Source organism: Camelus ferus, chromosome 8, assembly GCF_009834535.1.
Source record: "Camelus ferus isolate YT-003-E chromosome 8, BCGSAC_Cfer_1.0, whole genome shotgun sequence".
NCBI classification, from domain to species: Eukaryota; Metazoa; Chordata; class Mammalia; order Artiodactyla; family Camelidae; genus Camelus; species Camelus ferus.
The window spans coordinates 6,686,719-6,758,807 of NC_045703.1; positions in this window are offsets into that span (position 1 = coordinate 6,686,719).

Here is a 72,089-nt window from a genome sequence, read left to right on the forward strand (position 1 = left end):
TGAAATTTTCTGGACTTTCTCCACAATTTCCAGTAATTGGTACATCTAAAAAGTCAGATAATAAAAACAATTTCATATTAGTAGGGAACTTAGTTTATCATCAATGAGGTAAAATCTGAAAGTGAGACTAGAAAACACTTTGAATATGTGAACTCTCTTTTCAGTCTAATATTAAGAAAATGTTTCCTATGTTGATATATTTGTTTATTAATTGTGAAAAATCCTTATCAAGTATGGAACAGTGCTTATGAGAGATAATTAAATACAAATATATGGTCATGAAAAGTCAGCTAAAAGACGCAAATAAGGAGCAATTCAAATAATGAAATGGGTGATTAGTGAAATCATCCTTTATACGAGGACAGTTATCAAAAGATCATAAGGCATTTATGAGGAATGCAATTGCTCAATCAACAGAGAGAAATCAAGTGCTTAACTCTACAAAGCACTATGCAGAAATCTTGAGGGCTTCAAATTTTATTGGAATTTTAATAAAAATGATTCCCTTATATTCCTTTGCTATATTTCCTAGCATAATATTATGAATCCTAATTTATTTTTCATTTACCTTTGGATTTACACTATACTTTATATGTTCTGAAGTTTATAAACCAACAATATATTGATATTACTCAATGTTTACAATGCCTGTATTCTCTAAATTGGTCATGGTTTCCTTGCTTTTAATTACTTGCTATTAATCATCACCAAAAGCTGATAGACTCTTTTATATATGGTAATCTAGACAGCCAGAGCCCTTCTCTTCAAGGACGCATTTCAGAGTCCACAATTCTTCCTGAAGTCTTAAAGCAAAGAGGAGCAAATATACAATATAATATAAACCTACAGCTACAGGTTATTTTAACTTAGAATAACCTGTACACACTTTGAAAAAATTAAAATCAATATGAGTACCTCAAAACTTAAACACACTTACATGAGAAAGAACACTATTTTTAAAAAAGGATACAGTGATAAATTTTTCAGGAAATAAAAAATGTCAGTTCATTTTAAATTGGAGATATCAGCTATCTGAATACTACTTGAATAGAATAAGGATGGGTGGGAGTGGGCTACAACAATAAAGACAATGTCTATCAGCTGTAGCATGAGCATGTGTAACTACATAGATGGAAACACACAAATGTGCATTTACAGGATGTGGTATGAATAAATGGGAGCACTCAAAAGAAGGAAGAAAATTCAATATAAGAGATAGAAAAAAAACGCCAAGTGGAAAAAATAGATAATTGTTTCTGACTAGATGTCAAAATTCCTAAAGGTAAACAAATATTTTTTGATTTTGATTTTTTGATTTTTGATTTGATTTATCTTATTACAATGGTTTAAACACAGTTGAGTTACAATGACTCAAATATAAGCAACAAACAATATTATGTTTACATATTGCATTGCACATGTATATGTCTGTGCCTATGGAATGTTCTTGTTTTTATCAAATCATAAAGATGTTTCAATTTCCAGACTCCAAAGTTTAATGTATATTCTTTGTGAGATATCTCTGCATAGGTTAGTAAATGAAGAAGAGATAACTGGTGATTCAAACATAATTATTATGATATTATATATGGTTTCTCTAGCTCTATTAATTGTTGCATATAAAAATCAGTTTGTATATAGAAGATATAACTTTGTTTTATTCCTTAGAATAAAAGATATAAAAATGTATAAAAGCTTAGTCAAAGCAAAATCTGGGGAGTGGAGGAAGAAAGAAAGATAGCTGTGATCTAGGAGAAGATAATCTGAATAGGCATAAAGGAGGAGAGGGTCTTAACACACACTCTCTAAGCAAGGAGACAACAGGTTAGGTGTGTAATCTGATAATATAATGCACATGCTAGATAATAGATATTATTCGACTTATGGATTAAGAATAAAAGAGTTGGGTGTCTAAAGAGAAAGTGAAAAATGGGGGTACTTGCATAAATCTATGACCTCAAAAATTATTTTTTCTAGTCCTTTGGTAATTCATCACTCCATAAACTGATGTGAAATTCAGCAATAATAAAGAAAAAAAAAACAGGTAGATTTTAAATGCTTTAGTTATATTTATATTTTATAGGTGTCTTAGAAAGAATATAAAACATGCTTTAATATGACAAATTAAATTGCAAATTGCTAAATTCACTTAATGGCACTGAATGACAAAAGAAGTCCCATAACAAAATAGAAGTCCTACATAACACTAATAAGTTCTTAATTAACAGAGATGGGGAATGGTCTGTACATGCAATATTCAGCTATTGTTTCATACTTGTTGAGACTCAAATTAAACTGGTTAAAAAGTGAGTTATATTTAATCTTCACAGAGAGAGAACCAGCTGCAGTTCTTTCATAAAATGTATCTAATGGGTTTGTACCTCACTACAGCTGGAAGACTTTGATCTATATTTACTGATGATTACTACGGCCCTGAAGTAGTGTGTTATAAAAGATGGTTAACATAGAGGATGACATTCCTCACTGCTGGCAAATGTTCTCAAGGAAACTTCATGGGTGAAGATGAATAACAGAGTGAATATTAGTCTCTTCTTTTTATCCAGGAGGGCAGCAGAGACAAATGGCTTTGACTCTAACCCTTCATTCAGGCAGAGCACAGAATCATTCCCTGCAGACTGCAGGCCTAAGTAGTCATCATCACTGGAGTTTTCTTATCTTGGTTCAACGAACATTGGGCACAAGAGATTTTTGCAAAAGCAATAACCTTTTGGGTAACAGCACTACTGACATATTTGCATTTTTTTCATAGTTTGAGACTTTGCAAAATATGCACAAAACACACAGATAAACACATATACATGTAGATGTTAAACACAGATGACATTATTCTTAGTTCAAATTTTTCGTATCATTATTCTTAATTTCTAAGAAGTAAAAAGAGAAAAGGCCTCCCAGAAGGAAGATATCTTAGATATCTCAGATGCACAATTTATCACTGTCAATACCTATACCTGTTCTTTTTTGTTCCCCTCTGGGCTCAAAGAAACTACTTTACCTCTTTTTATCAAAAATAAATATGCTTATCTACTCTTGAATCCATCTCCATCTAACTTCAAAGAACCTTACATTTACTATCTGCCTCTTTATAAGTAGTGAACATTTGTAGATACAGGGTTTCTGGAGAAAATAATTTACATTTAAATACTCTGTATTTATTATCAATTGTCTTCTAAAAGGTTGCCCCATTTTATGATCCCCTAAATAACCATGAAAGTTTCCTTTTAGGAAATATCTTTAGTGTCAAAATGTTGATATTTTAAGTGTGATGATTAAGTTAAAATATCATCAGCCTGCCATTCTATTTATCTTACTACAGTGGTTCAAGCAATTGTTCATACTTTTCCTGTAAATTGCTTTTTTATACCTTGTTTTCTGTTTTACTTATTTATTTCAAAGAGTGCTTCAGGTAAGAATCTTGATAACCAAAAAATATATATGTATTTACATATATGTATGCACACACACACAAGTGCACAGTTCCTTAAAGGTACCACAGAAGAATCCAATCTTGAATTTATTTCTATTAATCTCCAAATTGTAAGATCTTGGAAATAAAAATTAACCCTTTGTGTCTCACTTTTCTCCTCTATAAAAAATTAAATGAATTAATGTATTCAACCCCTAAGAACAAAGATTGGCAGAGCAGAGGCGTTTAGTAAATGTTAATAATAAAATGGTAAATATTTTACCATCATTACCTAAAAGGCAGTTAAATAATTTATTTTTCTTCACTGGCTCAGCTCTTTGAAAATATTTATTTTATTTTTTAAGTTGGAGCTGGCTCCGTGTATATGTGTGACTTTTTCCTTAGAACAATTTTTATTTTTAAAAATATAACCAATTTGTTAATATTTAATTTAATAGCCTCTAGAATTTGAGCCTTCAAGGCATTACCATCACAACTACAAGTGTTCTCTCTTATTTTTCTATTACATTAAAATTTAATTTATTTTCTAATAAATATTACACTAATTTTTGTCTGGACTATGTATTTATGAAAAAAGTATGAACTATGAGACTACCTGTTTCTTTAAATTGTTATCCAGCAGTCCCAGGACCCTTGAGTTTTTGAGGCAAAGATTTTGTTATCATATTAATTGATAGAATTTATTTTTGGTAAAAATGGTATAATTGTTAAATAACTTTGTAGCAGATGCTTGAAACCCCAGTTGAATTTAATGCCAAATTAGATCATTACAACTTGGATTCTGTTGTAACCAATGGAATAGACAATATCTGAAGCATTAAGCTAATTTTTTTCTGTTTTCTAACTTAAAGTCCTCCCCAGTGAGTATAAGAAATTCCAAACTACATGCTACAAGAAAGGATCTCACTACACAGAACAGATGACAAATTCTTTGAATATGATCTTTTTACTTTGATGTTAAGCTTTTGAAAACTCATGGCAGAGACAACTGCTTGAGTCCAAAAGATTTTCTCAAAACTATAGGCATGGGAAACTCACCCAAACCTAGAGAACATAAAACTGGTGGGAGAGTAAAGTGTCAAAAAGCAAAGGAAAAGATAAAACATAAAAAAGAAAGATAATTAATTTTAATAATTTAATTTTTAGTGATTATGTTTTATTTATAGGCAATAAACTATTTAATAACTTACATATGGCTTACTGGTTATGCATATAGGCATTATACATCTTAATATCTATCTATATATAGATATTTTAGAATTCTACACAGTTCTAAGTAAATCTCTGTCCATGTCAATTATGTCTCAAAATGTAAGGAAGAGAAAGGTTATATATTTCTATATTCTGAATACATATTTATTAATCCTCAACCCTTGACATATATGTAACTATGTTTAAAATTTTAAAAATATGTTAAATTATTTTAAGAGTTTATGTCATTTTGTATTTCTTTGATTAATAGTGTTACATAAATATTTTTCTTGTTTTTACCTTCTGTAAAAGTATTTAATAAAGTATAGTTGATTTACAATATTATATTATTTTCAGCTGTATAACACTGTGATTTTATATTTTATATATTATAATCCAAGTAAATTATTACAAAATTATGGCTATATTTCTCTGTGTTGTACAATATATCCTTGTTACTTATTTGTTTTATACATAGTAGTGTGTGTCCATTAATCTAGTACCCCGATCTTGCCCCACTCCCTTCCCTCTCACTACTGCTAACCACTAGTTTTATCTCTGCATCTGTGAGTCTGTTTATGTTTTGTTATATATATTTGTGTGTTTTATTTTTAAGATTCCACATATAAGCGATAACATAGAGTATATAACCTTCTCTGTCTAACTTATTTCACTAAGCATAATACTCTTTAGGTCTTTCCATGTTGCTGCTAACAGCAAAATTTCATTATTTTCTACAGCTGAGTAATGTTCCTTTCTCTCTATATATAGTAATATTCCTTTATATATATATATAGAGAGAGAGAGAGAGAGAGAGAGAGGAGTTTTTTTAGATAAAAAATGGACAAATTTATTTAAATATTCTGTTTGATGTGATGAGAAGCTTGAGTATAGCACTTCTTTTTTTTCCTTTCTTTTTTTTTTTTTTTTTTTTTGATGGTAGAGGTAATTAGGTTTACTTATTTATTTTTGGAGGACGTTCTGGGGATTGAACCCAGGACCTTGTGTATGCTAAGCATATACTCTTCCACTTGAGCTATACCCTCCCTCCTTAAGTATAGCACTTCTGCTGCATGCCAAAATGCCACAGAGTCTGGAGGAAAAGTACTAATGAGATAGCTTTAGCTGGGAAAAGAAATTTCTCATGAAACATCAGTTTTACTTGAAAGAATTACTGACAGATGAAAAATATTTATTATTCAGAATTGGGTATTATAAAATCATTTCTTGCAAATTCAGGGTTACTTTAAGGAAAACAAATGATAATGGTACATTTTTGCCAATGGTAAAATTTGAGTTGAAAAATTTGAAAAACTGGTACAAATAACTTAAGAGCTCTGAGAAAAGCTCTTAAAGACTCTACTGACAAAAGAAAGACTCTACTTAAAGACTCTACTGATAAAGACTCTACCGACAAAACTGATGGTAATGTTAATTAATGTTATTTTAAAATTTTTTATCATAAAGTGTATCTACTTTGAAAGATCTACATAACTGCCAGAACTAATATTTTCCCTATGACCAAAATACAATGCTATAAAATCACACAAGTAAAGGACCAATAAAAGTGCAAAACAGACCTATGGATTCTACTATAACAGACTATAAAACTGTCATTGATACGGTATCAGATTTCATTTTGCAACCAACTTTTAAGAAAATATCACTTTTCAAATTATGGTATAGTATCCAAGAAGAATGTCACAATTATCTGAAAACTCTAGTAAATGTGCCTCTCTTTTCTAAGTGCATATATGAGTGAAGCCAGGTTTTCTTCATACACAAAACAACATATTTCAACAGACTGCATACAGAAGCAGATGTGAGAATCCTGCTGTGTTCTAATAAACTAGATATTAAAGAGATTTGAAATATTATAAAACACTGTCACTTTTCTTATTAAACTCTGTTTTGAAAAAATATAGCTTTTTATAAAAATATGTTATTTTCATTTCCCATTAATAATTTCTTATTGCTATTTTAAATGAATTACTAAATATTTATTTGTTTGAGTTTTATAATCTAATATTAGTCATCTTGATAGATACGAGCCACATAAACAAAAGTTCTTTGGGGTCCACAACAATTACTGTGTAAAAGTGTCCTGAGATCAAAAAGTTTGACAGTGACTACTCAAATAAACAAGTAAATGATGGTGAAGAGTTATTCTGAAAAGCCAGTTTACTGCAAAGTTGAAAACAAAAGATCTAGTGTAAAACTACCTCAATACAAACTTTGCTCTGCAATTAACCTTGGACAATTAATTTAGTGACAGTAATAACACCTATTTCCAAGCTGCTATAAGAAGAGTATGCCAGGCAAACATTAACTGCTTTAAAAAAGAACACTAGCTAGCTGTTATTATTATGCATACTGTTGTAACTATTTTTCTGTTATTGTGGATGGTCTCTACTCATCCTAATCCATGAACCGAGTTTGGTAAGGGGATTACATATAAACTTGGAGGGTTTTTTTTGTTTTTTGTTTTTTTTTTAAGAAAGAGGAAAGTCAGATTTGTCTATTAAAAGTGAGAACTACAGATTTCAGTTAGTATATAAGACTTCTGAAATTCTAAATGAAACTAAACATATTTCTTCCACTGACCCATTTTTATTCATGTAAAACTCTACAAATTTTTCCTCCAATTGTTATTATCTAAACATTACCCCAGAGCTTGGGTATGAAATAACACCTTCTTTTCTTAATAGACAAAAGCAATGGCATGTTAAAACTTGTCTCTAAAGTAACGGCATAGTAGAACACTTTATAGAAAATGATAATTCTTTGTAGCTTTAGATTAACAAAGAAAATTCTGTAGGTAATTCAATTAAACGGAAACTCCAGTGGCTATCTAACTGCCAGCTTCTGATATTGCTATTAATTTGTAATTGCATGTCAGTTAGTAAGGGAATAAAACCAAAGAACAGGAATCTGTCACATAGATTTGTAAGTTCAAGATGACAACTGTAGCAAACAAGCCTCAAAACGCATAATCAATCAGAAATGATAAAAATTTATCACTCACTCACAGAAAGTTCAAAGCTGGTGTTCCAGATTCGTGATTCTCTCTCCATCAAGCGATACTCTGAGCACCCATCTCCTTTCATTTTGTAGTTCTGCCATTTCAAGATGTGCCTTCTAAGTGTTCCCCATGCTGATCTGCCTGAAGACAGGGACAAGGTATGAAGATCAGATCATATATAGGAGAATCTTATGAAGGGCATACATGATTTCTGCTTACACCCACTGCATCACCTAGAATTCCGACTTATTCCTGCATTGTACTAAAACAAAGCTGGGAAATTAGTCTAGCTGTGGGTCGCTGATAAAGGGAAAGAGGTTTGTCAGCACAATGATCACACTTATATGAAAGAAGGAAGACACCCCATAATCACGGACCTAACAAGATTTTTTTGACATTTTTATTTAGGTTAAACTATTTGGTGTCTACATGGGGATGATATCATATCCCCGGCATTAAAAAAAAATTGTTAGTGACATAAAATTCTAATGTCTGTGCAGCAGTATTTCTATTTTGGATTATTTAATAGCCGTCTCAGGCTAAAAGCTTATGCTTCTAAACCCATGAGAGTAATAGGTGGTGGGGGGTGGGGGGGAAGATGAGATTTAGTCAAGTTGGCCTCATTCAAATACTAAAAATGAACAGTTAATTTTGATCTATCAAGAAATATTTTGGGTTTAAATCACTGATTTTATAGATGAACAATTTATAAAATATACTTCAGGCTCACAGTTTGATGATACACGTATATAGATGAAAAAGAATGAAGTGAAATGGATTTCAAAAGTAAGAAATATACTAATGTAATTTTTTGAATGTGCTAGAGCATATTATTATTAACTCATTAAATTATGGATTATAGGTATATGTTACTTGAAAATTTGCTATAAAACATACTTTCAGGATCAGATTACAAAGCAAGGGATTATCTTTAGCATACAAATATAGCATCTTGATTATTTTAACTGAAAAATTTATTTTGGTAATTTTTAAAGTCCTGTTTTACAAAGATTTTTCAGCCACCACCTAACATACAGTATTTAAACATACACTATTTTTTATTTAACCGGTAAGTTTCCAATATTTTCATATTACAAAAATTCTGCAATAAATGTTTATCTATTTTTCTGTCTGTCTGTCTGTCTGTCTGTCTGTCTATCTATCTATCTATCTATCTATCTATCTATCTATCTATCATCTATTATTGGAGGTTGGGGATTAGGTCATCCTGAAGGACAGCATAGTTCAGCACCTTGCCTCTTTCTTAAGTAGAATAAGAGACTCTTGTTTTATTTCTCATTCAATTAAAGCATTTTCAGTCTGGCTACTACTGACGGTGCTATTTTCTCAGAAAGTTCATGGATTCTGATCTAAGTTGTTTCATTTTGTCATGTTCAACAGCACCCTTAGTCAGAAATTTGTCCCAAAACACTTAAAAATTAGTTACAAGTTTTACTGGATTTTTGTCTATCTGAAGTCTTCCTTTAATTCCATTTGTCACAATCTGAGATCTAGAATTACTTGAATTTTTCATTTTGGTAAGGACCTCATATTCTAGGTTGCCTCTAATATCTTTTATTCCTGCTTGAAAACTGCCTAGTCCTTTCTTGAGTTCAACTTTCAAAGTTCCTCCAATAATAGACAACATCCATTACCTATTTATTGTTTTTAAACCTCTCCCCTCAGAGCTACAGCCACAAGGGTCTGCTTTGTAATTCAGAGCAGATGAAATCTTGCCATGTGTTTTAGCACTAAATGACATGACTTTATAACCTCTAATGACTTTCTCACTCGCTGCTGCCCAGCCTCAAAACTGACACCACTTCTTGTAGAATTGTATAGAAAGCCCTCCGTTTCAGGTACCAGTGTTTATCGTAGCTGGAGTCCATATGCTGAACAGATAAATTCCACTCTGTGGATGCTGTTTTCGTGCCCTTAGATTTGTGTGGTAAGACCTGGATACTCATTCTCTCTGCTGTCAGATGTGTCGTCAGTAGGTCCCTCCCTATGAAATGACCTTGTCCAATGGGAGCTGCCTTGCTCAAGATTATATGTCCCTCACCTAAGGAAGCCCACATTCACTGCCTAATCAACATGGGAGTGGGGGTACCAAAGGCCTTGGCCCCCTTCCTCAGGCTAAGACAACTCTGGAGGCCTATCCCGACTTCATACCTCCCCAGTTGACTAGTGAGGCCTTCATTGTGAATGAGGTTTTTGCTTCTATGTTATTTTAAAACACAAAAATAATGTATAAGCATAATATACTCAGTTGTTGTCTTTATTTGGGAATTTTGCAAAACAATTAATTCTTTTTAATATAAAAAATAACTTTAGTTAGGATCTCAAAAAGTAGATACTGTCCTTTGTAACGAAGAAACAATGTGAGGCGTTTCATTTACATGCAATATGGAATTTTACCATAACCATGTTATAAAATATGTTGCATGATAAGAATATAGTAGTAATATGAAGAAACTTATGTATGGTCATATTTTTAGCTGGAGAAAATATATACTAATAAAATATGTGATAGAAAACTACTAAATTATTGATTTAGGACTGTATCACCTTCATTTCCCTTTTTAATAAAACTGAAATTTTCTTTACTTGGATTTCTTAGGCAAATATTTTGTATAATAATAATAATAGTAATAATAATAATAACACTGGCTATAGAAACTAACTTTGAGGGATCATCTTTCTAATTTCTACAAGTCTCTACAATTCTTTTGTCTTTACTTTTTCTTAAATTTATTCACCTGAAGTTCTTAAACTTTAGGAATAATTAGAAAACCATTTCAAATTCTTAAATGAAGCAGTAATTGGAAACTATACTTATTTGAGTGTTCACTGTGGGGCTGAGGAGTCAAAGTTTTAAATCAAATATACATAGAATAGAAACATCAGTTGAGAATTTAATATTGAATTTGAGTTATAATAATAGATAGCCTTTAAGTGAGCACTTACTACATGTCAGACCTCACTGTAATCGCTTTGTGTGTGTGTGATTTCTAATTCTTTCAACAGTTCCCAGAGGCATGTGCTCTTATTGAGCCTATAGCACAGAAAGATAAACTGAGTCAGGGAATGGATGACCAACTGGACAACAGTGACACAGCTCACAAGTGGTGAAACAAGGGTTTAAACTCAGGCAGTCTAAGGGTAGAGTACATTCTTTTATCTATATAGTTCATTTCTTGACAGCTCACAATATGCCAGCCACTCTATTAAGTAGAATTATATACATTATATTGTTTAATTCTCATTACCACAACATGAGGTATATACAATTATCCTTATTTTAAAAAGGAGGTTACTGAGGCTTAGAGTTTCAGTAATTTTTGAAACGGCTCATACCTATGTAGTGTACAGTTGGGCTATAAACCATCTGTTGGAATAGTCTGCTGCCTAATGTAGTAAAGGATGCTAATGAACCCTTTGGCATATTTTTCTGCTGAAAGAGAATAATAGGATGGTCAACGAAACTTGGACCATGCTGGGAACAGTTAATATTCTAATATTAAGCAGAGAAAAAATCAACATGTGTACACTCTTACTTCCATTTGTTTCTCATTGTAATAGGATATCCAGACACTTCTTAGTCCTGGATATGAGCATAATCCAAAGCCATGCAGCATCTTTCCTCTGTAGTGTGACACACTGGAACTGACAGAGTAGACAGAAGAAATATGTACTTTGTTATGTTGTATTTTTGTCAGAAAGCTGTCGACCAGTCCCGCTGCCTAATACTGTCAGTAGCCTCAAATCTGCTTGTAGAAAGTGACACATGGATATATTTACATACCCCTAGGCCACAATCTCTGCTATTATTGGACTGTCAAATACATAGTTGATGGGGACTTTAAAAAAATGTTGGGCTACTTACCCATTTCAAATATTTTTTAGAAGTATTTTTTAAAGTGCATTTATATCTAAATTATTTGTTTTACAGTTTTCAATAATTAAGACAATTCCTTAATAAACTGGGATAAATTGGGAGTTTGAGATTTGTAGATGCTAACTACATTATATAAAATAGATAAATGACGAGTTTATATTTTATAGCCCAGGGAACAATACTCAATATCTTGTAGTAACCTATAATGAAAAGAATAGGAAAATGAATGTGCTATGTATATACATATGACTGAAACATTATGCTGTGCACCAGAAATTGACACAACATTGTAAACTTACTATACTTCGATAAAAAGAATGCAAATTTTAAAAAAAGATAATTCCTTTATTAAATAGAGGATAGTTCCTATCTTTTCACTGATGCTTTGCTTTTTTAATTGTTTTGCTGACTTTTAAAGAGATAACAAGGAGACACTTTACAACATACAAAGGTAAGAAAGGCACATAGTGAATGTAAGTCATGTCCCCCCGGTCACTTTGTTAAAGTAATTAAACAAAGACACCGTTAGTCTGAAGTGGCTCTTGTGCCGTGGAAGCCTTCAAAAGCAAACCAAAACCTAAGTTAGATTTAATGCACTTGAATCTGAGAAATTTAAGAAATAAAATTTAAGAACAACGAAGCAGGTTTTCCCAAATTGGTACCGGCTTAAGCTATAGTCAATCAGATAATTTCCTTGCTTTGCTTCTATAAACATCTCTTCTCTAGCTCATGTTGGAAGACCACTCCTAACCACATTCGACTTGGTGCTGCCAGATTCAAATCAATATATGTTTAAATAAAATCTTAAAAGTTTTCATCTGCTTCTGTTTATCTTTTAACACTCCAACAACTAGGTTCCCTTCTTCCTCCCTGTGTATCTACTTTCAGACTATTCATATATACATGTCTGTCTATGCACATATACATATATTGACATGAATATATATGTGAATTTGAATGATTCAGTATATACATGGATGTGTGGGGGTTCACATTATTGTTTTACACACCTGTAGGACACATACAGTATGTCCCTAATGACAGATACTATGATTATGATAGATAATGCTTATTTAGATTTATTACTGTTATTTTATAACTGAGATAGTCTTTTGTGTCCTCTATATTGTCTTTGGGCATGACTCTAACGCTAATATCTTAAAAATTAATATATGATTTTCTTTTGTGATTGGAAACATCTTATATCAAGATATTAAGGAGCAAATTATCTTGATTGGGAAAATTACAACTATATTTGTACTAATCTAAAATTTATTATTTCCTTCAATCATGAATGTTGGCAGCAAATAGTAACAGTGTTAGGCATAACAGTTACTTGTCGCTTATAGATATTATAGACATTTTCAAATAAATTATAGATATTTTAAATTATGTTCAACTCTCATTATTACATTAAAAAATAGAATTTATTAAACCAGATGCTAGATATTTCTGTAACATGTTATAAAGAAGCACATAATTTCTACATAACATTCTTTATTTTTAAAATTTTTTTCATAATATTCTTTAAAAAGTAATATATTTGTATATCAGCATAAGTGCTTATAATTTTATGAACTTTATTTTATAACTAAAAAATAAAAACTTAGTAGCTATCCAAATAACAACGAGGCAGTATAAACATTCCCCTATAAAGTCTGAGAAACATGCCTCCTCAAACTTAGTTAAAGTGGTATTATAGTTTTCTGTTTTTTAAGTTACAGTAGAATTTCATGATAAAATGTATGGGCCTGATGAACTTTGGTAACTTTATCTATTTCTTCTATGTAGCTGTTTGTTAATTTATATATTTAAATTACCCTGTATTATCCAGATCCCTTAACCGCATACAGTTTAATAAACAGTTCTTTCATGATTTCTTTAAGTTCCTCTTGGACAGTGATTATGACCACTCTGTCATTTCTTTTCCTGTGGTTTCATAACTTTTCCTTTTGATTTTGTATATGTTATGTTTTTGCCTTCACCCACCTCCACCAAAATAACAGCTCACTATACCAACTATTTTGATTTCTGTATTACTCTTGTATATTTTGACTTGAATTAATTTTTGTCTTATACTTTCTACAGACTTATTTTATGTTCATTTTTAAATGTCCTTAGGAGAAAAATTAACACATATATCCTAATTCTGTCTTGTTTAACAATATATTTATTCAAGCCTATGGATTTTCCTTTAGTTGTAGCTATTAGGTTCTGGTTGTAATTCTTCTCTTTTTTTCCCTTATACATAGGCAATGTGAGTTTTGAGTTCATCCTGAATAATTCTAAAGAATAATAATTTTTTGTGTTAATATATTTAATTTCTAGGTATTAGGTTTTTCAATTTCCAGGTTTTTTTTTAATAAATTAATTTCATATCTTATATCATTATGACCAAAGAGTATTACTGTAATTTTTTGACATTTTTATAATTTATTAAGATTGTCTTTGTAGTATAAATAATGATCAGTATTGTCATCATTATGCATGTTTCATGGGTTCATGAAAATATTTCTCTTCCACTGTAAAATTCCAGAAAATTTCATATTTAAATTGGATCTAATGAATATTCATAACACTTTATTTCCTTGAAAAAAATATATTAGTATGGAGAATTTATATGCATGACATATTTTTAAAATATTATATAGTTTCTCTGACTTTCCTGCTTGGGTGTACCTTAAAATTAGATACATATATTTTGAAGGTTTGATGCCAATTTTCTTGAGACACTATGGCCATTTAAAAATGCAATATTTAATATTTATTAATTTTTGATGCATTTTTCTTATTTGTTTTTCAAGGATTTGATTCTCTTTTTTCAGGGCACTTACATTTTTGGTGCATTTTCAATACTTAATTTAAAGTGTTGTTTGCTTTCCATGTCAAATATTTATTAAAATTTTTAACTACTTTCTAAGTAAATATCCTTTTTACTGGATTATCCACTTAAAAGGGAAATAAACTTTACATTGGTAATTAGAAACAAGACTTAGTGTGCAACTGTACAAATTTAGGTCAAAATAAATATATTTGTATCTTGTGGCTTCATAAACTTTATTTACTGTGTCTTTAAAGAAAGCTGCAGTAATAATACATGGGTAAGTCATTACTAATTACAGCAAGGCAAAGCAGTAGAATTATACTTCTTTTGCAGAGTGTGAACAGTGAAATATTTAGTTGTGATCTTCTCACACAAACATGAAAGAATATTTATATGGAAAAATACCCTCACCAGTTACTGATGGGTGATGAACATACACAAAGTTTTATCTCATTTAATTTTTATCAGCTGAAATTCTTTGTTTACTCTCTCCTTTTACTTTTTCCTTGAACACTGTCCTGCAAGCGCATTACTGTGTTTTCAACAGTCTCTCTTCCTTGTGCTGCTTTTCAACTTTGCTTTCATTCTTTGTAGGCATCTATTTTTTCAACTCTGCCATCTCACAATCCTCTCCCCTCCCCCCACCTTTCTCTCTCACACACACATACACATATTCCTCAGTATATTCTGCTATTTCACCTTTACAGCCTTATTTTATAAATGAGATTGTTTCAATAAATATTTTAATTGACAGCAATCTATTAAGTCACAATTTTCTCTTTCCCTGTGCCATATTTGCATATTATTCAGCTGTCATTATTGTTTTTTTTCCTCTTCCTTTCTTATAATACATGTTTACTGATCTTCAGCTAATTCCTATTTTATTGCAATGGTATTAATGCTTTCTGAACAAGTTATTTTCTGGATATTCATATCAAAACAGGAACAAAGATATCTTCAGAATAAAAGGATTTATTTTTCTAGCCTCCTATTTAGTGTGAGCTCTTTTGAATTTTGTATCTTTATGGTCAGCAAATATTACTCACAAAGACTACTTACAGTGTAAAATGTCTCTTCATCTTCACTTCTCTCCAATCAGAAGCTCCCTGCAAATATTTTTGTTTGTTTATTTGTTTAAAAGATTCCCTTTATAACCCTGCTTTTCCTGCTTCTCAAGAATTAATACCAAATCTAGTTCAGGAAATATAGCTAGCTAGCCTGCATATATGTTCTCATGCTTCCAGAGAGATATTATTAGATTTTGATTTCAGATTCTGCCACTTAAAGAATAATGCTTTGTCTGTCTTATTTTATGTATTTATCCATGAGTATCCCTTCTGAGTGTCTTCCTGCACTCTTGAACTACCCACATACTTGCATAAATACATACATGACATACCTCCTAGTCTCATGGTTGATGGCTCTGTGTTATTTTTTCTCTATGCACTGTATTGCTGCATTTGGGTAGTTTTTAGAGAATAAGGAAACCATCATCTTTATTAATCAGTTGACTAAAACTAGAATGAAAGTTTTATTTCTAAACTTGAATTTTAGTTTCTCAAAAAAGAGGGCTATATTGTTATAATCTATTTTTGTCAAAAATGATTTTACCAAGGAAATTCCATAAAGAACCAGAAAAAAAGTGATATAGGTAGTTTGAAAGAAAGCCTGCAGTTTGATGCTGCTGGTAATTAGGTTTTGTTGTCTGGGCCACATTTTTATTTGACTTCACACATTTTCATTTGAACACCAACTGTTACAAAGCATATGGACTTCCATAGCAATCCCATATGCTACATAATGGCTGGTTGCTATCTATTTAGGATTCAAACAATGATGAGATTTCATAATGACTGTAAAGTAAGAAAACTTTAAACTCTTTATCTAGTTTACTGTATTTCAGAGACTCTAAAGTACAGAATTATGCTGTTTTATTATGCTAGGTTTTGTTCCTCCTTATGTGCATTTGAAGTTTGAGGAGGAATGTTTATAAAATATTATAAAATGTAGTACTCTAAATGAGTACTATTTTGTACTAAATGCAAATAATTAGAATGACCAATCACATTTTCATTTACAAATAAGAGCATCATTATTTGAGGATGTCATCAAAATGGCAGAGAAGACTCCAGCCTCCACCCCCACACAAAGATCAACAATTAGACAGCTCCATATGAACAAAAATAGCTCTGGGAGAGCTCAGGAATCCACTTAAGGAACTTCAGCAACACAGTGAAACAAAAACCTAAGAAGGAAGTTAAAGGGAAGGAAGTACGGCTTCATCCTGTCTTGTCATTCCATCCCCCAGGCCAGCACTGCTCATGGCCCAGAGGGAACTCCATGGCTCAAAAGAGTTTCCCCACCTAGGAAAGGAAAAGCAGAGGAGGCAATCAGCATTCCCAGCCTCATGAGACACTGCACAATGAAACTGCTTCAGCTTTACTTCAGCCAGAAATGGCAAAACTGAGACATAATAAAGTTGGCTTGAAACAAGACAAAATAGAAGGGCAGGGTCAACTAGTATCCATGCAGCAGGAGCAACTGCAGTTCCCAGTATCCGCTCTCACTGCCTAAAAAACAAACAGGCAACATAGCCACAAAGGGACTACTGCAGATTTTAACACTGAGGTTTTCCTCCCACAATATTTGGTGTTTGCAGGCACCAGTCACTTCACTTCCTCCCTCCCCTCCCCTCATGCTGGAGCCCAGGATCCACACTGACAACCAGCCCTGGCCTCTGTGGCTGCACAACTGCAAGACATCAGTCTAGACTCCTGCGGCTGACCCACACTGCTGTGCATGCACTGGGGGATAGCTCTACAGCTGAGCACATCAGGCCACTAACCTGACTCCTGTCACTGACCTGCACTGCTGGGCTTACCTGCAACTAATTCCTGCAGCTGCACTCTGCTGGCCCAACTCCCATCACTGGGCTCCCCTGCAGTGTATGCTGTGACCCACTGTGGTGGCTCCAGGTATTGAGGAGCGGTGCATGAGTTCTCACTATCTAAGGCCACTGGGCCCATTACATCAACAGCTATCCGATCTTTGGCAAGCACTGCGGTGAGTCTGCAGTAGCTGCAGGAGCTACTGGGGGCTCAGCAGTGCCTCCAGGTCCAGTAGCTAGGCTAGGGATCAGAGCCAGCAGCAATGGTGGCTAAAGCCAGTGACGTGCACACATTTGGCTGTGAGAACTGACTTCAGGTGCCATATAGTAGCAAGGGCCAGGGCCAAATTTGGGCACACAGTTATCAATGTCATGATCCTCAGCACCCTGAGTCAATGAGATATCACTTCTCTCCCAAACCAGAGTCACCAAAAGCCCCTACACTTAGCACTCTGCACTACTAGACATGGGAGTCCCAGAAGGCTCCACTGTGCTTTCATTCACATTACCAAAGTCAATTCATAAAGGCTGGGAGAGGTGACAGCTTCTTCAAATGTGCAGATGCCCATTCAAGGCTATGAGGATCGTGAAGAATGAGGGAAACATGACAAAGGAACACTGTAAACCTCCAATAACTGTTTCCAAGAAAAAAGAATACATAAATTTCCTAACAAAGGATTCAAAATAGCTGTTTTAAATATGCTCAGAGAGCTACAAGAGAACAGAGATACATAATTTAATAAAATCAGGAAGCAATGCCAGAAGGAAAAAAATAAGTTCAGCAAAGAGAAAGGAAACAAAATAGAACCAGACAGAAAATTTGGAGCTGAATAATACAACGACTAAAGAATTCAATAGACAGGTTTCATAGCAGACTAGACCAATCAGAAGAACGAGTGTATACAAAGACATATCATTTGAAATTATCCAGTGAGAGAAGCAAAATTTTAAAAAAGAATGAAAGGGATGAAGAAAGTCTACAGGACTTTTGGGACATAATTAAGAAAAAAATTACCTATACATTTTACAGAAAGATTTTTTTAGGAAATAATTGCTGATAATTTTATAAAACGTGTGAGAGATTTGAACATACAAGTTCATGAAGTTCAAAGGTCCCCATACAAAATCAACTCAAAGATCTCTTTTCCAGGACACATTATAATAAATTTGTCAAAACACAAAGGCAAAGAGAAAATCTTGAAAGCAACAAAAGAAAAGATGCTTGTCACTAGCAAGGGAACCACCATAACGCTATCAGCAGATTTCTCAGCAGAAACCTTAAAGACCAGAAGAGAATGGAATGACACATTCAAAGTGCTGGAAGAAAAAGATGAAAAACAAAAAAACAAAAAAACAGGCAACCAAGGGTACTTTAGTCAGCAAAGTTGTCCTTCGGAAATGAAGGCGAGATAGACTTTCCCAGACAAACTAAAACCTAGGAGGTTCATTGCCACTAGAACTACCTTACAAGAAGTTCTGAAAGGAATTGCCCACGATGAAATAAAAGGATCCTAACTAGAAACACGAAAATGTATGAAAATATAAAGCATACCAGTAAATGTAACTAGTCAAAAATCAAAATACTCCAACAGTGCAATATCGTGGGGTATTAATCACTTAACTCTAGTTTAAAGGTTAAAGGACAGAAGAATTAAAAATATATCCAGCTACTATAATTTGTTAATAAATACATGATATAAAGCATGTAAACTGTAACATCAAAAACAATATGGGAGAATCAGAATACTTCAATAAAAAATAAAGAAAGAAAGAAATAATTTTTAAAGTATCAGAGAGAATTTTTAAAAAATGCAATTGAAGTTGTTATCAGCTTCAAACAGACTGTTATACGATGTTTCATTTAAGCCTCAGGATAACCATAGTGCCAAAACCTACAGTAAATACACAAGATAAGGAAAAGAGAATCAAATATACCACTACAGAAAAATATCTATTCTTAAAAGAAGACAAGAGAGAAAGAACTATAAAACAGCCAGAAAATAAATAAAATGCATCAATATGTTCTTACTTAACAATAATTACTTTCAACATAAAAGAACCAAATTATAAAATCAAAAGGCATTGAATGGCTGAATAGATAAGAAAACAAGAACCAACTATATGTTGCCTAAGACTCACTTCAGACACAGGCTAAAGGACACAATAGGCACAAAGTGAAGTGACAGAAAAAGGTATAGCATGCAAAGAGAAACCAAAAAGGATCAAGGATACCTGTATCAGATAAAATTGACTTTATGTCCAAAACTGTGAGACTAGACAAAGGTCATTATATAATGTTAAAGGGGTCAATCCATCAAGAAGTTATAACAATCGTAAATACTCGTTCCAACATAGGAATACGTAAATATCTAAAGCAGATAATAACGTGTCTAAGTGGAGAAATAAATATCAACACAATAATATTTGAGGCTTGATACCCAACTTTCAACAATGGATAAATCATCCAGACAGACAACCAATAAGAAAACAGATCTGAACAACACTGGGACCAAATGGACCTAACACATACAGAGAACATTCTATCCAAAACAGCAGAAAACACTTTCTTCTCACATGCACACAAATCATTTTCTAGGATAGTCCATGTGTTAGGTCACAAAATAGGTTTTAGTAAATTTTAGAAGACTGAAATCATACAAACTATTTTTTTGTGACCCCACTGGTATGATACCAGAAACCAATAACAGGAGAAAAATCTAGAAAATTCATGAATGCATGAAAATTAAATAACAATTTGAAGAACCAATGGATCAAAGAATTAGAATGGAAATAATAAAGTATCTTAAGAAAAATAAAAATGGAAAAACAGTTCTCAGAGGGAAGTTTATAAATATCAAGAAAATTATCTCAAAAATAAACTAACTTCTCACTTAAAAGAACTAGCAAAAGAAGAAAAAATTAAGCCCACATTTAGAAGAAAGGAAATAACAACCATTAGAGCAGAAATAAAGTAGACAACAAGAAAACAGAAAAAATTAACAAACCAAGAGTTGTTTTTTTTGAAAAGATAAACACAATTGACAAATCCTTAGCTATATGTACCAAGGGAAAAAAAGAGCATCAAATATGTAAAATCAGAAATGAAAGAGGAACATTACAACCGATAGCACAGAAATAAAAGATTTGTGAGAGATTGCTATAAACAATTACATGCCACTAAACTGAACAATCTAGAAGAAACAGATACAGTCCTGAAAACATATAACCTAATATAACCTAATAAGACTTAATGAGTTAATAATGAAGACACTGAAAATAGACCAATAATGGATAAGGAGATTGAAGCAGCAGTCAAACCCTCCTAATAAAGAAAAGCCCATCCCAGATCGTATCACTGGTAAATTCTACCCAACATTTAAAGAAGAATTAATGTAAATTCTTCTCAAACTCTTTCAAAACATTGAAGAGGGAGGCAACTCCCAAATTCATTTTATGAGACCAGCATTACCCTGATACCGAAACCACACAAAGATACTACAAGAAAACTATAGACCAATATCCATGATGGCTTCTTTGCTTTAGAGATCTTGGTTTATTTAGATAACTGACCAGTTGGGTCACTTATTTTTTTTTCTTCCCATGCTTTAAATTCTTGCTCTTATGTTTTAAATTCACCAATAAAGAGTGAACTATGAAACCCTAGGCCCCTATCCTCAGCCCAAATAAAAACAGAACCCCTGGTTTTTTATCAAAAAAAGAGATATATGGCTGTGAGGATGTGAGAAAAGGGAACCCTTGTGTACTACTGGTGAAAATATAAATTCATACTGCCACTATGGAAAACAGTATGGAGGCTCTTCCCTCTTCCAACAATTAAAAATTGACCTTCCCTAAGATCCAGCCAACCCTCTTCTGGGGATAAATTCAAAGGAAATAAAAATAGAATCTCAAAAAAGATAACTGCACTCATACTTTCATTGTGGCATTATTCACAATAGTCCAAAAACGGAAGTAACCTAAGTATCCACTAATTGATGAAAGGATAAAAAAGATGTGGTAAATATATACAATGGAATATTATTCAGCCATGAGAAACAGAAAGTCCTGCCATTTGTAACACCATAGATGCACCTTGAAGGCATTATGTTAAGCAAGATAAGTTAGGAAGAGGAAGACAAATACTGTATGATACCACTTAAAAATAAAAATCTTAAAAAGCCAAACTTGTAGAAGGAGAGAGCAGAATAGTAGTTACCAGGTCTGGGGGGTTTGGGAGAATTGAGGAGATGCAGATCAAAGGATGCAAACCTGCAGTTAGGAGATGGATAAGTTCTGGAGTTGTAAGGCACAGCATTGTAATTATAGTCAACAATACTGTATTAATATACTTCAAAACTGCTAAGAGACTAGATCTTAAATGACTCACCACAAAAAAGAAATGATGATTATTGATACAATTGGAGGTGTTTGCTAATGCTAAAGTGGTAATCATATTGCAATATATAAATGTACCACATCAATATATTGTATGCTTTAATCTTACTCAGTTATATGTCAGTTATTTCTCAATTAAAATATTTTAATTTTTTGAAATGAAAAAAAACACTACAATAAAAATACAAAGACTCATATATGTAATAATGAAAGAAGTCATCAAGATGCAGGATTATGCATTACACTGTTCATTAAAATGTATGGACACAGTGAATTGTATCTTGATTTTATTAAATTTCCTGCTTTTTATGTGTAGAACTGATTATAAACAGGTCTCATTCAGATTTAGAAACCCAATAAACCCATTTCTAACAGTAAATGAACAAATATTTCTTTTGAAAATTCAAGCTGAAGAACTAGAAACAATTGATCTAAATATTTTAAGAACAAAAGAAATTGAACATATTTCAACAAACATCTTTGCATACTCTATCTTTCAGGATCTCTCCCTAAACACTAACAAATGGTCAACATATGATACTGTTCTTAAATAAGGGCCTTAGGACAGAACAGGCATTTATAGATACATTTGATTCTTTTAAGTTATAGAGCAAGTTGTAGATTTATTTTAACAAAAGAAATTTGTAAACATTAGAAATGAAATCTAATTTAACATGATTATATTTTACTTGTTATATTTTTAAAATTTCTCAAGGACATTAACATCATAGTAGAAAAATTGTGTAATAGAGATTTGGAATATGAGAAAATATTTGAAAAACATTTTGAATGACAAAATATTCAAAAATGTTACATCAATATAATGAAAAATCTACGTACCACACGTTGATAATTTTTAAATGTTTAATTTTCTTTTTATTTTGTTTTAATTAATGGGTTGAACACTCAACAAGATGATGCAAATTTTCTTCTTAAAATGATACGTTTCCCTATACTATCATTATTTTATCATATTTTTGCATATATTTATATTAAAAGCCACTTAAACATATTAAAGAAAATATGATCATAATCCACAATTTTAACATAAAAACCTTCAGCTAGCAACATTGTTTGCAATCTATATTTTTATGTATCCATAGGAAAGAAGAAATAATCTAATGCACTTCTGGTAGTAAAATTGTGGTAAACAATTTATCATAAAATAGTCTATTATTTAATGTAAACTACAAACTTTGTTATTTGAGTAATTATTTATGGCAATGAATTTTTGAAAGTATTAAACAGGTAATGTTTTTAAAAAGCAAATACTTTTATAAAACTAAAATAAAAATAGCCATAATTTTCACATAGATAGAGAATTTAGCACATTTTAAACAGATAGAACTTTATTCTATCATACTAATCAAAAAACAAAATATAAAGAACAGTATATTGTGGATGAAAATACAGTATTTGTCAATCATAACATGAGTTAGTCTATGTTGAGGGAGAAAGCAAACTCTTACTCTTCCTTACACTTTAGGCACCCACAAATGCTTTGTGACCTACTATCACTTAATATTTGATGTGTTAATTTGCCTAATAATACTTCTGGCTCTGTGAACAGTGACAAACCACTGGGGTGTATTAACTTTAGAAAAGGACAAATTTATTTAAGTATAGGACATTTTAGGCAATTCTGACAAAGTAATTAGATGCCTCTGATAAGTAATTCACTGCTTTTTCAAAGTACTTTCCTAGTAACAAAGAAAATAGTTACATAAATCTGGCACCTTTTAAAAAATATAAGTAAATTAAAATAAGTCACTTGCATCCGTGATTGAATTTTGGAAGATCCTCTGAAACAGGATCTTGAGATACAAGTGTTAATACAAGAATCTCCAATATTAAATAAGAATAAATAATTATAAATTCTGCATTGTTATTCTAGTGGACCCTTAGGGTCTTTGACTAAAAGCAAAATGTGAATGAGTCACAATAAGGGTATTTAACAAGATAATTTATGACATTAGTTATACTAGTTAAAATTTATATAACAATCCATGGTGTCGTATGGTGTAATAATAGAATCATACACCATATTTATTTTTATAATAAAACAAAGAAATATATATATATATAGCAATAAATTCATATTTTATTTGATTTAATTTGTTCAACTGAGGCTCAGAGTGTAACTTGACCAAGAACACACTGGCATAAAGGAGAACTTTCAACTTGAACTCAGAATCTCTGATATTAAATTTCTGATATAAATTTTTCCCAGAGTACTCTTCTATGCACACATTTTTAAAATTGGATATCTTATTTTTAACTTACAAAAGTCCAATGAAATAATTAGCTATTTTCTACAGGTGACCAATTAACATCAAATTATGCTTTTTTATTTGACTTAAAATTTCCAGCTTGCTTTTAACTTTTCTTTCTTAATGGAATAGAACTGTCCTATTGAGACTTGGTCTTTTGGAGCCTTCACAAAAACATGCATTCTAGAGATTATTAAACTCTTTCTTCTCTGGCCATCAATTTCTATGAGCATATATTGCCTAAATTCAATACATCTTAATACATAGTTAATGCATGCTAATAAATAGCTCTTATTTCTGAACAATACATCCATACATACTTTAATTAATTCATTAATTCAATCATTCACTAATCAATGAAATGATTAGTGAATGCCTGGTATATGCCAGGTATTGTTCCTGGTGTTGGAGATACATAAACAAACAAAGCAAAACAGAAAAATCCTTAATTTTCATGCAGGTTTTTTTCTTAATGGTTGAAAGGAGAGAACAGGAAAAAAAAAAAATACAGCACCTTCATTGTAATAATTGTCATAAAATAAAATAAAGCAGAGAAATAATCTGGAAAATGAAATTCAAGCAAATATTTGAGTAAAGCTAGGGAGTGCATTGTCTGATTGCTGGTGGGAAAGCTTCCCATGAAGAGACATGTCACTCATGGAAAGGGCCTAACTTGGAGTAAACTTTGCCCATGCACGGAGCAGAAAGGTCAAGGTGAAACAAAGAAGTCAGAGTGAACTGAATGGGACAGTGGTTAGAAATAATACCAGTGATGCAGCAGGGATGCAGGTCACTTAGGACCTTTGAATTTTATTCTGAAAGAGATGAGAAGCTATTAGATAACTTTAAGGAGAGGAATAAGATTCTTTGATTTACAATTTAAAAGAATCACATTGGCTGCTCTGTGAAGAACAGACTGTAGGAGGGCAAGATAGAAAATGAGAAAACTAGTAAAAGCCTCATTAAAGAGTCCAGATGAGAGAGAGTGATGGCTGAATGAGCATAGCAGAGGTGTAGACGGTGAGAAGCAGTCATATTTGTAATATAGTTTGAAGATGGAGCCAGCAGGGTTGCTGACAGAATGTGGGATTAGACAGATTTTTGGACAGAGTAATTAGGAAAATGCAGTTAAAATTTATCAAGATCATTCTTTCTTAGTAGTATCTGAGATAAACAAAAGGAAATCCATAGTTCATCTTATTTCAGTATGCCTATAATGTATGTCTATCGTTCTAATTTTACAAAATTTACTTATTAAAGATGTAAATGTAAATTTTTTTTAAAAAAGTGGAAGTGCCAAAAAAGACTTAGAGTGTGGGACAGGTCAAGTGGAACTGCAGTAAATATGATGGGTCTTCCAAATCAGTTACTTAAGTGTTCTGTTCAGAAACAAAACAGTGTCTCCACTGATTCACTCTGGCATTTTCTGGGGTTCACACTGTTTGTTTAAAATTGAAAACAGTGGCTGAGACAGCATAAGCAGAGCCAAATGGAAATGCACATAGCAGTGACATAATTGTATCACAACATGAACAACTCTAGGAAGTTATTCGAAATGGAGAGTGCCTCCCATAGCAACATTAGTTTTCTGTATGAATTCTGAGAACTGATCTCTTCGCCTTGTATTAAATACATAGTAAAGTAGACCTCTTCTGTTCTTACTTTTTGTCTGAAATTGTTAAGGTGATAATACTTTCCTCCTACATATTTTCTTATTGGAAATTAAGTTCATTCAGCATTTTTACATGCCATACCAGTTTTTGTGATTAACAGCCTAGGGTTTAGATTTCTCATTTGTACTTAGGAGTCCTCACAATCCTTCACTTCTAGCCTTATTAGACACTCTTCTTCAGTGAAACATAGTATAGCTGTCCCTTGATTTCCATGGGGGATTGGTTCTAGGACCCCTGTGGATACCAAAATCCATGGATATTCAAATTTCCTATATAAAATGTGTAGAATTTGCACAAAATCTATGCACATGCTCCTGTACACTTTATCATCATTAGATTACTTATAATATGTAATATAATGCAAATGTTATATAACTAGTTGTAAATACAATGTAAATGCTATGTAAATAATTGTCAGTACAAGGCAAATTCAAGTTTTGCTTTTTGGAATTTTCTGGAATTTTTTTCAAGTATTTTCAATCTGTGGTTTGCTGAATCCACAGATACAGAATCTGTGGATATGGAGAGTAGACTGTATTCTATCTTTATTTCTGCTAATGACAATATATGTTGAGGGTGTCAATCATCTTGTTTTTTTTAATTTTTAAAAATTGAAGTGTAGTTGATTTACAATGTCGTGTTAGTTTCTGGTGTACAGCATCATATTATATTTTTATTCCACTGTGATTTCTAGTTTTACTGTCTCTGTGAATAGACTATGAGTACCTTGAGATCAGGGCTCTTTCCATTATTCAGAATGGTTCCTAATACAGCACAATACCTCAATAACTACTTACAAAATAAATTAATAAGTGAATTAATATATGCTCTAAGTCTTATAGATGAAATTATCTATGAAAAATTTTTTAATTAATAAAAGGTGAACTTTGAAGTAAATGTCTTTCAAGATTGATTCTCATAAAGACAAAAAATAGTCTCTGGACTATCTCTGGCTTCTTTTTGTTTAGTACAATGTTTCTGAGATTCATCTATGCTGTTGTATGAATCAGGAAGATCCCCCTTTTCATTGGTGAGAAGTATTCCATGGAATGTTGAAGTTCTGAACACTTTAACTCTAATACTGAAGCCACTGTTAATTGTCAATGTTTCACATTCTTTGAGGAAATCAAGAAAAATGAGAAAGAAACATATTTACTCCCAGCATTTTCCTAAACATCCCTTTCACTTCTCACTTTTGTTATTTTCATTCATCTGTATCTAGAAGACAATAGCGAACAAACCAAGTGTTGAATACATTAAATTAAGTTAAAGTTCTCTCTCTCATGATAATGTAAATTTGATTATACAACTGAAACCTAAAATATCAAGGCCTCTCTAACTTCATTCATTAATTCTATCAGTTGAATTCTGCTTATTTTAAAAATTATATTATTTTATATATATGACTAGAGTGGCACTGAACTTCCCTCTTTTTAATCTCTCAAATTATACAAACTTTATTTAGAGTAAGTTCTTGACCACTTTCCAAAATTTGTGGTTTCCTCAACTTTCATTTGAAGGATATGGTGTGATGTAGGGGAAATAATAATAGACTTTAGAGGCAAGTTAGTTGTTCGTTTTTCTTTCTTTTATATTGTTACCTATGTAAGCATGGAGAGTAGCACAAACACTCCACTAATCAGTTTTGTTTTCTGCTATGTGATTGTAATGATATATAGAATTGTTGTGAGAAATAGATTATCTATTCCATCAACATTAGTTCCCTCTTAATAATGACCGAATTGTGTATTTTGACAGATAATATTTAATTTATTTTTAAACCCCTGTCCAGACCTACTGATTATTGGGTGCTTTACTTTTCTCAAGGATTTTATTAGTGCAATTATATATATTCTCTCCAGCTTGCTCTGCTCAAGTTCTTAGTGTTGATCACACTTAGGTATTACAACTTAAATAGGCAGTAAACATAGAAAAACTGTGTTCACACAGTGGTGTTTGTGTTAATATTGTTCAGGATAAATACTAAACAAAATCTAGAGACCCATGACCATGGACTATGATCAAGAACAAACACTATTCACCAAGAATATCAAGAAAGTTTTCACGTCATGTGCTAACTTCCTGTCATTGTATATGGTTCTTTAGTGTTTATTTCTGAGAAGGAAGTTGTGGGTGTGTCTCTACAGAATAGAGTAAGGACAGACATGACACACAACTGCTTTCTGCGCTATACTCCTTTTTGTGGTAAATTGTAGTAAATGCTGCAGCATTTCTTTTAAGGGCAATTTGATTCATTTGGACAATTATAAGCAATGAACTCTTTTACACATCTTTTTACCATCTGCATTGTAGGTTCCACAAGTAGGTGGTTAAAAATATTTGTTGTTTTGAGCAAAGTGAATTAGACCATAAAATTAGATTTAGTTTTAGGTCATCCAAAGAAACATTCCACTTATTTGGGTAAGATTAAATATTTTAAACCAACATACATCATAAATAGAATTCAGAGTTTGTGATTTATTTGAGACGTAAAAATAAATTTTCTTACTTCATTTCTTTCCAAATCCAGAAATATTTTCCAACAAGAAACTATATATTTTCTCTCTGAGAAACAAAATGTTCGCAATAAAAGTCAGGGAGGTTTACAGCTCAGTTTCAACACAGGGCAGAGGTATGGGGTGACGGGTGAAGAATCAACTGTGCCTAAGTCAAGAAAGAACGGCAAGAATTGGGGAAAATACTAAAAACTTTTCTTATACTTTAAATAGTAGACCAGTATGCCATCATACATATCTTATGTATTTTATGCCAATGAAAAACAGTTTGTCCATCAATAGAACTTACGATATTTGTAATTAAGTGAAAAGAAATTCACACACGAAAAATGTCTTTAGCTTAGAAGCACATAAACCACAAGTTTCTTGTTCTGTTTTTTTAATATTAAAAACATATGTCAGTTTTGTAGAATAACTAAAGCAAGCTGCACAGGTGATACATGAAATAAATAATTCCTGCCTGGCATTCAGAGTGAAGTATGGTTATACCTATGTAATTACAGCTCTGTTATTTTCTTTCCTATCAGCCAGACTTCAAATGAAAAGCAAGACCGAAGTACAATCCTAGAGGAGTACACAGAGATAATGATACATTTTCAAAGAATTTAATAGATAGTCTTTTGCAATTATTATTCCCTTTTAATAGAACTATGACTTCACAACGTTCTTATAATGCTCCAGTGCCAAAAAGAATTTTATTATGATGCTGAAATTTCAATATGATGATGGAACTGTCTTTTTTTTTTTTTAATAGAAAGGGACTTACTTATCTTAAAATCAATACATTGATGGTGAGAGGGTCAGTGGAGGAAATATAAACAGATTCTACATCAGGAATTTCTTTTTTATCTCAATCATCCTGATTGAACTATAGAATGTGAGCTGTGTTATCTAACAAACTGGACTTGCAAATTCAGTATAAATGTCATTATCTATGAGGCAACTTTTTTATGTTGTCAAATCTACAACTTCCCTGGTACCCTAATTTGCAAAATTCCACATATATGTGTTGTGGGGCCAGCAGACATTCTTCAAAGTCCAGTGACCCCCATTCCTCTGCTCTCGGATGTCTGCTTGTGATCCCTCAACAGATTAAAGCACATTCTTTACTGGGCATGTTTGCCCTAACAAACTAATAGCCCTAGGTGATGCCTAATCTCACAATAGCTCAGGCTGGCTTGTTTCAGCTCTTATTAGAGTCATAACCCCACGCCCTTCACAGACGCTAAACCTCTTACCTCACCTATAACCAATCAGAGACTTGTCCACAAGCCAATCAGGCACCTTGTGACCCGACCTTATAAAAGACCCCAACAACTGGCCCTTGGTGCTCACACAGGTACCTCTCGTCTGTGTGGCCTGCTGTTGTCTATGACAGCTCACCTAATAAACTTTTCTATTCTCTTCCTTCATCTCTACCAACCCATGTCTCCGTGTCACCGACAGGCCCCTGTTATGTCCCACAACACGTGTGATGAAGGCAATAAAGTTTACAGATAGTAAGTAGGTACATATTCTTTAGGTCTGAATAGCACTTCAACTTGCTTTAGGGACTATTTCTTTTCTATTCCAACCACATGATTCTGATAGAATGTGGTAATAAAACCTTGGCCACATGGCCAAGAGCTCACAAGTGTAACCCCCAAGGTGTGTCATTTTTGTCCCTTTTCTAGGCTTTCCCATTTTATAGCCTTTTGGATGTCAAACATAATAGGACCTTAATCTAACAGTGTTAACGACCACATGAAGAAAACATGCATTTAGTAGTTGAGACCAAGCTAAGCAGAGGAAGCAATAATAGGGGTCAGAGAAGGAAGTGGGGTAGACAGAGACAAACGGAGAGAGAGACTGAGAGAGACACACTTATCGTTGTTGAACATCGCTGCCCATAATCTCCCACAATTTCCCGGTTGTCTCTCCTCTTCTTTCAGTGTTAACAGCTAACCCAGGAGATGAGGCACAAATTCCTATGTTTTGATTAATAGAATTTCAGTGGGTTTCTGTCCTTTGTATCACAAAAAGGTAGACAGATAAAAAGGTATTTAGAAAAACAGAATAAATGAAAGTAGAATATGTCACTCAGATCACCGTCTAAAGTTTAGAACTTTGTATTTATGTTGCTGCAAAGCTTGCCTCTGTACCCCCAAAATGGACTGAGACTTGGAGGCAGAGGTTGGGAGGATTAGAAAAGAACCACTTTACTGCTTTGCCAGGCAAAGAGGAGTCACAGAAGGCTCATGCTTTAGAGACTGTGGATCCATCCTGGGGTTGGAGTCTAGAGGTTTAATAGAAAACTGGATGCAGCAGAAAAGGTAATAACAATCAGGGTGATTAACAGGGTGCTATATTCTTTTTAACCTAGATGATCTTCCTGGCATCTAGGAGGAATTTAGGAGGGCCTGTCCATTCTTCTGGGATTAGTGGTCCATTACCACCTTCCTGGTTAAAGCTATTGAATGTGGGTTGTTTAGCATAAAAACAGTAAGGGAGGGAAAGCAAATTGCAGGACTTCTTAGAAAGAATCAGCAAACAGTTTTAGCTTCAGGGAAGTTAGTTCCTTTCCTACTTCTTCTTTAGTTGGAAGCTACATTTTTGTCAGTGCCCTTTGATCTACTAAGTAGTATATTAACTTTAATCGACATATTCTGATAATGAAGTAAAAAGTGGATTTTCAAAGTTCACATAATCTAGATTCAGGTAGTTACAGATTACATCAATAAATTGATCATTTAAATTTTTCCTTGCATGCAAGTAGCTGGCAATTAAAAGAATCCAGAATATTTTGGAAGTTCTGAATTATAAAAACTAAATTAAAGATAATATCACTTTGCTTCAGGAAAAATTTCCCGGAGGAAGATCCCAAACTTAATTTAAACAGAAAGGAGTGGTTTAGTGTTGGGAAACGCATTTGCGGCAAAGAAAAAGCATAAATACGAGTAAGTTTCCTGCAGAGAGGTACAGTTCAGCAACTATATGAAACATATGACTTGACATAGAACCAGAGGTAATTATAAATTCTTAAAGGCATCAGTGCATGGAGTGGGCATTCTAGAAAGTGTACAGTCTTATTACCAAGGTAGCCAGTCAACAGATCAGGCTTAATACTATGATGTTCCTTCATAATATTACAAGAGCCCTTGAGCTGTCTGAGGACAGAATGAGGAAGGAGGATCCTGGTGACAGTTCAGTTACTCAGCTGTCAGAGAGAATTTCGCATAGCACTGGCCACCAACTTATAAACCTGACTCAGCAGATCTAATCCTTAAAGAACAGGGCCCATCAATCCTAAAATCAAATGTTACAGCCACCTACTATTACCAGAGCACTCTCTTTGATATGTTACCAACAACCACACACTTACCCAAGATTTTCTGTGCTGGCCTGGGAAGACCTTCCCTCTACTCTAATAATTTTACCAAAGTTTTAGTCCTTCCATCTTCACCCCAGAATTGTTTATTACTCCTTACTGTTTGATGCTCCATGCAACTGATTGCCTGACACACATCTTAATATGTCTATGGACAGAGGACAAGGGTAAATCAAGAAGATGATTCAGGAGAATTGTGTATAATGAGAAAAATAATGTGATAGCTAAAGAGAAGCACTTAAAGAAGGATGGTAGGGTAATCATATTGTAAGTTCAACATAATGTGGGGAAATTCCAAGGATTTGGGGAAAGATTCAGGGAATGTGCATCACTTTCAATTTTTCACATTCTATCTTACTGGAGGAGACCAGGCAACATTCACATTGTTACACTGTTCCCAAGGTCATGGAGCCAGGTTAATGATGTAGTTGCTACTGCCCCAGGTCCCTCATAAGGGACAAATCTCTCATCATTGTGAAATATTTACACCACTGAGTAACATATAAATCAAAGACTCAGCCAACATATGGGAGATCTGAAAAATGCAATTATAAAGTTTAACTAAACAAAGTATATTGTATTCTTATAACACCCTTGAAAATGTGTATTATTTTGAAATATATTAATGAAATATGATGATGCATTTAGTCATGGAAACATTTTTAATAAATTTCAAGTCAATATACAACAGATCCCCTTTTTCTGACAATGATAATGATATTAGATTCAAGATCAATAATGAAAATTTATTTCTAAAACAACATTTAGACATTTAAAAGCTCAGTTTTTATATAATTCATGGAAAAATAGGAAATGCACATAACTGAATAATAAACAAATGTAACACAGGAAAACAAATAGAATGGCCTAAAGCATATCACTGAGGAAATTGTGTGGTATTCATGAAATACATTAGATAGTAGTTAAGACTGAAAAATAATAAATTGAGCAACAAAGTCAGATGAGAGAAAATCTCCACGAAATACTCCAAAGATAGAAGAAAGCAAATAATGAATATTAAAGAGTAGAAAGTAATACATTAGAAAACAAATATAAAATGATAAATCAACAATGTAAACACTGATGACATAAAAACCTGTGAACATTTGGAAAAATTAGTAAGTTTATGTTTTTACATGAAGGGCATGGATAGGTAATATTAGGAATGAAAATAAACTCATAATTACACAACTCAGAGACATTAAAAAACAGAAGACTCCTCCAATTATATGATGAGATTAATGTGAACTTAATATCTAAAACAGGAAATAAAGTATGATAGAAGGATAGAAACTTAACTTATGAATTAGATACAAATATCCTAAATACACTAAAGTAAATCCATTATAAGTGTGTAGCAAAAAAGATAATATATCATGACTCCATTTGTATTACTCTATGAATTGCTACAGATTTTTCCATTTAAATTATGTCTTGAAATAATCCATCACAATATCAGTGAAAATTAAAAAACAATAAAATTATCTCAATTGATGCAGAAATCCATCTGCTGGAATTCAGTATTCGCAATTTTTTTTAAAAAAAAGTAGCCTGCTTGCAACAAAATGGACATATAAACAAATGATGACTTTCAAAATATTGCAGCAAGCATCATTTTTCATGGCTATATATTAAATTAACTTTTATAAAAATAAATTAATCATGATGCTTGCTACAACCAATTTTATTCAATATTCCAAAGGTTTTAATTGGTACAGCAAGAAGATAAAGTAAAAGTGATAGGGATTGAAATGAGAGGAATTTAGCTTTCATTGTATACAAATGCTATGATAGCCTGTAGAGAAAACCTCAAAGAATCCACAAATGATTAAAATCAACAAGATAACAGCAAATCTGCAAAATAGAAGATTAATGTCCAAAACTTAGCTATAATTTTATATACTAGCAACAATTGGAATATTGTTCTGGCTCCTCTCTAGAGAATCATCCATAGGTAGAGTAACTTTGTGATTTATTATCCAAACAGGCAATTTTAACAGTAAAAATGAAAATATTATTAATTAGTAATAAATAACCAAGATGAACCCCAGGAAATAAAAAAATATGGGCCTTCTAACTAGAGGGTCAACAAGAAAGCCGGGAAAAGGGGTATTGAAGGGTATTGAGATAATACAGATGGTTTGGACCAGCTGGTAGCAATGCTATAGGTGGTAAGTAGTCAGATATTGAATATACTTTGAAGACAGAGTCAAGAGGATTAGAAATAGACATTAAAAAAAAAGAGAATAAAAAGATTCTCAAAGTGTAAGAAGTATCTGTAACTCATATAAAAGCAAATGATTTTTTATCCAAATGTATAAAGAGCTCTAAATAAATTTAAAGTGATCAAACACAGCCAAGGAAAAGAGAAATAGCAGATATTACATAAGAGAAAACATACAAAAAATTTTGATGAGAACTTTTAAGATCTACTCTCCTAACAACTTCAAATACACAATAAAGTATTATTAACTACAGTCACAATGCTGTACATTATATCTCCTATTTTTTTTAAATATTTATGTGAAATGCTCTATATAAAAATACAGTTGACCCTTGAACAATATGGGTTTGAACTGCATGGGTCTATTTATACATAGATTTCTTTCAATACGTAAGTACTACAATACTACACAATCCGAAGTTGGTTGAATCTGTGGATGCAGAACTGTGGATATTGAGAACTCACTGTAAAGTTATACTCAGATTTTGGACTATATGGGGGTCAGCACTCCAAACCCCCATGTTGCTCAAGGGTCGTCTGTATATATATTCAACCTCATTAGCAATCAGAGGGATGTACATTTAAAATTGATTAATATGATTTTCCACCACCCTACATGAGATTAGACTACCCCTCCTTCCATAAAAAACTAAAACGGACAAAATATATGAAACAATATTTTCAGACACTGGGTAACAGGCACTCAGGCCTGTAATCCCTAAGAGAAATGAAACAAAAGAAATGAATCCTATGATTTTCTTGCTTTTCATCCACAGATGTCTGTTTACCAGAGCCTTGAAATGGGAAGGGTTCCATGTAGGGTACAGTAGTCTCCCCGAGCTGAGAGGACAACCTAGAAATTCATAGCAGGGGCACCTGGACTTCTGTCACAGAGTATTAGAGAAGGAGCTGCACAGAGGAAGAGTTTCAGAAATCTATGTAGGAGTTCTCATGAGTCTGTGACTAAACTCTAAGCTGCACATACAGCTACTAAGCTATTTGAACCTCACTAAATCCAAGAGAACAAAATAAAAATGAAGACTGAGTTCCTATCTCACATACACACACACACACAGCAAGAAGGTATTGGCTTGGCATCTTTAAAGTACTGGAAGGAAAACTGTTAACTTAGAATTCTACATGAAAATACCACACACACACACACACACACACACACACACACACGCACACATAAAGCTGATTATGTGTAGCAGCCCAAATGGAAACAATTCAAATAATCATTGACTAATTAACAGTACATGGGTTAACAAACTGTGGAATAGCTATATAATGGAATACTATTCAGCAATAAAAAGGAACAGACTACTGATAGACTCAACAGTATGAATAAATTTAAAAATCATTATACAAAGTAAAATAAGCCAAGCAAACAATAGGACCCAAGTATAATTCTATTAATATCAAATTACAGAAAACACAAGCTAAAATGTAGTGATAAATAATTCAGAGATGATCTGAGAACTGTGAAGGGACTGAAATAAGGCAGAAGGAATCTTGTTGGGGGAGGTTGATAGAAATGTTCACTGTATTGACTGTGGTGATGGTTTCACATCACTCTACATATGACAAAATTGGTCAAATCATGCAATTTAAACATGTACAGTTTATTATACATCAATTCAATGTTAATAAAGTTACAGTAAAATGAGCCCCAAATAGGTATTTTATAGAAAAAGTGCTGAAAAATCCATTGCCAGTAACTGCATCGAAAGAAATGTTATTGAAAGTTCTTCAATAAAGGGAAAATGATACCAGATCGAAATTTGGATATACTAAAAGAAATGAGCAGTAGCAGAAATGGTAAATACCTGAGTAAAAAATGTTTCTAAAGTTTAAAACTATTTTGTCTGTTTAAAATCAAAACTATACCACTATTATTGTGTAATACTACTATGCTAGTAATAATAGGTGTGCAACCAGAGCAGAACTAAAATGTATGTGGGTATCAAATAATCAATTCCATTGGTTACAGTCAGAGTTGTCCTAAAATGTGGAAAGGGGACTGTCCTTCATACCTCAAACCAACTAAGTAATTTCCCTGGAAATTTCTGGGGAGGAACCAATTTGTGAGCAGTCAGCTGAGGGAGAAAGTGCCTGTGTCCTGACGGGGGAATCCCAGCAGTGCACTGAGGCATTCACTATAATAATATTCTTTGTTTTTTTTTTTTTTTTTGGATTGTAAGTTTTTAGGGTTATTTCTTAAATAACTTTGTTTCATTGTTTCTACATCCATTATCTACATCATATGGATCAGAGAAAATCAGAGTTCACAAACAGAAATGTGCACCATCCCTTACAATATGTACAGTGAACAAACTATGACTTGAAATATAACCAATTAGGAGACACTATATATGTAATTTATCACTGTAAATTTGTATTCTGGAAATTAGCTTTGTGAAATATGAAACAATATGAGGACTTACACATTGATATAGCAGAAAGTATGCAATGCTACAATATATCCTACAAACAATAATGAATCACAACTTCTACTCATTACTGAATGTCATTTTGTATGTCACTTATAATTTCATAGGTAATTTTGTAAGAATCCTTACCTCCCTGGCTCACAGTAACTTTTGAAACTCCCTTTGTTTTGCAGGCCTCTTCAAAGACTCAGAGGCAAGTGTAAATAACGTGTTTTACTGATTGACGTTTCAAAATCCTATGAAGTTCAGAATAAGATTTGCTAAGAAAGATACCCAGTTTAATTAAGGAATAGGTACCTCATAAGCAAGCGGTTGGAATGAAATATTGAATGTCTGTGTACTCTTGATAATCAGCACTTTCTTCATCTGTCAAACGAAGAAGGGAGGATCATGCTTTATACTTTGCTAATTGATTTTCTCTCTGCTAACAAACTCAAAGCTTGAAGTAAAGAAAAATTGCCACATATCCCCATTTCTATGATATCCATATCCATTTCCCTGTTACTTTATTCTTAAATTGTAGATCTGAAATGTAGCCACACTTATTTATGCTTTATGCTTGAGGTTATGTTGTGTGATTAAAGAACAAACTAGACTGGAAAACCAAGTATTTGTCTTTTTCCTTTAAAAGCTACTACAAGGTTTCAGGGAAACGACTGAGTTTACAATTGGCAGTTTTATTTACATAGTAGTTGTTTGAAAATCATATAACAAATCAAAAGCTAATAAATAATATTAGTAGAATTCAATACCAAATCACTAGATGAGATTATATTTCATGTATTCTTTTAATTGATTTTAAATAGGTATATTTAAAAGGCAATAAAGACAGATTATTAAAATAGTTTATTGAATAAAACACCATTATATTCTTTCAACAGACAACCAATGTTTCTTTTTTATTTTTTTAAGAAAGATGATCTTTATATACACCTATATAATCTCCATATATATGTATATATGAAGACATATTATTTTCTCCCATTTGGCATTAACAAATGCAAGCAAATGATTCCAAAATAATGAGACTCTGTTAGATATGGCAAGTACATACATATCAAATAGGAAGTATCTAAATCTTAGAAAGAAGTAATTGCAGGCTCCTTAGTGGCATGAGGCAATTGTTTTATTTTTATTAAAAATAATGTCTTGTATATATTTCCCTGTGCTATACAGTATAATCTTGTTTATCTATTCTACATATGCCTGTCAGTATCTACAAATTTTGAACTCCCATTCTATCCCTTCCCACCCACCTCCCCCTTGGCAACCACAAGTTTGTATTCTATGTCTACGAGTCTATTTCTGTTTTGTATTTATGTTCCTTTTTTTTTTTTTTAAGTAATATATACCCAAGAGCTTATAATTCAGAGAAACAGACTCCTGCTACTTGCTCCTTACTTCTAAGGCAATTGCCTTCAAGTATTTCTAGTTGTATTTATTTTGATGTTTAAACTCTATATAACATCTATGGAAAATATGTATTGATTCCTTAAAATAAAAAAATGAGAATATAGTGCATTTAAACGATCACAACCTTCTGCCTGTTTCCTATTCCCAAGCTTGATAGCTGTATTAATATTATTTTAGTTCTCTCATAGGAAATATCTTGTTTTTTCCTTTTTTATGTCTGTATGATTTCCAGCCATTTATCTCTTTAAGTTTTAACCTTACTTTAAAGTCTACAGATATATATTTATAGCATAAAATTTATTGAAAATACGAAACATATTTTTTCATTGTAATTTTATAATATTCTTTAAAAAAGCAAATATCTCCAGCATTATATAAAATGCCTCTTCCTCCAAACTCAGATTTTATAAATAACCATAAAATGCTTGTGTAACACTTCTAAATGTTTGACATATGTGCAAACACATGAATGGATGCATTATGGTATAACTAATCAATGTTGTATTATTAGGTTTTTAATTTGTTTCTCCTGTTTTCCTGCTAAAATAACAAGAAACATCTTTTGGAACTATATACACTTTGCAAATGTATTTCTAGGATAAACTCTTAGGAGCATAAATGACTAGTCAAGTCATTTACACAATTTTTATTTTTACCAATATTTTCAAAATGCCTCTAAAATGAGTGCTTCACTTTATAATGTCACATCTTAACTCACATATCTTATAATCAATTATTTATCCCTTCACCTATATGATAAGCACGTTTCCTTATGATTTTCCCTCTGGAAGATCTGTCCATTGATGCAATTCCCTACTTTTATTTACTGCTGTCTATTTCTACCTTTAGGTCTGTTAATATTTGCTTTATATATTTATGTGCTCCTATGTCGGGTACATGAATATTTAGAAATGTGATATCATCTTGTTGGCTTGACACTTTTATCATTATGTAACAAACATCTTTATTTCTTTGGTTTAAAGTGTAATTTGTCTAAGTGTAGCTACTCCAGTTTCCTTTTGGTTTCCATTTGTATGGAATACCTTTTTCTATCCTTTCACTTTCAGCATTCGTGTGTCCATAGAGTTGAAGTGACTCTCATGTAGGCAGCATATAGTTAGGTCCTGTTTTGTTGAGTCTCTTTTTAATCCATTCAATTACTCTGTATCTTTTGATTAGAGAGTTTAGTCCTTTTACATTTAAAGTAATTATTAATAGGTATACACTTGTTGCCATTTTGTTAATTGTTTTCCAGCTGTTTTTTTGTAGTTCCTTTCTGTTCCTTTCTTCTTCTCTTACTTACTTCATTAGTTATTTGATGACCTTCTTTAGTGGTATACTTATGTTCCTTTTTCTGAAAAGTCTTTGATTGTATTTACTATAGGTTTTTGGCTTGTGGTTACCATGAGGATTACATACAACAAATTATACATGTATAACAGTGTATTTTAAGTTGATCATAACTAAAGTTTGTTCCCATACAAATGCTCAACTTATTTTCTCATCTCCCTCACATTTTATGTTTTTGATTTCACATTTTATATTTTTGAAATTTTGTGTGCCCCTTACCTAATTATTGTAATCATGTTATTTTTACAACTTTTGTTGTTTAACCTCCATATGACCTTTATAAGTAATTAATCCACCATGCTTGCTATATTTTATGTTTCCAGTGAGATTCATTCTTTGATATGTTTTCTTTTTTACTAATTAGCTCTCTTTCTTTCAGCTTTAAGAAATCCCTTTAACATTTCTTGTAAGGCTAATTTAATGAGGATGAACTCATTTAGCCCTTGCTTATATGAAAAACTATCCTTCAATTCAGAATGATGACTTTGCTAGTATTCTTTGCTGGCAGGTTTGTTTGTTTGTTTAAATTTCAGCACTTTAAATACATCATGCTGCTCCCTTCTGGCCTGTATAGTTGTTTTTCTCTTGCTGCTTTTAATATTTTCCCCTATGCTTTAACTTTTGCCATTTTAATTATAATTTCTCTTGGTGTGGGTCTTTGAATTGTTTATTTTATGATACATATTAAGATTCATTTTTATATTCTTTTATACTCTTTTGTGCAATACATTGGTTACAAACATTTTCAAGTATGTTTCACATTTTTGGTCATGCAGATTTTAAAGAATTTGTTTTGATATTTTCAGTCTCTCTTCCTAAATACCGTTTGGTATCATTTAAGAAATGCTTTGCAAATTAATTTATTTTAATCATCTGAGTTCTTTCATACAAGTCCAAGGTTTTTATTTTATTTTAAAATATTAATTACATCAGAATTTAAATATATTGTGTACCTCCTTCCAGGATTATTTTCAAATTTATATTCTCTAAATTGACTGCAGTGTTCTAAATGGTAGAATCTGCACAAAGATTCCCAAATGTTATCAGTGCTCTTTTATTTTCTTTTTATTTTTATCTCCTTATCCTTTAGAGCTTCAGAATTCATTGGGACTACATTTTCCAAGGAGGAGTTTTTGTGGAATTTTCTTGTTTCTTATGAAGCAAATCTCTTTTGTTTATCTATCCTCAGTTTCTCTTCAACGTGATTACTGTACTTCAATTCTATTTTGCCCCCCCTGCTGTTTCTTCTTTGTACATATTTTCATTGTGAATCAAGTTGCCCTGCTATCTCTTATCCTGAGTTTATTCATATTTTTCTAATGACTTTCTGTTTTGTTATGTTACAAAAACTGTTTTGTTTTCTTGTATTCAAAGAATCCTCACTGGTAGAGTTCTCCTTACTTTCACCACTTGCTATTAAATATTCTTATAAAATTTTAAGCTAAATGTTTGATTAACATTTTCCTACCTATGAAAGCATCCTCTAGGTCCACTGCTTTAACACACCTATTTTAAAACAAGTTACTGATTGGAGTGGGGACTTGCAAGCTTTTTTTTTCCCCTAGAAAATGACCACCAGAGTCCATTAGATTGACAATTTAAGTTTAGTTGTGCTAATTGCCTTACATTATCAGTTCAGAAAATTTAAGTCTGTGGAGCCAATCAGTTTCTCATGGGGCTTTTAGATAGAGTCCATTTTAGCAGAACTAATATTAAAAACTCATTTGTATGTCTCAAAACATTTTTCTTCTAACCCTTAAAGTCCCAGGTAGTATACAAGGAAAAAGAGGTAGAAACTTCTCTGAGCAAGAAGCAGTGAAGAAGCATTCATCTACCCACATTCTTCTACCTCCACCTACAACCCCCTTCTCTCTATAGTTTTAACTGAGTTAGGGACTGGTAAATGCCCTTGTCTAAAAGTGTTATAATCAGTGACTTAGGAGACTGCTTCTTTGTTTTGGAAAAACGACCAGGAGAGACACAGTGTAGATGATGAGCATGCACCAGGAGGCCAGTGGAAGACTGTGTTGTCTGTCCCCATTCAGTTTTGTAATGTATAGTATTTTTTCCCCAAGTCAAATAAAGAAGTAAATCTTAAATTATCCTGCGTATGCTCACAAAAAGGGTTACGTGCTATGTGAATGAATTCCAAGAAACATTATGAGAAACAAAAACTAAGATCTAAAAGAAGACAATGTGCAAAGGCCTCAATAAATGTTCCCATACATGCAGACTAAGCCCTGCAAGAAACTAACATCCATAAATCCATGTGAAAGCTAGTGTTTGTGTGGCTGCCTCACAGTTGGAACTAGCAGTGTCTAGACTTATTCCTCATGTTGGAAAGAATTAATGAAGGACACTAGATTATATTTGATTTTAAGATATTTTTGAACAGAAAATTCATTCACATCTACTTTTAGCATATTAATTTAAAATATTCACTCAAGCCATTGAGGGAAAAAAAGCAATTTTAAGAAAAACAGTTTAAACATCCCTGAGCTGAAATTTAACCAAGGATATTTAAATCAAATATGCTAATATTTAACCTATTTTTATCTCTTTAATGTGTTATCACATGTTCATTGTATTACAATCCAGATCTCAAATGCCTATTTTAGGGAGAAAAATAAATACTACTATTCTGTCTGAAGGTGCAGTTTATATCCAGGTAGAAGTTTGTTATAATACTTGCCAAACATTGAAAATACATACCGTGACATAGTACCTCCAGCTTTAGATAAGAATTGTTCTATGAATGCAAAACTACATAGCTCTATCCTAGAAAACTTTCCATAGGTTTCTCTATTTGTGAGACAATAAAAGTAAACACTTAATGTTTATTGAGTAGGATTTATGAAGCTGTCAGAGAATTGACATATGGCAATAAAATGTATTGTGGCTGGAGTCTAGATAATCTGCAGCTGAATGAATTACACTAATTCTGGTGCTTGCATATTCATGCTATGGAAATAGTTCTTATAACAGATTTCTTCATTGTCTGCAGGTGCCATAGCATGGCTAGAAGTAGAGTTAATTGCACTCTAGGACATGTGGGAACTCACACGTCCACAGAGTTGGCTTGTTTTCTGGAAGACTATTCATGATTTGTGTAAGGAAGTCAGAACACCCATAATTAAATTATCAAAATGGCAAACACTTAACTTTTGAAAAGACATTCAAAATAGAGATAGAAATTTCTCACTAGACGTTAATATTAAAATTTTTATCTAAATCTACATTCTGATTAACAATGTACACTTATGTTCCAAATTTCATGTCACTTGATAAAATGAAAGTGTTGGTTATATCACTACAGTCAATACATGCATAGCTGCTATACCTCATAGCTAAATAAGATTACCTACTTCTGTAAACTTAATTAGAAGCTATGTTTTCCCTTATGGGGCATATTAAAAGCAAACTGTTTTATTTACTTCAGCAGAAGGTACATTAGGTGATCTATGAAAGAAGAAGAAAATTAATCATAAAAAGATGTACTTTTTTTTTTTTTTTAATTATGACCCAGTACACACAGCTGAACTGTAGGATTTAGTTGGAAAAATGTGTCAATTCTCTGGATTTTGCTTTGGTTAATGAATAGGGAATTGCCAATTTTTTAAGATTGTTTAAAAAATACAGAATGGTTCCATATGTCAAAAGTCCTATTTTCATCCAAGCCCATTTTACTTCTTTGTTGTAGCTCTTCTTTGCCTTAGAGATATTTTTCTCTGGAAAATCCTGAGTTTTCCATTTAGGAACAGCAAATATTTTGAGGACTCTATTGGTAAATCAACATATTAAATATAGGGGAACAAACAATATGATTCCCTGTAATATTATTAAATAGAATAAACATAATAACATGTATAAAATTATGAATAAGCTTTTATAAACAAATAGTAAAATCAGTATCTTATGCTATTTTGGGAAATTATGCCATTAGGAAAAGTTGACACTAGGGCTGAATTTTGAAGAGAAAAAAGGCATTAACTTCTACGTAAATTAAGAAAATGTTGTATTTATTAGAATGAAAGCATTTCTAAAATGATGGAGATTTAAAGTGGCAAGTTATGGAAAAGTATAAGTACGTTGATATGGTGCTGGTGAAGGATGTATCTAGGGTTAAGCAGGAGATAAAATGGAAGAGAGACTAGAATAAATAATAAACTATAAATCTCATGCTAATGAATTTAAAAGGGATGCAAACAGTGACTTTGGAGGATTTCTAAAGAGAAATCTGCCAACCTCTTAAATCTACAAATCTCTCTGACAACTGTTAGGAGGTTGAATAAAGTAGAGAGAAGGGGATCAGTATAGAAGCCAGGTAAATGAACTAGGAGAAAAGAAGACATAACATCCTAAATGATTAAACTGCAATATCATAGTGAAAATTCATAGAGTTACGGTTTTAATTTCTGATGATGATGCATTTTATATATTGTGGTATAATATATGAATTAATATAGTTAATACAGTTATTGATGTAACATATTAATATGATAATAGTTAATAGCCCTAACCAGTTCTCTTTTATTCCTAAGTACACTTATGTGTGAAGTAGTTATCCAATGGGCCTAAATTTTATTTAACCTCCTGAGTTATAAAAGAAAGTTTTGCATTGTTTTTCAAAGGAATTTAAATGTGTGAATAATGTGAATAAAAATGTATCTCTTAAAAAACAGTCGACCACAAAGTGGAACTTCCCATTACAGCTATAAATTTCAGCATTAAGTTTGAAATTTCAATTTTAGTAAGAATTTTTCAAGTAAAGAAAGCAATATAAGTATGTTGTAGAGCACTTGGAAAATAAATATGATTTTATAATAATTAAAAATTGCCTTCACTGAGGTCTTCCTATCTGAGGTTTCTCTTTTTGTTAGGATTGTGGATTCTGAGAGGATACCCTTCCAGATACCTACTGAAAGCAGCTCTTTTGCCCACTTCCTGTTCATCTATTTCTATCTCCCTCTAACTTTAATAGAACCTAATTTTAAGAATGAGATCACTAAGCAATCGAAACTAACTCCTGACTTACGCTCTCCTGAATGCACATGATGCCCTGTCTAACATGTTGATTCTTTTCCTAGATAAAAAGAAATAAGAGTGAAGAATTAAGCAATTAAAGAATGATTAGCTCTCTACCTCCAACTATCCTCTTAGCAATCCTGCAGGCAGATCGTGTGGCAAGATAACGTCTGAGGAAAGAGTTAGCCAGTCTGCACACAATGGACATTGATGCAGAAATCAACCTCCTGTCTCAATGATTCACTTAGATTTTTCCCACAGTTTTTCCTTTAAAAACTGTTACAGCTGAGCACAATCTTCAGAGTTGGTCTCTGGACATGAGTTCACCAGCTCCCCAGATTGCTGGTTTTTCTGATTAAAGCACCTTTCCTCCTGTTTAACTTGCCTCTCGATTATTGGCTTTTGAGTGGTGAGCAGCTTAACTGAGTTCAGTAACACTTTGACATTAACTTTGTGTTTGATATGCTATTCATTATGCAATGTTGTTTATTCAAGTATGAAGTGATATAGCAGCACAAAATAATCATTAAGATATAAATATAATGAATATAGTAATATATTACTATGTAATATAAATATAATATGTGTAATGTATTATAAATATATTTGTTCATATTAACATATATTAATTTTATATATAAATACATTTACACATTTTCAAAATGAAAATCAACCTCAAATGAATGTATTTTGTGTGCCATGGAATAAAACTTATAGTAACACAAGAAGTTGCAAACATTTCCTTGGAGAAGTAATGTTAACCACTGAGTGTTACTGCAGAAGACTCCTGACTCTTATAAACCAGTGTTATAGGGAGATTGTATCTGTGTGATTTTTTACAGAGCAAACATTTTAAACTGTATTAAATACATAAATAAGACATACAAAAATATTTTGCCCAGTTTCTTCCTCTCAGAGATTGACTGATTTCTGCAGTGTCATGTAGTATTGATTCTTCCTTCACCATAAAGTCAAAGCAAAATATATGTAACATATTTATAGTGATATTTCACTAAAACATAGATATCTATGACTAATTCATAAATATTTCATTGAAGACTTTTTTCCAAAATTTAACTTCTTCTGTTTTGGGGGCAATTTATTTGATTGCTGAAACTTCATTGAATTATGAACTTTCAAAATCTTTGAGGAAATAAATGGAATATATTTAAATTTTGAAGTGTGAATTAAAAATGCTGCCTGCCATATCAGTAAACAAAGGATGTTGCAGCCATCAAACTCCTGACAGGATGGAGACAAACAGGCTGCCAACCTCTCAGTGACTGTAACCACCCCCAATGGTGAAATCTTGAGGGGACTCAGGATGGGAAAGAACAGGTTCCTGGCCCTAGATAGCTAAGGTGCATATCAAAGAAATGATTTCAATGAGCTCAGACTCTTGCATCTTCCCATACGTAGAAAAGTAATAAATTCCTTGAGTTATCTGGTTTTCTTTAACAGTAATGTTTTGATGTTCTGACTACTTGGTCTCTGTTGCAAAAACTCCTATATATCTTGGCCCCACCTTTACCTCTTCAGAGCAGTCCCTCAGAGTTAGCAAAAAGGACCTAACTGGAGATGACCCAATGTTCATTGTAATATAATTATCATTGCAGTTTAGGTTCCTCAAGGGTTTTCCTGTGTGCATCATGGGTAAGGACATGCACAAAAGGATAAACATGACTAGGCATTCCAAGGGTAAGAGCCATCAATCAATCAAAAGACCATCTCTAAGCAAGGGTGTAAGAGAAGGGGTAAACAAAGACCGCCATTTTTCCTCCCTTGGATCAGCCTGTTCTTGGAGGTGTACTTCTCCTTTCCTAAATAAATTCTTTAAAATCTTTTGCTGCAAAACACAGTCTCTCACCTATAATCTTACCTTTCAGGTATGACAAGAACAGGGGTCTCTTCCCTGCCCCTTTTGGGGTAACACATATGTTTATTAAGCACTACTATTATGTGTCAAGAACTGTTTTAGACACTTGGGTACAGCAGTGAAAATCCTGGTGGAAGTGCCTATCTTCTTTGAAAGTTTGATCACAAATTTGTACAAATCAATTACATTTGAATAAGAGACTTTGTGTGTATCTACTACCAGAATTTAAAGAGCATTTTAGATATTTATTGTTTGTTTGGGTCTTATAGGACCTTACTTGTTTTTCTTTAAAGCCCCATGGTTGCTAAAAAGGCCATAATGCCATTATAACATCAATTTTACTTTGTAACTACAAAGCCATATATCTCCTTTGGACATTTTCTAATTTAATATAGGCGCTTTAATTTTATCACATTATTTTTGTAATTAACTTTTATTGAGTTTAGTTTCATCATGTTACTTAAGATTGTTTAATTAAAATATTTGTTTGACTCATTAAAACAAATTACAGATAGGCAATTAAAATGTTCATTTTATTCTGCCACAAATGTACCATAATTAGAGGTTCAGTTATAGGTTGATCTGTCAGGGCCAGTTCTACAGAGAAATTTGTTATTTTTGTATTAGTTTCAAGTAAATACCAAACATTGTATTTACTGTTTATAACTTTTTACCTGAAAATATGTATCTTATTTCCAAGATGAAGGTTATTTGAATATATTATTTAATGTCTCATATTCTTACATTAGATTTATGTTTGAAAATAATGGCTAAAATTTTACATCAAACTGACCATTTAACAAATGAACAATTAATTATTTTCAATAATTTTATAAATTATAATTATATCCAAATTATTTTATCTTTGCCATTTTTCATGCAGTTTCTTTCAGAAGTTAATTCATCCCAGCAGATTTTCATACTCGGTTTGTATATATATGCATGCCAGTCTGTGATATGGCTTTAACACTAGTTTCTTAAGGAAAGGTTATTTTTCTATCATCTGATTAAAATATTGTGAATTCAGGAGATTCCTAATATTGTCTACCACTTTGTCAACTCAGTTGGTTACATGCATATCCTCATATTCCTTGGAAGATTCAATCATACTTTTTTCTTGAAACTATTCTTCCTATTTGACTTCTGGGATACCATATATTCTTGAATTTTCTTTCTTTTTGTAGTGCCACTAATAGCATGTCTTGACAGGAAATCCAATAGCTTGATGTGAAAAAGATCACAGAAATATGGACATGTGTAACTGTGAGGCTCTGAGTATCTCCCTTTCTTATTATGAGTCGAGTTACATTCTTAGACAACCATGTGACTCTCTTCCTCATGTTATAAAATGCTATAAAATCCAGAGCTCCTGGTTCCTTAGTGCCTTCAACCTGGGAAGTTCCTCATTTCCTGCAAACTGTGCCCTGCCTGTTTGAACACACATGTGCCATTATGAGGAACTGAAGCTTCACTGATGAGATTCTCCATCAACAGATCTACATTCTTATTTTGTATTTCTTCCACAATTAGTGTTTGTTGGTTTAAGAGTAAACTGATGTGAAATTAATCAAGTCGGAATCATTATTCTCCCCTATAATCTATTCTGAATTGTCTCCTTATGCTCTGATAGAGCTTATAGCTCCTTCTCAGGCTATTTTGTTCGATCTTTTTCATGTTCTCCAACTCTTTCATCCAACCCAAGGAGTTTGAAGTCTAACCCAAACTTGACCTTAAGATCGAGCATAATACATCCAATACTTTCTTTATATTCCCTCTTGGATATTTATTCAATGACTCAAACTTAATATCTGTAAAACTCAACTTTGATTCCTTTCTCACTTCAGTGCTGCTTCTCCCTCCATGTTCCTAACTCAGTGAACAATAATACCATTTACCCAGTTGTTTAGGGAAGGTTCCCAGACTTACACTTATTATTATTATTTTTAAAATTTTCATACCCTTAACCTAAACACCTACAAATTGTTCTACCCAACTAGCAAACACTTCTCAAATCTAACCCTTGTCTCTAAAATTACAACCAGTCTTGCACAAGCCATTGTCATATACATTCTGGTCTATTCTAATGTTTTCCTAAATGATCCCATTGTCTCCACTCTTGAACACCTACAGTAAATATTCCATACATCAAGATGGCTCTTTGAAAATATGTATCTGATTATGTTTCCTTGCAAAAAATCCTCCAATCATTTTCATTACACTTAAAATATACAGCAAAGTAATTATTTTGAAATACACAGGCTGCACATAAGCCAATCCCTGGCTGATTTCTCCTGACTCACTGCCTTTTTTTTTTTATTGAAGTATATAGTCAGTTTACAATGTGTCAGTTTCTGGTGTACAGCATAATGTTTCAGTCATACATATACATACATATATTCATTTTCATATTATTTTTCCTTGTAGGTTACTGTAAGATATTGAATATAGTTTCTTGTGCTAAACAGAAGAAGGCTGTTGTTTATATATTTTATACATACTAGTTAATATCTGCAAGTCTCAAACTCCCAATTTATCCCTTGCCACCCCCTTTTTCCACTGGTAACCATGAGATTGTTTACTGTCTGAGTCTGTTTCTGTTTTGTAGATAAATTCATTAGTGTCTTCTTTCTTCTTTTTTAGATCCCACATATGAGTGATATCATATGGTATTTTTCTTTCTCTTTCTGACTTAACTTCACTTAGAATGACAATCTCCAGGTCCATCTATGTTGCTGCAAATAGCATTATTTTATTCTTTTTTATGGTTGAGTAGTATTCCTTTGTATAAATATACCACTGCTTCTCTATCCAGTCATCTCTGACTCACTGTCTTCTAATCACACTGGAAACTTTACTGATTCTACAATTCATACCAAACACTGCCCCACCACAGGACTTTTGCACTTACTATTTCATCTTCCTAGAATATGATTCCTCCACATAGCTAATGTCTAACTGATTCTATTCAGCAATTCTTTACTCCAAAAGACACTTCTTTAATTGAACATTTCTCAATTATACTGTCTAAAATAGCATATGTCTACCACTATCTACACTTGTACCCTGCTTTATTATTCTTCATAGTACAGTTAACTAAAATTACATATTAATCTTTTACCATGTTACTGCTGACACGTTAAGATTGCACATAGTAGATGTACAATAAAATTATTTAATGCAAGATGATACTATTTTTATAATTATAAAATGAATATGAGAATATTAAAGATTATTATTTCTCTAATATTTGTAATAACTTAGTTTTTTTCTAACCTCTGTAATGTTTCATAATAAATCACATTTATAACATGGTAGCATCAAAGGTAATAAAAAGAAAACTGTATCATTAATCACTAATTCTAGAAAACATTTCTACAACCTGATTAAAAATGGGCAAAAGACCTTAACACAAATCTCACCAAAGAAAATATACAGATAGGAAATGTGCATTTGAAAAGATGTCCAACATTATATATCATTAGGGAAATGCAAATCAACATATGCAAATAATAAGATGCAACAAGATATCACTACATAGCTATTAAAATGGCAAATATCGTTAACAATGATAGCACCTAACACCAGAGAGGATGTGAAGCAGCCGGAACTCGAATTAATTACTGGTGGGAATGCAAAATGGTACAGCCATTTTGGAAAATAGTTTAGCAGTTTTTGTTTTTTACAAAAGAAGATGCTCTTACTATATGATGCAACAACCACACTCCTTGGTGTTTACAAAAATGAGTTGAAATTTATGTTCATGTAAAAACCTGTACACAGATTTCATAGCAGCTTTATTCACAATTTCCAAAACTTGGAAGCAAGGAAAATTTCCTTCAGTAGGTGAATGGATAAATGGATAAACTGTGCCACATCCACACAATGGAATATTCAGTGCTAAGAAGAAATGAGCTATCAAGTTATGAAAAGAAATAGAGAAAACATATATTACTAAGTGAAAGAAGACAATCTTAGAAGGATGCATACTGTATGATTCCAAATATATGACATAGGAGATGGCAAAACTATACAGACAGTAAAAAGGTGAGTATTTGTCAGGACTTAGGGGAAGGAAGGTATAAATAGGTAGAGCACAGAGGGTTTTTAGGGAAACTAGTCTATATAACACCTTAATGGCAGATATATGTCATTACACATTTGAAAAAAATCCTAAGAATTTGTACCACAAGAAGTGAACTCTAAGTGAACTATGGACTTTGGGTGATAATGATGTGTCACTGTAGGTTCACTGATTGTTAACAAATGTACCACTGTGGTGGGGATGTTGATAGTGAGGAAAGTGCATGTATAGGGGAAGGAGGTATATGAGAATTGTGTTTTCCACTCAATTTTGCTGCAAACCTAAAATTGCTCTAAAAAATAAAATCCACTTTAAAAAAATATACCTTGAAATTGATGATATATTGTAGTAAAAGTCCCTAGTAACTATTTCTTGTAAATATAGTCATGCTGAACAAATGATGTATTTTTAAACAAATTATTTAACCAAATACAGTTTGCTTAAATCTTTCCCCTTCTGTCTTATAATAATGTAATTTAATAACTAGAGCTACTTTTCCCACATGTTGTAGGGTCTTGGCTGTATCTCTCCTGAAGGCTCAGTAGCAGGAACTTGTAGACTTTTTGCAAGAAAGTAAAATTTGTGCAGAAACTCATGGGAGCAAGAATGTGAGAGAAGTGGAAATTGAAAGAATACCATGAAATGTGATCCCCATACTGGCACCTTAGTTAGGAAATAAGTGCAGAGAAGGGAAGTCTAAAGAAGTAATTCTATGTTTTATTCAGAAAAATCTGTCAGGAACATGTGGCATGTAAGGTAGAAACAATGGTGCTTTGTGGTCTAGATGTGTGATGCATATTTGAGAGATTTCCTTCCGGATTTGTTTTAGAATATGGCCTGGATCAGGTGAAGCGGGGACTAAATAGAAATGAGTGGCATTTGGCACATCCAAAAGTCACAGATTTTGCATCTGTGTTACCCCTCAGACAAATCTCCCTCAGCAGGACAACAGCCTTCTTCTCTAAGAGCACTAGCGAAGCATTAAATAAGCACTGAAGAGATCGCACAGCTTGAAAGAAAACTGCATGTTTTCAGTAGAAATCTGTACCAGGAACATGCCCAGGCAATGCAGCAGAAGAAAATGGGAGTAGACTTGTAAACAGAGGTGTGACTCCTGAAAGGGTCTCAGAAATATTGTTCATGATCATTGGAAGAAGATGGAAATCCTGAATACACATGTGGAAAAAATGAGCTAAAAACTATGGTTTTATTATCACAAATGTAATATGTACATATATGCTGATGAATCTAGAAAATTCCAAGTTACTCAAATCCTGCAGTAACAGTTGTTGTACTGCAGGGAATTAAAAACTGAGTTAAGATAATTTCCTACAGAAAAAACTTCCTAATTATTTATGATGGTTTAACTGATTAAATATACTAATAATTATTAATTTCAATTTTAGGGTTCTGTACCCATGGCAAATTCATCTGAAAATACCTTAAAAAATAAAAATAAATGGGATTTAAATTAAACATAACCATTTAATGAGTTGTAAATTATCAGTAACTGCATTTGACCGTGGTCCCTCAAATCCCCCTCTCTGTTCCTTTACTATGTTTGAGCACATTCCACAACTTTCTTGTTACTTAAGTATATTCAACATTACAGACTAGTTTAAATCCTTAACCTTATATCCAAGGTTTCCAAGGTTTTTCATCCCCTAGTTCTGCTCAATGGACTTTGAAGTGGGAATGAAGTTACGATCTGCTTTTTCCTCCTTACTGGTTTCTTTTCACTGAGTACTCATACTTTCTGTTTTCCCTGTTGATCACAAATTCTCTGGCTAAGAACCCACTGGCTGCTAAAGCAGCCCATTCATCCTGCTTTGTGGGGGTCTTTCTTGGTTTCAGCACTTCAAGTCTCACAACCTGAAAATGCCCTCATTTGGGGGGAAACTGAGAGAACTGCCACCCTATTCTGCTGTATCTGAAGCTGACACAAAGTGAGAGAGTATCTGTGCAAACACTTTCCTTGGGTATTCTGCTTTCATGTTCCTACCATCAAATTTTGTCCACAATGCATTTAACAAAACTTAAGAGTCCAAATTCATACACAAGGATTAATTAACAATCTCTGTTATTTAAAGAAGGGATAAATTATGTATAAACATTTGTGAGTGATTCTGCCTCATATAATTCTATCTTGTAACGACTGAGGGGACATCACAGATGCACAGAGAATATAGAGAGGGAGGCTGAAATTTCCTGAAGTGAGCCACTAAACAAAACCCGGACTGTCTACTTCCAGATTGCCTGTTAGAAAATAATACAGGTACATGCAGTTTAAAACACTTTTATTTGGGTATTTGTTTTCTTTTAGGTAAAAGATTCTCTAACTCACACTTTCCTTTTCCTTTCCTTTAGTATTTTTTTTACTAATTAGTATAAAATCCCTTAGTATCCAAGGATAACTGATATATAATAATGACTGATTGAGAAGAACTATGTGTGTGTGTACATGTTCGTGCATTTGCAGAGCTGTGTGAGTATTCTATGAAATGAGTGCAATATATAAAAACAACAGACAGGAAAAAGACCTAGATTAAAGAAGAGAATAGATGAATGTATGTAGTGTTCCTACGGAGACATATAGGGACAAGGTTATGTTGGGCAGTATAGACAATCATAAGGATTTTGTACTTTAAGAGCAATAAAGCATTTTGGGTGGGGGGTGGTGTGTAAACTATTTTAAGTGAAGCATTTGAGTTTGCTTTTTTGATACTGTGTGGGACAGAATTAGAAGCTGAGGCAAAAGCAAATGAAAGTGACCCAGGTACTAGATTTTCAGTTGTTCTGGCAAGAAATGAATGCATCTCAGAACAAGAATTCTTCAGGATTGTGAGGATTTGAGTATAAAGGAAATGGATGTATCAATTTAACTAACAGTCCCTGTTATGGGGAGCTGGATGCTATTTCTGAAAACAACAAACAGTACAGAAAGATATGCAGGTCCTTCCTTCCTTTGTTGCTTTATTTCATCTTTTTCTTGATGGGAGGTGGTAGTCAATAAGGGTCCTATTTTTCACATAATGTATAACTGAGACTTCTACGTGGCCTCCAAGAAAATATGTTAATTAGCAGTTTGTTGCAGGAGTATGGAACTATGGAAATAGGTTTGGCATGAAATTATCAGCATGCTATGATATAACCATAGGAATGGTTGCTAACAAACAAAATAAGTCTTATCTCAAAAGGACAAAAATCTTTGTAATGTTTTAGAAAAGTCCAAAATGAAGACTGAGTTGGGATGACAGAGAGGGAAGAGAAACCTTGGAAAGTATAATATTACAAAAATCAGATATTTCAAGGAGAAAGTACTCATCTGTATCGATTACTACTGACATTAAGATAAGGACAAAAACTATCTACACAATGTGGAAAACACAGTCATTATTAACCAACCAATTGAGAACCATTTCGGTAGAGTGCAGGCAGAAGTCAGATCAGAACAGTTTGAGGAGAAGCTGAAAAATTATTAAAGTGTGCAAGAACTGTGGAAAAAAATATTTGTAATATTGTTCTGAAAGGGAAAATTAAGATAAGGTGATATTACTAAGGAACTTAGATTACATAAGATTTGTTTACGGGAATTTATGTTTTCCACTTTTCCCAGACAAAAAAACTAGAGCAACCTCCTATGCTGATGAGAAGACAGAGCATTAGGAGGATTTGTACATATGGAGAAAAACAAGGGGCATTCCACATCTTATGTTTCCTCGGAATTTGAGATGGTGAGTGGGATCCAGAGAACGGTGAGGTATTGACAAAGAGGAAATTTTTCTCCATTTAAACAGGTAACAATCACATATGTAGATATGGCTTTTGTTTGTTTGCCCACATGTGGGGACATAACGTTTAGAAAGTTCTGTTTCCTCAATGCATATGTAACAAGGTCAATCACTAAGAGTGAGAGAGTCAGAAGAAATGCAGATATTTTTAAGAATACAGGAGAAAAGGTGTAATTGCTACCAGGGAAGGTGTAGTGAATGCACCAAAAATAACAGGAAAAGGTAATGGAGTGTTGAGCACCAAATTGATATTTCTTATGATAAACTTAGATGCCTAAAGTTCTAATTCAATTCTACTGTATGGTTTTCCCCAGCAGAGGTCAGCAGACATGTAATGGTGAACAAAATAGAAAAAAAAAAACAAAAAAAAAAAAACAGAAGGGGAAAGAGGAGGAGGAGGAAGAGCCAACACCATGCTCAGCATTTTGTCTGATTCTTCTATTTAATTTCCCCAACTTTATTAAGTAGATGCCTTTACTACTTTCATTTGTATTACAGATAAGGGGGAATGGGGGATAGAAAGTTCAAATAAATTGACGTTTTCATAGTTAATGATTGCCCAAGCCTGACTTGAACTCCAGACTGTGTAACACAAGACTCAGAATTTTAACCACTGGGTATTACTGCATTCTATAAAATCAATAATGTGCATTCTGCATTCGGAGAAAAACAGGTTTTTATTTTTCCTTTTGGCCTGAAATTTTGGTTAAAGAGTGAATGGATGATATAGTTAAAAGTATAGAAGAGAAGTAAGTTTGGTTATATAAAGTCAAGCTTATGATTTCTGGGTTTTAACATAAACTGAATTTAGAACTGCTGAAGTCTTCAGCATTGAAATAGGGTAATGTACAAACAGGAGCTTCAGAAAATTTAGTCAGAAAAAAAAAGAATGGAGAGATCAGTTATCACAGTTTTGTGTTATTGTAGAACTTTATCTGTGACAGCTATTGGAAAATAAATAAATAAACAAATGTTAGCACAAGATGATAGTCAAATGGTCAAAAGGACCAATTTAGGGATTTTTGTTTTTGTTTTTGCTGAATTTAAAAATTAAAATTTTATTCATATCAAATTTACCTGATTGCTGAATTCATCATCTTCATCATCTTGCCCCATGTTGATCTACCCAGGCCCCAGGGAGCCAGACTCAAGGGAGTAGACTCAAGTCCAGTTCATTGAATATAAATACATTTCATGTTTTAAGCAAATCCATACACTTAAGTACCTTATTTAAAGCATTGAAAGAGCACTGTTATGAACATATTTATTCTCTGACTATATACAGTTAAAATTATATTAGCATATGAATACATATGTGTGTATACATATATACACGCACACAATTTGTAATACAGATGATACTGCCTGACATAAAATACATTTTAATGATATTTATCATGTATGAGTTTTAAAATCAGAAAATCATTTTGAAAATAAAACCCTGCAATATTCTGAGACATTTATATTTCAAACATCATATGTAAAAATGAAGATCTCCATATATTTAGTCCCTCACATTTATTGGGTTCTTTGGATTTTCTGGCAGCACAGCCTTTCAGAGAAGTTGCCCCACCTGCCCGCCCATTGCATTCTCAGTGCTCCTGTGGGAGCTACAGTATTTTATGTCATCTTTTTCCCTTGTCACATTTAATTGATCCAGGAGTTTGCATTAGATCTAGCCTAGACTAATGAGTCACTTCCTAAGAGTGTTGAATCCTTTGACAACAATATCAATATCAAAACTCAAGGGAGAAAAAACCTGACTGAGAGAAATTCCAACTAGGAACAGAGTGCTTCTGGGGGCATTCAATCTTTATCATAGTCCATTCTGGGTCCCACTACATATCTGCCCTTTACCTGGTTTGACCGCTGAACCCTTTGAGGATTTTGTCAGCCCACAGGGGGCCCATTGCTGATGCTAGGAAGATTTCTGCCATTTGAAACAAAAAATTAATATAAATACCTAATATGTACTGGGCAGTGTGCAAAGAGTTAACCGAAGATTGTGTAATGTCAGCTTGAGGAGAAATACCTTTAAAGAAATAAAGAATAAAATGCATTTACCCTTTAAAATACATTCTAAGGGGAATGGTTAAAAATGTGACTTTCAGTCTACTTCAAAACACCCCAGGTTATAAAATACTAATGTCACAAAGTAAGTGGAGCTCATCTCTAATGAGTAGATGTCAATAGATTAGCATTTTAAGTATGGGATGACAGCATGATTGCAACAAACTTCTGTAAAATTATTGCTTTTCATCTATATTAATTTGCTAAATGACTGCCACGCAAATAGCCCCAAACCATAAATAAAGAAGGCATTCAGGAATCATTAGTAAATTAGACCTTGGTTACCTGATTTAAAAAATCAAAAAAGAAATTAAGTGTGGTGATGCATAACCTACAGTACTAGAATGTAATGAGGAGGCATAGGTTAGTAGAAACCAAGGCACTCTTGTGTCCAAAGAGAATTTTGGAGAATGGCTGCATGCTGTTTTTAGTGGTTATTGTTGGCTCTTTAAAAAGAGATTGATGTGTATCACTGTGTTGTAAAAGAATGTTTCACATGCTGTGACACAGTAGTTACCTTCAAATTTCTGCTTATGGATATGAATCTGTATATTGAGATTATTTGTACTGAGTTTAAATCAGCCCCGTAGCTACTGCAACCATCTTGCTGAGAAGCTGATGTCAAAAAGAGGGGGAAATGAGCAAAAAAAATTAAAAGATTGGGTAGATAAATACCTATGTGGCTCTATTTCTATGTATCATACATGCTTGTCAAACTTTTAAAAAAGTAAAACATACATAGATTTAAAAGTCTGTGAAACTTGCTTCCTATAAACCAATTATTTTGTTAAAGTGTAGCTGTGTCTGTACATTCTATTCAAAGGAAATTTAATTCAGGCAAATATTTCATTATTTGGGATGATATTTAGTGTTTAATAAATTGCTTATGAATTTAAAATTTTTTAAATTAGTTTGAATTTTTAAAATTAGTTTGAATATTTGAACAGAGTCAAAAATATTACATAGAAATATTTAGGATTTCTTAATATCTCAAATTGAGTCCTATGATGAATATAGAATGCACAGTGTATGAAAATAATAATATTAATAATAAACACTGGTCACAGCCTGGACACTGTGCTAAATTCATTGAAACTATTATCTTATTTAATATTCTCAAAAAAAATCTCATGAAGAAAACTTTATGATTCTCCCATTTTTCTTCCTGAGGATTTAAGTAACTTTCCTGAGATGACAAAAAGTGTTGGGACTTTCCTTGGATCCAACTCCAATGACCACACTCTTGACCACACTACAGTATTACCTAAAGCCAGACACTTACTTAACCAGGTTCCTGCTCCTTCCCACCTCTAGGTGCCCTGTGCACAACACACGGAGTCTTTCTAATTCCCCAAGTCTGTCATATATTCTCACATATGCATACCTTAGTTAATGCTGTTCCTCTTTCCTGATACACTTTAGCACTTATCTTAAGGCTCCCCCCTCATTCATTCTAAGAGGCTCAGCAGGTAGTATCTTTTCCTACGTTTTCAGAAAACAAAACAAAATCAGTTAAACTAGAAGATACTTCCTGAGTATGATACTGATACTTCTTCCCCATTGCTCTCCTATTACATGTCACACTGCCTTACAGTCATTTAATTATGTGTCAACCTACTCATAGACAGTAAGATCATGGGTGCAAAAAACAAGGCCTTTTCATCTGGTGTCCCCAGTATTTGCATACTGCCTACACTTTGTGAATTCTCAATAATGATTTGGTTAATGAATGAATGATTATGTGCTTGATTTATCCACTATGATCGATAAGCATCAGATAACATCACTGTTGCATTGCCAAAAATTATGCCATGGTACTTAAATTTTTTATTGTTATCTTAGAGCAAGCTCATATGGACTTACTAAATATATATGGTCATATAATCTATTTTGCTTACATTCTCAGGAAGTTTTGTCATCCTGTTTTTTTATTTTATAGCTATCAGATTACATCTTTCATTAAACTATATAATTTACTTTCATAGAAATCAATCCTTGATAATTTTATGCCAAATTAAGGGATTCTTTGATGTCCGTTTTCCTTCAAATCCTGTATATTCCATGAGGATAATTCCACAATTTTTGTCCTTAGAAACTATCAAAGATTATAACACAGAAGTTGAAAACAGCATAAATGAGTAAAAAAAGTTATTTTCTGAATTTGGAGAAGTCAATGCAAGGATTTTTTGGCACAAAGTCTAGTGAAAATATCGTGTATTGACTAGAATCTCTAAATGATAAATGTGAGATTAAATCATGGTTAAGTTCTAAAAAATACTTTCAAGAAATTAAACTTCATTGAATCTAGATAAAAGAGTAATAAGTACTTTTATGCTAAAATGTCTATATTTTATTGAAATTCTAATATAACCAATTACTCATAAAATTGGATTTTGAGGAACAGGCTTCCAATATGGCAAATTTTTCATAATTCTTACATTCTGAAAGGATCTTCTGGAGATGAAGGATGACTTGAAGCAATGGCAGACATACAAAGAATTGAGTTTGGGAACTACTGTAACGTTGTGTACCATTTAAGTATTAAAAACAATACCAGACACCCAAAGAACACGTTGATACAAAGTATAATATTGGGCGACTTGAGGCACTATTAATGGGATGTACCCACTTGAAACCTAATTAAAGGAGGTCTAGTATCAATAGAAGGGCAGATGCAGGTACCTGCAAAAATAACTCTCCCAAAATACATATTAAATATCCTTGTCTTCTTAAAGTAGTTAATTGAATTATTAAACTGGAGATGTGATTACATCCTAAAATAGCCCAATGGTACAAAGTCTTTATAGTTCCAGTTGCTACTTAGCAAAGCCTAATTTTCTGTTCGTAGCAATATAAGTTACTGATATAAAGGGAAACCTAAAATAACATGCCAACTTAAATTTATGAAAACTGTATTATCAGATAATAATATTTTTACAAAGGAGGTTCAAAACATCGTGAAAATGTTAATATATAGGTAGCAAACTTTTCTTTTATACAATTAGAAACCTACAAATTGTGTCTATATCCTCTTAAGATTAACACATGTAGAAACATTTTTATATAATTATATGTATGCACACATATATAAGTGAACAAAAGGTGTTAAGGATATTTTTACCTAAGCAAGACCAATATGGTGAAAACTGAAAGGCTCTGTTTTGACATATGGAGTTGAGGAATATTGCTATATAGGTGAAACTGCTAAGTAGTGCATATTTTCTTTTGTTTATAAAAATAAATTGATACTATTATCCAGATCTTTCACCTGGAAGAATCCTGCTGTTATAGAATATTATTTGATATAGAGTTATTTATAATGGTTCAATTTACTGCGCAGTCCCTCAGAGAATAATGCTGAAAAATCTCTTTAAAATAAAGACTGGAATAAAACTCTCAAAGTCTGAGGAAGTGTCAAAGGAGATAGAGATGCTGTGAAGGAGTTTTCCTTCAATGCTTCCCTTCCCTGCTTCTCAGTCTCCCCACAGGCTGATCCAGGAGACCAGGCTAGGCTTAACTAGGGGGGCAGACCCATGGCAGCAGTGGCACAAGAGGCCATCACATACCCTGATTTCAAAAGATGCCTTTTGGTGGAAGCAGAATTCCCAGAGTCTTCTTATAATTGTGGATAACAAGTATACTTTACTACTAGAATTAAAAGACAGGCAATATCAATGAAAAATATATAAATATACATATATATATATGTATATACACCCTTATGTGTATATATACAATGTATATAATGTAAGTATATATATATAGGAATATATAAAAATATGTCTACGTGCATATATATTTATGAGAAAATAAAGTATTGAAAAATGTTCATTCATTCTCAAACACTAGTCAGATTTGTCTGAAAAATTCTTGTACCATATCACACCTCATTTCTCATATATCCAAAATAGTATAGATGATTGATAACCATCACAATTCTATGTATTTAACAAAATTATCAATATGATAAAAATGTTATTTGTAAATGAAACTGTATAACATCTAGAAAAATATTACATTTCAATTAGGTGATTAACAAATAAGAACATATTTTAATGACAATTAATTAAATTTTATATTGGAGCAAATAGGAATAAATAATGTTAAGATCCAACTAAAGGTAAAATATGAATTCATGATTTTTATGTGGGTCATATTTTCTACCCTGTTACCTAAATGTGCAGCAAAGATCATGACTACCACCACTATACATGGAGAACATTTCAATCGTACAACCAGATTTGGTTTCCAATACTATTATCATTTAATAAACAAAAGGACCCTTGGTAAGTGCTTGAAACCATACCTTCCAGACAGAGAAATTCAGATGAACCTGGTAATGCTCATTATTGCCAGAAAACAGGTTTTAAAAACATTTTTAAAAAATGTTCAGGTAGTGTTTAAATGAAAGCCAAAGCATTTTAAAGGTATTTCATTGGACAAATGAAGAAAACACAAATGTAAGCATTGTACTGAGAATAATAATTATAGCCAATTTTCACATATTAAGTATGGTTAAATCATGTGTCCTTAATCATATCTGGAAAGACAAAAGTTACTAGCAAGTATAGAAATAGGTGCAACAATATATCTATAATTTGGAATAGGGATGGATTTTACAAGTGGCTGACTTTTAAATTAAATTTTGAGAAGATGTCAACATACTTGAGTATCCCATGAATACTTCTCTTAAATATATATTGGATTATACAAAGTGGATTCATAGTATACACTGCTGTCAATAGGAAATGAGAAATAGGAACCATAAATATCTCCAATAATTCTGAAAATATCAGGAAAAAATTACTAGTGGTTATAATAAAGAACAAGTAGAAAGCTGCTCTAATAGTGTATCGCAAGATACTGGATTGTCTAAATGTCCTAAGAGAAATGCTGAAGGTATAGTCTCAATCTATATAATTCCAAAAGTAAAAACAAAAAACAAACAAAATACCCCTCTAAATGCCATTGCTCATTATCAAAGGCAATTCAAAACATACAACAAAAATTCCATTAATGCTTCCAGATGAGGTCAACATCTAATAACAGCTGCACAGTGTAACACAGAAGAAGTGATATTTGAATAATATACAGTATTTGGGTTTCAGGAAACTAATAATGAGAAGGAAATAAAATTAAAGAATTATGTTGTCAATTCTAGTTGAATGTGGCTGAATATATGAGCAGCAGACATGACCTGGTGAAAATAATTCAAAAGAGATTTTTAAACAACTAAATATATATGTGTCTGTCTATCTTCCTACCTACCTACCTACCTACCTATTTCTTTACTTCACATCTAGTCAAACTAGGAGATGGGTAGAATCTGTAGATTCTAAAACTTTTGTAAAATATGAACAATTGAGATGAGGCAGAAGTCAATGCAGATGAAAACAGAGTAAAGCATGAAGGGAGATTTGAAAGCAAGGAGTGAATTACGGAGACCAGACTTCATAGAAAGGCCAACAACAACAACAAAATTTTAAAGAGGAAGGTATACCCTGAGATGTAAATATTACATCCCTTATTTGGCATAAAAAGCAGTTGGGTAAATAGGCTGTTGGAATGGATTTATCTAGTAGAGATAGAAAGGGCTCACAAAGATGATCCAAATTTTCAGGAAGCAGTCTGTCTCTGTGGCAGCTGCAAACAGACTGAACTGCAAGACCCATCTATACTGAAACCAAACCCTGCCCTCTATAAAGGAATCTATCAAAAAAAATGATTTCACCATTTTCCCGATTTCAGATCCTCCTTAGCTTATCTTGATGCTCCTATCTAAACTTGTATATGCTCCCTGCACACCCCCCCCAAATAGTCATGTCTTTCTTTTTAGCTTCTAATGTATATTCTCTTTCATTACTCTTTTCATACTTTTTTTTAAAATCACTTTTGCTACTCTTATAATGCCCTATATGGACTCTACTCCTATACCCTCTATTTTAAAATACCCAACTAAAATATCACCTTCTTCTTTCAGCCTTCCATGACTGGTCAAAACCTCACTGACTTCTCCTAATATTATCTTTTATAAAAGATCAGTGAATTTTGCCTCAATCATGCTGTCTTAGGTTACTAACTGTGCCAGTCATGATATTGCAACAGAATGTAAATTGCCAAGATGCATTAACTATGTTTTTAGTCAGGAAAACATAAACACTTGAATGTTATGGGGTAAAGTATTATAGGAAGTGGCCTTATGCAAATATAGGAAGAGCTCAGGAAGTGAAAGTTTAAAAGAACAGGGGCAGTGTGTGAGTTAGGGAATCAGACAAGTCATCAACAAGTCCTTCTGAAGCACTGGCAGGGGTGAAAAGATGGGACACACTGGAAGCCAACTATGTACAGCTGTCAAAGTCAGACTGCAAAGTGGGAGCTTGTGCAGTCTTGAATGGGAATCTTTCACCTTTGTATAGTCTGCTGATGGGTGTGGGGGTGTAGAGATGACCAACAACAAGGAGAAAACCTGGACGTGAAGCAAAAAGTGAGAGGGCAAGATGGAGCCCATCCCTCCATCTTTCATTGCCATCTGACCACAGCAGAGATTTACAGCCACTGTTTCAGTTCACCTTCCAAATCTCATACAAATTATTTTCTGGCCATCGTTACTCCAGTATCATACAGGAGAGAAGATTCTCAGATTTACTAACTTGACAATAGAATTAAGCAGAATAAATTAAATAGTTATATCTCTGAGTCCCTGCTCCACCTGAAAGTAACAGACAAGGTTGTTTTCTCCTTTGCATTCACTCTTTATACCGTTATAGACTGTCTACATATTTATTTGTACTATGAAACAAATTAGCAATATTTTGGAAAACACATTTTTGTGCAGCCTGTAATGTAGGTACACAGAAAAAGCCTTGATGCTTAACATATATAAGGTTAGGCAATGCATATTTTTAATTAAATATTCACAGAAATTTACATATCTAATAGTCTCCATTTAGTAGGAACAATGTCTTATTTATTATCCTTTCTTTTTAAAATTAGGTTTGGGCATTAAAATAGTCATTTAAAACTGTGATGGAAATGTCAGTTGTGTTTCGGCACCCAAACTGTCCAAAACAAATTGTTTATATAGGAAATAATTCTATTGTATTGAATCATCTCTCAATATTATGCTGTTGTCAAAAAGTGATGACAAATATAAGCAATCAAACATGGTAAATTTGTTTTCATTAGAATGCTTTTCAATTGTAATTCTGTTTTGCTTCCTAATCTTCTTACATGTAACCTCTAGGAACTGCTAGGAGAAGAGAGACATGCAGATTGCCTCTCTACTTCTAATTTCCTCCCTTGAGATTTTTCTGCTGCTTCCAGCAGGCTTAAAATAATCTCTACATAAACAAATCTTCCTTTTTTTTTTCTGTCTTTCTTAGCCTTATCTGTCAAGTCCATTTCAAGAGTGTGGATATGAACGAAATAATGATATAGACTGAAAAATTCACTAACACTTCTATGAGACTTGAATATTAATGCAGTAAGTGGAGGCAAATCATAGGAGATGGTCATATTTATATTTCTTATATAAAGGATACTGGATCTTATATTGGTTTCAGTACAATAAATAAATGAGACAAAACAGGACAGATTTTATATAACATATAAGAAATTTACTCAGTGTTATAAAGTGCCTGAAAGCATTTTTCTATACCTATATGTTAAAAAGCTTAGCAAGATATATTTCATGCCCACAAATTACACTGGGATAAAAGTAAGCAAGATATTTAGAAATACCTTGACCATATACTCATCATATCATCACAATATATAAGGTCCTGAGACCTAAACTGGGCAATATCTAGTCCATTAATTAGATAACAGAATAATTTTGCAAGTATAATAATTATTTTCTAAAGTTTGTACAAAAATATACATATATATATTACATACAAACACACACACATACATAACCACACATATATACCTTTTAGTACATACAGATATAAACCATTAAAAATAAGATCACAAAAATTAATACCCTGTACATATAGATGTTTACCCCACCAAAAAAAAAGCTCCTAAAGGTGACATACATGTGTTTTCTATTATAACATTAGTTGATACATTCAGAGAAAATACTTCAGATATTTATTTGATCCTCACAGATTTAAAAACTTCTATTTTGTCTTTCATTCTTTAGATTTTATACACTGAACTAGTATTCCAAGGATGAATTCTAACTAAGAATTTCAAACATTTTACAATTGTAATGCTGGTGTATCAGTAATTATTACTGTAAATTGTTAGTCATTTAATGAGTGAAAAATAATCCACTTTGTTTCCTTCATTTCTTTACACTAAGGAGTAAGTATATAGATTTTATTTTTTTATTTTTATTTAAAAATTTTTTTTTAAGTTAGTCAGTTTACAATGTTGTGTCAATTTCTGGTGTAGAGCACAATTCTTCAGTCATAACATGAATATACATATATTCATTTTCATATTCTTTTTCACCATGAGCGACTACAAGATATTGAATATATTTCCCTGTGCTACACACTATAAACTTGTTTAACTATGATTTTTAAATAAATAAATGAATGAATGAACAAAGCCTGGATATAACTAGAGTTCTATATGAGAAATCCATTTCCAAGTTTCTTGTTAAAAGAAGAAAATAGAAATATGAAAAATCTGAATATCTTGTTCACTCTTTAACTATTTCTACATTTTATTTATAAAATCAGCAAATTTTTATTTGTATGTTTTTCTTCATAATTATACAGCAAATTAATCCATATAAAAAATTCACAATGTTTGGGTGAGAGAATTAAGTATACTTTTAGTATTATATAAATAAAACACATGGGCTTTTCCTAGTACTTATAGTGTTTATATAATAGATATAATATGTAAAATATATACTAGATATAACATTTAATATATGAATAATACATAAATGATATGATATGATATGATATAATATATATACACACAACAACTTCTTTATCCAATCATCTGTTGATGAACATTTAGGATGCTTCCATATCTTGGCTATTGTAAATAGTGCTGCTATGAACACTGCGGTGCATGTATCTTTTCAAATTAGAGTTTCCTCTAGATATATGCCCAGAAGTGGGATTGCTGGATTATATGGTAAGTCTGTTTTTAGTTTTTTAAGGGATCTCCATACTGTTTTCCATAATGGCTACACCAAACTACACTCCCACCAGTAGTGTAAGAAGGTTATATGTGAGGAATCTTTTCTCATATGAAAAGCATAGTGAGACATATCACACTATTATTCAAATTTTGCTTACTTTTTGGAGGATTTTAAAAATGTTCATGGACATCATGATAAAGTCACCATAACTGAGTTTGTGCTTCATATTAAACATTTGAAACAGTGTTATGATAAGATGTTTTCTCCTGCTTTAATATGATACACAGATATTAATGTGTGTCAAGAATTATTATGTTAATGCAATTTATATCTTTATAATTAGTTTAGTGTTAAAATGATACATATGATGTTATGGCAATCATTTTTGGAGCAATTTTAAATCTTATTTTGAGTTCACTAAAATTATCACATCCTCAATAATTCCCTTTTAATAACTATTAGTAATGTTTTACATTTACTTGGTTTTATATACAGACAAACTGGGAATATGTGTAAAAGAGAAAGAACAAGAGTAATTTTTTAATGAGTTAACAGAAATAGATAAAACAAGACCATAGTTTTGTCATTCTAAGTGAAGTAAGCCAGAAAGAGAAAGAAAAATACCATATGAGATCGCTCATATGTGGAATCTAAAAAACAAAAACAAAAACAAACAAACAAACAAAAACAAAGCGTAAATAAAGGACAGAAATAGACTCACAGACAGAGAATACAGACTTGTGGTTACCAGGGGGGTGGAGGGTGGGAAGGGATAGACTGGGATTTCAAAATTGTAGAATAGACTACACTGTATATAGCACAGGGAAATATACACAAAATGTTATGATAACTCACAGAGAAAAAAATGTGACGATGAGTGTATATGTCCATGAATAACTGAAAAATTGTGCTGAACACTGGAATTTGACACAACATTGTAAAATGATTATAAATCAATAAAAAATGTTAAAAAAAATTAAAAAAAAAAAAAAACAAGACCATAGTCATTTGGTGATTTCTTGAAACTTGAAACATCCATGGACTCGAATCAGTAAAAATCTGAATTAAGATAATTTAGTGGCCTTGTAAGGAACAAAGGCAGGAGAAATTGAAATGTACCTGGTCCCACTAAAACATTATAATTTTACTGGATTATCAGTAAGAAATTAGCACGTGCAGATGCTTACTACATTCTGGAGTAAATAAGACTAGTGCTATCATGAGATGAGACCAGAAAATACAAAGGTCACAGAGTTTCTTGAAAAACAAAACAAATAAAAAGTAAAAAGTGGTAACACCACAGGAACAAAGGTTTCAGAATGTCCACAATCTTCTCATTTTTCCAATTTTGGTTATGGCCTCTCACGTAGGAATGAAATCAGTAGAATTTTTAAAATGACAGATGACGGATGATAGACAGATAACGTGTGTGTGTGTGTGTGTGTGTGTGTGTGTGTGTGTTTGTGTATGTATGTGCGCACCTGGTGAAGTCAATGAACACAGACCACAAGTAAATAATAAGAAAAATAACATTTTAATCACAGTAAGAAAGATATTTTTAATACATAAAATCAAAATATATGGAGTTTACTTACTTATGTTCATTCTTACTGTATTTTTGATACTAAAACTTCCTATCTATGGGTCACTCGCATTGTCCAATGTTTTTTATCAATTCCTACATAATTGATAGGAACATCATTTCTCAATGACAGTAGGAATCAATAAGAATCTGTTACTTTCACTTAAAGTATTTTAAATTGTATAGGTATTTTTTTCCATTAGAAATTTGAACAATCTGAAACTGTTTACACTATTTGAATTCTTTAGCAATACTTTGATGTAGACTAAGAAAGACAAACGTCTGTTCTTGAACTACCATGAATTCCTAATTTATGGGATTTAGTGTGGAATTATAGTATATGCTTCTACCTCTCTGAGTTCAGATGTTCTTAAGATATCATAAATTTTTTTTGAAAATGATTTATAAATTTTACTCCCTCATTCTAGTTTTTATGTTTGGCTTATCTGTCCCTTTCTGTGATAAATAAAAAAAAAATGTGAAAAAAAACCTGCACCAAATTTGCATAATGATTGATTTTCTAATTTTTGGATGAAATCACTCTAATAATTTTGTTTCAGTAGAACACATACATGAGAGGGGGCTTTTTTTTTTTTTTTAAGTGAAGTGGCTCTAAGGGTAATGAAGAATATTATTAACTTTCCATCTCTTTAGAAGCCTGGGTATCAACATTTCTTCTATGACTCATATTGAAATATCCTCAGACGTATAGAGAAAACTATTTTACAATTTACAACAAGTCCAGAAATTCCACCAAACATAAATAGTTAACAGCCACTGGGCCATGGTCAAACACATCTATAAATCTCTTTGAAGCCAAAGAAGTTAAGTGATGAAAACTATATACAACTTTAAATTTTTGATTCACTTCCACCTCTGGTAGTGGTAAAAAAAAATTCTACCACACTAACACTCCAGCTAAGTGTATCAGCAATTTCATCAAATATACAAACCAACTGCTTGAAGACACTGAAAACCATGACATCAAAACATTTGAGATCCAGGGAGAAGGGTGGCCCACTGAAGGGAAGCCCAAATAAGCTCCTAATTTTCCACCAGTTTATGTGAATAAAGGATTTCAAAATATCTTTCTCTTTATTTGTGGGAAGCTGAGTTTTTATTAAACTTCTATATTTTACTATAAATTTGATAAAGATGGAATATCACCTGTGCTACTATGCAAACTGCTTATGGTAAAAATGACTTCCAACTGGTTAACTGTACCTTGACTTGGAATACTTGAATCAATTATAAAAATAACTTCTGGGAAGTCATAACTTGTAACTAGGGTTTCTACTTGCTGGGTGCATAAAGCTTTAGTCAAGAGAGAATAGTTCCTAAATAAATGCATGTCTCATTTACCCACCCATAGGGTCTCATTCTCACATACCTGAGCCTTCGGTTGGAATCGGTTTAAACGGCACATCTTATGCAATTTTCCTGGCATTCTGGGTTTCCTGCCCTGTATATAAAACAAAATTGGTACCAGGAGTGGCCTATTATAATGGTTTAATTGTCCACTTTAGCCTAGGACAGCACAAAGTCAGTGGCAAATTGCAGGACATGTGCCAATACTCAAGTCTCTTGGTAGAGGTCAAGTATAAAGGAGCACCATGGGGCATCTGAAAGTATCACTGGGTATGGGAGATAAAGGCTGGATTTTGGAATTGGCAAAAAAGGCTGGAATTGAAGAATCAAGATTTCAAGAGGAATGGAACCTCAGAGAAGTGAGCCAAAATTCTGCCTGCGATTTCCTCTCAATAATGTGTCAGCTATTAAGCCTGCAATACACTAGTAGAGAGACAAAGAAAATAAGCAGAAAACAAGTGGAGTGGTCTCATGTCACCTGGACGCTAAGCTGGAGAAGACTGAATCCAGTGATTTCCTCTTAAATATCTCAATGCCAGGAAGAAAACAAGCCCTCACTAGAGAAAAATGCCATCTAGAGCTTTCACAGTTTTTCATATACAATGTCTGGAATTTAATAAAAAATCAGTAGGTATGCCAACAATTGGGATCCCATGACTTAAAACTAGGGGAAGATATAAAGGGCAAACAAAGAAACAAAAAAAAAGTGTGACAACACACATTTTGCAGAAATTGCAGTTATGAGCATAGACTTAAAATAACTATAATTAATAATTTCTATAAATTACAAGAAAGGAAATGGGAAGATTAATAATGTTACTTAATCTACCAAGAGAAGGATTACCCTCTGAATCTTTTTATGGGAGAATTAAGTAGAAACTCTAAAACTACAAGTATTTAAAATTTAATGACATATTCAGCAGACAGGTTTATAGGCAATTACAAACAACAGAAGACTTAGATAACTGGCATATCTAAATTAAATTGAAGAACACAAAAAAATGAAGAAAAATAAGAAAAAACAAACATTAAACATTGTACATAATATCATATTTACATATTATTGTAATCTCAGCAGCAAAAGGCACCAAGGTGCTGTTTGAAGAAATACTGACTTATATTTCTCTACATCCAATGAGAGACAACAGGCCCCAGATTCTAGTTCAGTGAACCCCAAGTAGCATAAATTCAAAGAAAACTTCAAGTACTCATACCATAATAAAACTCTTGAAACCTGAAAATACAGTGAAAACCGTAAAAGCTGTGTTTAAACACACACGCGCACACACACACATTATAGAGCAACCTCGTGACTAATAGCAGACTTTTCAATAGAAACTGTGGAATAAATAGAAAAGTCGCCATTAGATTCTTAAAAGAAAGTAATTGATGGCTTGGAATTCTATACCCAATGAAAAGTTTCTTAAAAATAGGAGAGAAATATGGCATTTCAACCAAATAAAAATGAGAGAATATAAATTATCATCAAAAGAACCACACTAAAAGGAACACTAATGGATGTTCTCTAGACAAAAAGAAAACTAATTCATGTGCAAGCCAAGGAAATGCAGGAATAAATGAAAACTACTGGAAAAGATAGCTATGTGTGAAAATCTAAATGCACGTTACTGAAATCAATAATAATAAGGCTGTGTGTGGTTTTAAATTTATGCAGAATTAAAAGATTTGAAAATAAGACCAGAAAGAGCAAAAAGGAGGGAAATGGAATTAAAATGTGTTTAGTTCTCACACTGTTCAGGAAGTGATTAAAAATACTAATTTAAAGTGGATGCTAATATATCAAGGGAGCTTATGGTACACTGTGAAATAATTCTAAAAGATTAATAAAGAATAGAAAACAATAGAAGTAAATAACTATAATAGCAATAATACTTAACCAACCAAATAAAGGGGGAAAAAAGAAGTCCCAATTTATTTTATAAGGCCCTAAATTCTGAAACCAATAGAGACATCAAAAGAGAGGATAGTGTAGGCCAATTTCTCTCATGTATACAAATGCAAAAATTCTAAACTAGATGATAGAAAATCAATTCCAACAATACATAAAAATGATACACATTACTGATAAATGGGCATTATTCCAGGAATTCTCAAGGATTATATACCAAAACACAATATGCACAAGCTCAGAATCAGTAGTCATCAAGAACATGCAATTTCAAACAATAATATTTTATGGGAATACAGGGGAAAGATCAATTAATTCAAAAGGGGGATCAAGAAAATATCCAGGAGGTATAATTGTAAGTTGTAAATGAAAGGATGGTTAGTTTCAGTAAGTGCAAGTGTATGGGTAGAATCTGCTTAACAGAACATATTAAACTGAACATGTTAAACAAACAAAACATGTTAAATCATAAAACCATTGGCTACTTAAGCCAGGTGAAGTATGCTTAATTCTGTAACAAATACCATTATCATATAATCAATAATATTTCATTCAACAGTGGGAACTCTGATACTTCTAAAAGTGGAAATTTTTCTTTTCCAACCAAAATATAACCAGGTCTTGGATAACCTTTCAAATTCACAGCAGATCTCAGAGAAAAAGGAAACAGGGCAGTGCAACAGAGAATACAGAGAGAAGTTATTTCTGGAATAATAGGGGCAGGCATTTTAAAGAATCATTAGAAAGATAGTGGCTTTTCTTATGTACTGCAGAGGGTTTCACTCTTGGTTAGCAAAAATAGTACTTTTATGTATAAAAATACCTTCACAGAGAAGATAGTGGAAGTGTGAATACTGAGTATTTGCAGCTATACAAGCTGAGAAGTCTGCAGTCGTTACAGAATCTCTGATGCTTGGAAAGTGACAATTCTGCCTCAGAGCAGGGTGTGACACAGACAGCATTAGGCATAAGGACAGGTGGTAACGCAGCACCATGACTGAAGGGACAGAGCCATTTTTCTTAACCATGTCTGGAATGTGTCTAACAATAAGGATGGCATAATATTTAAATTAGATTTTTTTATGATACAATAAAACTGCAATTTGTTCCAATGTGTAAGTTAAGAAAGTCTCACAAACACTTGGTGCAGTAAAAATTATTGATTGTGAAAAAAAAGAGAAAGGTCTATGTGTGAGATGATAAGGCTGGAGGGAGACTTCAGACAATATGAGACCCAAGACCCGGTCCCATCCACAGGAAAACCCCGTCCTGAATGATTACAAAAAGCAACCAGCAGCAAAAGGGCAGCCAATATACAATCGGATGCTTAAAGCTCATATTTAGCTAGGGGATAGCCAAGAACTGTGGTTTCCAAAGGCAGGTTGATTCTACCTGTGGATCCTATGTAGTCTGGATAAAACACACTAGAGTTTAATAATCACAGGACTGGACCAACACACAGAATGATAAATCATTAGCCATCATGGAGGGATAAAAGGACCCCACTGTTGAGGTGCTGTGCAGAATAAATGAAAAGGAGAAGACATGTGTGCTTGAATAACTGCTGGCTCTAGCGCAAGCCCTTTGCAGAGAGAAATTCCTATGGAGGGATATTCTAGGTTATTGAATGCCTGATAATAAGAGGATTAAGGTAAGTCCATTTTTGTAGTAGGATTAGAATGTTTACATGAAGAGAGAGAACTAAAAATCAAGTATCCACAGGCAAGGCTTGGGCAAATCTCCTGCATGTGAGGGATGGAATAAGACCAAGGAAGTTAGGAACAAGATGGAAATACATCCTTTTTGAAGACTGACTACAGCAGTTGCAGATCTGGGGGTGGTGTGTAATAATTAAAATACAGAAAACTACCAATAGTCAGTATATACATACATTTCAATAGAATTAACAATTCAATATTTATGTATATTTCCAGTCTATCTTTATTATACATACATTTTTAAATATTCTAATATATGCATATTTTCTCCTTTACAAACAATTGAGTAGAACAGATAAAGCAAGTCCCCTCAAAACATTTCCCTCATAGCTGACAAGTGTCTTTTCACTTTTTCACCTTCAGAGGAAATCACTGTCATGTGCTTACAGTGTATCTTGCCAAGATAGTTCTATTATTTTTTTCTCAATAATACCAGTTGTTCTCTAAATTGACTATACTAACACTCTGCCATCAAGATGTTACAGAAATTATTTTATCATATGCTTGCAACATTTGATATTGTCAAATTTTAAGTATTTTTCCAGATATGAGAAATTCAAATAAAAATGAGATCCCAGTCATTTTCTATGTGGATTGCTTCAGTGCTTCTGATAAAAATTAAGTAACTG